The 72089-nt window shown below is 35.3% G+C and overlaps 4 protein-coding genes across 4 annotated transcripts; 1 reads left to right on the plus strand and 3 right to left on the minus strand.

The window, feature by feature from the left end:
- Window positions 1-29575: 29575 nt before the first annotated feature.
- On the minus strand, window positions 29576-29899 carry LOC145050349 (uncharacterized). The gene has a single exon (XM_078998615.1). It carries the CDS (start codon window positions 29897-29899, stop codon window positions 29576-29578), a length of 324 nt encoding a protein of 107 aa, XP_078854741.1.
- Window positions 29900-30268: 369 nt separating this feature from the next.
- Window positions 30269-31530, minus strand: LOC145050350 (uncharacterized). Its single transcript, XM_078998616.1, has 4 exons — window positions 31288-31530; window positions 30822-31219; window positions 30622-30698; window positions 30269-30501 (listed from the first exon to the last, which is right to left on the minus strand). Exons 1-4 carry the CDS (start codon window positions 31528-31530, stop codon window positions 30269-30271), a joined length of 951 nt encoding a protein of 316 aa, XP_078854742.1.
- A 7788-nt stretch (window positions 31531-39318) lies between these two features.
- ABC4 (UbiA prenyltransferase family protein) lies at window positions 39319-41948 on the plus strand. The gene is made up of 10 exons (XM_079002070.1): window positions 39319-39433; window positions 39915-40194; window positions 40278-40381; window positions 40466-40537; window positions 40634-40772; window positions 40938-41144; window positions 41225-41263; window positions 41355-41465; window positions 41540-41605; window positions 41688-41948. The coding sequence occupies exons 1-10, from the start codon at window positions 39390-39392 to the stop codon at window positions 41820-41822; spliced, it is 1197 nt and encodes a 398-aa protein (XP_078858196.1). The 5' UTR covers window positions 39319-39389; the 3' UTR covers window positions 41823-41948.
- Window positions 41949-42489: 541 nt separating this feature from the next.
- Window positions 42490-44916, minus strand: LOC145053944 (dicarboxylate transporter 2.1, chloroplastic-like). Its single transcript, XM_079002069.1, has 4 exons — window positions 43900-44916; window positions 43508-43821; window positions 42972-43420; window positions 42490-42761 (listed from the first exon to the last, which is right to left on the minus strand). Exons 1-4 carry the CDS (start codon window positions 44722-44724, stop codon window positions 42646-42648), a joined length of 1704 nt encoding a protein of 567 aa, XP_078858195.1. The 5' UTR covers window positions 44725-44916; the 3' UTR covers window positions 42490-42645.
- Window positions 44917-72089: the final 27173 nt, after the last annotated feature.

Consider the following 72089-nt stretch of genomic DNA (forward strand, 5'->3'; position numbering starts at 1 on the left):
AATGACTCTTTCCCTGGCGGGTTTACTTCTATTATCTTCTTCCTACACAATATTTCGGCATCATTGGCACTAAGCCAATCCATTCCTAAAACTATGTCGAATCCATTTAACTTGATAGGAAATAATTCCTCGTGGAACTTATTCCCATCCAAGTCAATGAGGATGTTTTTCATACGATGGCTAACAGGTACAAACTTGCCACTAGAAATCTCGACTAATAAAGCATTAACTAGCCTATATACAGGCAAAGCTAGTTTTCTACCAAATTCATGCGATATAAAGGAGTAATTGGCTCCAGAATCAAACAAAATTTGGGCAAACAATTCGTTTACGAGAAAGGTGCCTGAAGCGACATCGGCTTCTTCTTTCGCAGCTTTGAGTGTCATCTGAAAGGCTCTCGCCTTCGGCGGTGGTGGAAGATTGGGTTCTGTTGCGTCCTTCTTCTTTGGGCAATCCCTCAAAATATGCCCTTCTTCATTGCACCCAAAACATACGTTCTTATTGAAGGTGCGTTCATTGGCATAATGCCCAGGCTTTCCACATTTGTAACAAGTGACTTCCACGCTGCACTTCCCAGCATGTTTCTTCTTACACTTGTCACACCACTTGGCTTCGGCTCCTCCTCCAAATTTTCTCGAACCACTCTTCGAGAATTTGTTCTTTTTATTGGAACCTGAAGTTCCTTCAAACTGTCTCTTTTCGCCAACTTCAACCTTGCTGGCGGCTCTCCCTTTTATCATATCTTCAACAGACTTGGCAGCCCAGATATATGCCTCCAAAGTAAGTGCCTGACATCCTGGCACCGTGTACTCCCATGGAAGTCCCTTTGTGTACCTGTCAATATTTGCCAACTCATTTGGGACAATACGCAAAGCAAACTCCATTTTGTCTGCGAAGTTATTCGGGGTCCATTACCTGTAATCATAAAAACTGAGTGGGTCAGGCTTGGGAGCCTGGTGAGCATATAGGGTTTTCAACCCACAATAATAATATACTTATTAAGTTCACCAATCAACAATAACCCTGATTACCCGTTCCCGTTATCCTCACTTTACGTCCCTAAACACTTATCACAAGGGACCTAACCTAAAAAATATTATCGGGATGGACTCTACTGCTAAGGGGTTTCCTCAGCCATACATGTCCTAAAGGCAACCATGAGGGGGATGGAGTACACCAATGAACAATTAGTTCATCAACACCTACAAGTTGCGAACCTGCTAGTGTTCCACTGGACTGTCTAAAAAGGTTTGTGGTCGTCATCTATACTCCGCTAGATGACAACAACAACAACATCGAGGCCTCTCACCATTTTAACACACATCACACATCAACTATTTCATCTACTCATGTTCTACCCAACATATTTTGTAGATAAAATACATATACAGTTTAAAACTTGTATAAAACATTTATTCAACAGTCACCTCAAATAAACACTTAATATAATTACACATAACACGTATTTTATAGAAAATACTTCATATCTAGGTGTAAGATGAAAGTGACTACACACTCACTTGATTTGATGATAATCGGGCAACAATTCGTTGCGTAAAACGATCGTTTCTAATAAAACCGGGAGTTTATTGAGAAACCGGGCTTTGCGAAGGCCGGACTTCGAAACTGAGAAGATAAATTTTCAGGGCTTCACGGGCGCTTCGTGGAGTATTTCGGGCTTTGGAATAAGTACCGGGGCTTCGGGGGATCTTTAGATGAAAGAAATATAAGAAAAGGGGTGAAAATGGACAATTTCTTAAAATTATCTGAGAAGGCTCGTAGCCTTCTATTTATACGGGGAGGCTTCTGATCGGATGGCTGAGAAGAAACCACGCGTCGTAGATCTGAGGGCTTGCAGGGAGGGCTCGCACATGGTCTGCGCATGCGAGGGGCTCGCTATCAGCCTGTGATTGGACCGAGGTCTAGGTCCGAAGTAGGGGCATCCATGGCTTGCTGCGAGGGTTCGGACATGTGCTAAGAGGGTACGTGTCGCACCGCTATTGGACCACTTCGGATAAGGTCAGGTGCACGGATGACTCAGCAGCATTTTTGGACACGTGGCGTGTTTTGAGCGAGGGTGACGTGGCCAAAGTCCACCCATGCGAATTTTCGCGGTTTTTGTGCAAAAACTTCTAAAATCCATAACTTTCGCATACGAGCTCCCTTTTTGACGTTATTTATATGCACGCGTAGGTAAAATTACTCTCTACAACTTTCGTTTAGACTTCGTCGGCTAATTTTGACTTTAATTTTTATATTATTATTTTTAACAGACCGGGACAGGAAATCTGTTAAAAATTCATAACTTCTTCATCCGATGTCCGTTTTCGTCAAACTTTTTACCATTGTGCTACTAATGACAAGACCTTCGATTCTCGTTTAGGTCGTGTCGGCTAAAAATCACTCGATCTAAAATTTGAGTTTTTAGCTGTCTACTGTTAAGCTGAAACTTCGAAAAATCATAACTTCCTCATACGAAGTCAGATTTGGGTGTTCTTTTTATCAAAGTTCTCGGTTTAACGAATACTACGACTTTCGTTTAGATCACTAAGGCTAAAAAGTAGTTTGTCAAAAACTCATTTTTTTAGAACATTCAGCACCGTGCTGGTTTTGTCGCGAAACATCGACATGTCATATCTTCTTCGTTATAACTCGGATTTTGGTATTCTTTATATCGCCGAAATCCTTGTTTCGACCACTACAACTTTATGCAAAGATATCGGGCTTATCTCACACTTTAATTTTGACGCTTATTTTTATTCTTAATTAATTAAACCCTAATAATTAAGCATAAACACATAATTCACATAATATTCACATAATTCTTTTTCATTTCTTCAAAATAAGTTACAAAGGTTAACCTAGACTATCACCTCAATATAAATGCCTAGGCTAGAAACACGAGTGTTACACAGGGCATACGTGGTTTGGACCAAACCCTAATATTTAGGGTTTGTGCATTATATAAGCACCATTATAGCCATAAAACATATCCCCTTAGCAACCTCCATCCCTAAAATATACCCACCTTGCAAACCATAATCTATTTTGAGCATTTTCAGCTTTTGAGTGAGTTGTGGGCTTTCTTGTTTGTGAAGGAAGATCATCAAGGAAGTGGTTTTGCTCTCAAGAATTTGGATCCAATATTTTCTCTTCATTTTTCACCATTTGGAGGTATAAAGCTCCAACCTTGATGAGTATTTCATATGGATCTAGTTCTAGCTTAAACTTGGCACCTTTTTGTCCCTAAACTTGATCTTTGTGAGTATGGATTACTCCAAGACAATTGAGTTGTCCTTCCAGATGTTTTAGGGTGTTTTATGTCATAAAAATGTGATCTTGGACTTTAGTTCCTTCCCATGCATGGTCTAAGTTGTCTTAATGGTTCAAGAAGTTAGGATTTTGTTCTAAAGGTCTTACTAGCCATGCAAAACCATAAAGTTGGAAACTTTATGGTTAATATCACCTTTTAGGGTCTAGATATGGTATTTTGAGGAACTCGCTAAGCTTTGTGGATACAATCTATGTTATGGTTTCAGGTACTTCAGGTTCGAAGGGAAGATCCCACCGTGATGACACAACTTCCTCTGATGTTTTGAATATTATGACTTGGTGTTGATTTTGAACAATTAATGAATGATTTCATAGACTTTAAAAATGAAAAATTTTAGTATTGTTTTCGGGTCATTACACAAAAGTAGGATGCAATAATTAACAAAAATATGAAAGTACGTTGAATCATCTATCTTTAATTTAGGTGTCTTTTTTTAATCATCATAAGCTTAAAAATACACACCTGAAACTGATTTAGAAATTAAGTTTGGGTTTTCCCATTTTGGGACTGTTTTGTAGTACTTTATCTCATTTAGGATGCGTGAATGGGTATTAGATGATTTTTTTTTTAAAAAAAAAACATTTAGTTGTCATTTTCTCTTTTCACCTCGTGTATATATTTTTATATAGACTTAGGAGCTAAGAGTAAATGTTGCCAAATTTTTCTTAAGCAAACAATAGTGTAATATGTTCACATGTAAGAAGAAGTATTTAAAAATTGGTCTAGAAGCCTACCCTTGTGAATACTCTTTTTGATATGAAAATTCTATCCGATTTTTAGTTCTCATAGAGTAAATTTTGTACCCTAAATTATGTATCAGTTGCATCATGCATTTTGATAAAACCTGGAGTAATATTGAAAATTGTAACCCAATCAGTAAGGACTCGAATCTTTTATCAAAAGATCCAAAACAAGCGTCGACGACAGAAGTCAAATCAAACGTGTACAAATTCTAAAAATAATAAATTTAAAAAATGACAACAACGAAATTACATATACGTCAAATGGTTTCATTGGTTGTCTGATGTTTGGTTAATACGGGTATTCAAAAACGAATATCCGAAATTTCAGTACTGGATTTTAAGTATCTGAATCTATATCCAAAATTCAGACACAGATTCGGATACCAAAATCGATATACGAAATTTTATGATTTTAGTCATTATCAAATATCAAATTAATCAAATAAATGTTGTTAGCAATAAATAATAATTAATTACTATTAATAGTATATAAGATAAAACTCAAATCAAACAATTAAAAAGCCATTAAAATATATTAGCGGAAAAGAAGATGATATTCATGCTCTTACATTGGCTTAAATACCAATACCTCAAAATAATAAACACTAGAGCCACTAACATAATATCAATGCTCTTACACTAACTTAAATATCAATACCTCAAAATACTAAAGACTAGATCCACTAACATGGTATCAATGGGAATGACATTTACCCATCTATCTATCTATATCATACTATCATACTATACTTATAAAGGAGACATTGTTTCTATCACCACAATCATTTGAAACTTCCATGTCTTTTCATATTTCTTTATAATAATGATTTCATAATATCTATTTAAACATAAATAACTTTTAATTAGCATCTAATTAACAACTACCACTCAATAGTTTTTTTAACTTATGACACTTAATGGTTCTTATGACACCAATTGATTAACATTGATATATATATATATATATATATATATATATATATAGTTCACAATGATAGAGTGAGTCGTTGAGAGGTAGATTAGAAACTCCATACAAAAATATTATTGATGGAGAGCATAAATAATAATAAACAGGAAGATGATGATAAGAAAGAAATATGAAAGTTTATGGGAAGAATTATTGCTTAATTTTCTTCTTTCTTATTATCTAAGTTTTTACTATATTATTATGATTTTGATTGGAATGAAAAATATTATATATGAAGATGCTCTAATCATTGTCTCTAGATTCACATGAGTAGCAAAACTACTTTACAACAATACAAAACAAGAATGGATACAACTAGCGTAGTTCATGGTTCTTGATTATAAATTTTGGTGGTTAAATTTATTTTAAAGTTTTCCATTTTTTTCATGAAAGTGATAATCATGTTCATCCGGGTCCCAAAAAAAATCTATGCAACTCACCGTCTAAAGTCTAAACCCAACGGTCCATGTTGTATAAATTGTAACGGAGTTTGCAAGAGGATGCAGGTTAATGTTCATTCCACTTCAAATTGTATAAATAGACTTTTAAAAAGATTCATTAAGTGTAATTTCTAGGATGATGTAATGGAGTGCATGTTGGTGTTTAATTTTATAGGTCTTCATGTTGTGTTGGATGTTCACAATCGCTTACATGGAAATGGTCCTATGATGACAAAACTATGTAGTTAATAAAGCTTATTAAAATTGATTTTGTTATATTCCATAAAAATGGTAAATTTGATTTGTTTATATATTATTACAAGCTATTATTTGATTGTAAATCATTTAATCATTCAAGATCTTCTTAAATGAGACGTTTATGATTTAACCGTAAGGTAATTAAAAGTGAAATAAGAGTTAGCCATTGCAATTTGCACCTCTAATTTTATGTTATGCTGATGAAAAGCACAATGGTACGAGACTCTCATCAAATACAAATTGTTTAATTGTTATATAACTTATGTTTTCTAATAACATATGAGGGATAAAAATCATTTTGGGTTTTATAATTATTATTCGTCTGGTTGAAATCTATTAGAGAATATTTTGACATCAGTTATAAACATCTTTTATTTATAATTTTAAGAACAAGTTACATGAATGGTCCTTAAGGTTTTTTTCCCTAAAGTAGTCCCTACGAAACTTTCTTCCCTCATATGGTACTTACGGAGCAAACGTTGCACACAAAATTCCCCTGTGACTAACTTTGCTAACAGATTCTGTTAAGTTTTGTTAAATGACAAAAACACCCTTTGTTTTATGCACACAGATGGTCCTCTCTCTCTCTCTCTCTCACACACACACACACATACAGAGAGATCCAGGTAAAGGGCAGACAAGATCACCACCAAATGCCTGATTATAAACTACCCTTCTGTAAGACATAACAATGGCCTTGTTCTTTATGAAATCAATGTCATCATGTTCATCGGTAGGTTCTAAAGCCAACTCCCTTACAAAATCAAGAGCCAATCTTGGTTGGAAACTTTCCCTGGCTTTCTTAATTGTGTTAATTAAATATACAGCTCTAGGCTCATAATCCACCACATCAACAACATAAAAAACGTGTGCATCGGTTTTCCTGAAATTCTGCTTATTCCGACACATACAAGACAATCCAAGATCACTCCGCCTCTTTACTTCATCTATTGCCTCCTCCAAAGCGTTAACAAATGTTCTTGAATTAGTCTGTAGAGAATTCTCGGCAAAATTGGAATAAAATGGTATAAGTTCTAATGAATCAAACCACCCATAACTATTGTCCCTAAAAAACGTAACCAACAATAGACCTTCCTTTTTTGATCGACGGATTGAAGGGGTTGCAAGCTCTTCATTGTACACATGGCCAGGCCACCACAAAGGATGGGATTTCACTTTTCCCCAACCCATATCCCCTACTTCAAATGCATAATCAGGAGATACTTGTATCGAATCCCCAGCTCCTCTGTTGTTTACATTACCGATATTTCCTTCCTGCAAGACACTACCCATGCTAACACCGCAACACACCAACATATACTTCCATGTCGTTGTCGAAGGAGCCAATTCTATATGCCAATGATGATTTTACTGTACTATCAGTGCTGCCATCAACATCAGATTCTGATTATGTCAAGGGTTTGTAATTTGTATGATCGTTTGATTCAAGATCACAAAGAACAATTACAATGATGAAGAATAAAGAATAAGGGATGGAATTGGTAGAACATAGAAGCGACAACGGTGGAATATGTGCAACCATCGGTGGGGATGTGTGGTTATCAAAACCCTAGGAGAGATTTTTCAGAGCTATAATTGTGAGAAAAGAAAATCTAAAAAAATAAATTGAAACTTGATGTTGATGTTCTTAATCTGAAAGTAGATTATTGCTTCTGAAAGATCTAAATACATATTTGATGAAGATGAAATTGAATCTATAATAATCGAATATGTGCTTGCATTCTGATGCTTAGATAAAGATTATAGAGAGAGAGAGAGAAAGAGAGAGAGAGGACCATCTGTGTGCATAAAACAAAGGGTATTTTTGTCATTTAACAAAACTTAACAGAATCTGTTAGCAAAGTTTGTCATAGGGACCTTTTGTGTGCAAGGTTTGCTCCGTAGATACCATCTAAGGGAAAAAAGTTTCGTAGGAACTACTTTAGGGGGAAAAACAAAACCTTAAGGACCATTCGTGTAATTTGTTCTAATTTTAAATTTTCCTTTAGTTCATTGTATTTACGTTATCAATAATTTATATGGTTAATTTTTTTCATATATTGTAATAGTCAATCAATTTATCCCGTAATAAAAAATTAGAACCTCAATACCGACATAACATGTTCCAGGATCAGTTCCAATATTCTAGGTTCGTAGGTTCCAATTTTAATAGGCTTATATATAAAAAATTACCAAAAACCATGGATAAAATTATAAATTTCAACATATTTTAACCATATATACGCCTACTATACTTATAAAGGAAACATTTTTTTTTCTTTCACCACATTCATCCGAAACTCCCATGCATTTTTTCTTTCACCACATTCATTTGAAACTCTCATGACTTCTCAATTTCTTTCTAATAATAATTGTAAGTTGGTTAATAAGGTTAAAATATATATCAAAACTAAAGTGTAATCATATAGAAAGTAAATTTCAATATTAAAATAATATATTTATTTGTACTTATAAACTTATGTTTTTTAACTTTTAACATATTATACTTAATCTCTTAGTTTTAAGAATATATTCTAGGATATAAACCATTATCATTTTAAAGATACAATTTTGGATCAATTTGTATAAAACACTTAAATTATTAATTTAAATATAAGATTACAGGGTCAACTTAAATATAAATTTTTGTTTAACTTAAACAGCCCAAAAAATATTTTATAAATAGTTAAAAATGATAAATTGTAGTGTCTCTCTAATAATGATTATAAATTGGTTAATAAGGTTAAATAAATATCAAACCTAAAGTGTAATTATAAAAATAAAAAAAATAAAAAAATAAATTTCAGTTTTAAAATAATATCTTTACTTCTACGTATAAAATTATGTCTTTAACTTTTAACATATTATACTTAATTTATTAGATATAAAAGGTTGTTGTATGTAAACCATTATCAGTGTAAAGCTACACCTTTTGAACAGTTTGGACAAAATACTTAAATTGTTAATTTAAATATAACAGTACAGTGTCAACTTAAATATAAATTTCAGTTCCATTTAAAAAACCAAAGAATATTTTGTAAATAGTTAAAAGTGATAAATGCAAAAACTAAATTGTAATCTCAATTTAACTAAAATATTTCTTAAAGATATTTTTATAATCGTTAAAAATTTTCAAATAAGTAGCTTAAAATAACTTACAATAACAACAGCTAAAAATAACTATATATAAATAATTGTATTGTTACCTTTAAAATAAAAAAACAATGTTTGATGTTTTAAATAATTATAATGATAGAAACTAAAACATTCAGCAAATAAATTTTAAGAAATTAATTAAATATAACAACAAATATAAATACCATTAAACCATATGTTATATTTAATTTTATTCATGTATAACTCGCGGGTAGAAGTCATTCAAACGATTGAGATTATGCAGTTATAATAAATGTGTATATTATCATATAATTCAAAATAATCAATATATTATATCAATTTAGTATACGAATTAGTATATCAAATTTAACAACAATGTTATTGTTATATTTAAGAAAACATATATTTGTAAAGACTGTAACTATATATGTGTTTATGTGCAACGCACAGGCATTCGCCTAGTTTGAAATAAAAGAAAGATAATTGATTTAATAGATAATAATAGCATCGTTTATACGTAAATAACAATTGTGAACTAGAAATAAAAAATATAAATGGTATAAACATAATCTCTTGCAAAAAGAAGAAACCATGTGAAGAGTTATATGCATAAACATAAAGGCTAAAAGTTCTGTAAGTTTCATTTTAATAAATAGAACAGCTATAATAAAAGAAAGTAAAATTTTATATTTTTGGATTTCGGATATCCGAACTATCCGAAAATTTAAAATATCACTATTTGTATCCTGTATCCGAATCCGAAAATCCGGATATCCGAAATTTCGTATTTGGTTTTCGGATTCCGATAACTAGATATAAAATATATATCAAAGTTTTAGATTTATAAATTTTATTTTATCACAACTAATTTATAAGAATTGTGTCTGATCGTATAGCAATGTAGTTGAGGTAAGACCAAGTGTCGAACATAGGGAAAATTAGAATGATTCAGATCAAATAATCCAATTTCTAATTAAACCATAAATAGTAAAGTAAATGGAGGATTTTTTGAATTAATTAAACTAAACTAGAAAGGGAAACAAAATTAGAGATTAAATTTAGAGACAAGAGAGATAAATATGCTTTCACATAGATTCAGTTACGCCTTCCAGTTATGGGTCATTCCAATATAGTGTAATGGATATGAGTAATATTCATCGATTTGTAAAGTAGTCATTTATTTTGGTCCAATTAACTAACATTATAAGTACTAGGACAATTAACATAATGTTCATGCAATTAACTACATAAAAAATTATTATTAAGTTCGTATCATGAGAGATTTGATTGAGTCAAATGATCCCAATGGTCATGGTAATCAATTTGGTGCATAGATTTGGTTTTCTAATGCATGCTTACACATTGAAGTTAATTAGTTTATTAACCTAACCATATGATTTGGTCCATCTCTAGTCATAACTACTAGTGGTTATTAACAACTACAATTAAGTCAACAAAGTCATATTGGTCCTCTAAACTCTATTAACTCGGCTATAGCAAATAAAGATATCAACAAAAACACATATGGATCTTTAAGCAAATAAACATGATAAATTAAATAAAACTAATAATCCGATTAATGGGATTACACAAAATCTATAAGGTTACATCTACTCTAGTGAAAGCAAATGGGTTTTACCCCATAACTAGAGAATAAGAACATACAAACGTTAAAAATGATTTGCTAAACATGATCATAAATCAAAATGAAGTGAAGCCCTGATGCTCCTAGCTTCCGATTCTTTAAATCTCCGTTCCAAGGTGCTCCTCCAACCTTGAAATCAACCCAAAAGGGTTTCGGACAAATATATTTTGTATGATTTATCTCTGGTATATTACACTTGACTAATCCAAGGCTACATCTTAATTTATGGAAAATCATTTGTGTATATATAGAAACAACGCATTCGTGTCACGAGTCGCATGTATCCGCATTGGTCTCGAATACTTCACCCAGCTAGCAACACGAATGTATAGTGTATACATTGTGAATGTCAATTTTTTGGCAGATTTCACAATTGAACTTTATCAGATCCATTCTTGTCCCAATCCCTTCCTTTTACTCATCAACTACGATTTTTATCTATATTTATCCAATACAAAGAATTATCAATACATTTTATCTTAATGTATATCAATTTAGTGCATGAATATTAAGAATTTCCTAAAATATATGTATAAATATGGTCATATGAACGTTATATTACATGAGTCTATCATGGTGAAAGTAGAACTCCTCTTACTATAAATGGTGTAACTCCAAGTAACAAGATGGTTAACATTATCCTTGTAGTTATGAGGGATTGAGAGAAAAAGATACCAACCACACCATAGGTTTTCTTCCCTTGATGTTTTAGCAGTGTCGTAGAGGTGTTGATGATGGATTTCATAAGATGTTAGAGGAAGTCTGATCATAGTTATATTTTTTTGTACTTGGTTTTCTTCCCTTGAAATTTTAGCAAAGTCGATGTATATCAGGGCAAAAAACAAATGGATTGATAGCTCATTCAATCATCTCATCGAGCTGTTGCAATCTGCATTTTCAAAAGAAAATAGGGTTCCCTTTCACATTATGTAGCCAAAAAGAAATTAAAAGAGATTGGTTTATGTTATGAGTCAATAAACATGTGAAAAATGACGAATTTCTCTTTTCGAAAGAACGCAAGTAGCAGTAGAATTATCTGGTTTGTAATGAGAGTTTGTGTGCCGATAAAATCACAAAGAATTTCATATATTGGATGATTAAAAGAAGGTACGATGCGTCATCATGTTCTTGGATCTTCATGGAAATAATTTCATATAAAGTATCCTAACTTCTTGATGGAATCTTAAAATGTATGCCTAGGTCTTGCAGCTGACGATTAATTGCTTTGGTAACATGTGTAATCCTTATAGTACATGGTCAATGGTACTCACCACATACAATTTTCCATCATGGCTATGTACAAAACAATCCTCATTCATGTTTTTCATGTTGATTCCAGACCCTAAATCACATGGGAAGAAAGTGGATGTTTTCCTTAATCCATCGGTGGTAAAGCTTGAGCATTTGTTGTACTCGTGCATATGTACTAAAGACACAATGACACACACATTGTTCATTATGAAGTTGTCACACCCCAAAACCGGAACGGCGGAAACGTTCTGGGGCGGAGGACGTCATGCGTAGTATCACAACAATTATATCATATCAAGCATAGTAAACACAACCAAACATTGAAGACATATATGAATAAGGTTTACATTGTCTTAGTACGTAGTTTTGTTCATATCCAAAGTAACATAGAAAGACGTGACTCTAACGCTTCGACTTCTCTAATCTCGGGAAAGTACCTGTCTACTAATCCCCTGAGAATACAAGCAGTTTTGAAAGAATATCAGCATAAAGTTGGTGAGTTCATAAGCATTTAGTTTTGGTGGAAAATGTTTCTTTGATCCTTTTGAAAAGTGTTACTCAAGAAAATCCTATATTTTCTTATGAAAAGCGTATTTGAGAACCCATTCCTTCCATGACTTCCCGATTCATACAAGGTATGTACAATCCAAGGAGTCGTGGAATGAATATGAATATCCGTTGGTTACATGTAAAAACAAATACGTTAATGAAAAGCCGAGTTATCCCGGGAAAATCATATATTTTCCCTAAAAACAGGTTATCCGTCCTAGAGGTAAAGATGCAAGTCTAGAAATCCCTGATTACTATCAGTGTATTTATGAAAATAGTTTTATTACTCAAAATAAAACAATGAAGAGTAGAGTCTGTGAACCAAAGTTAGTTTATACTTATTTGCGAGTCGTATAACCATACTTGGTATGACCGAGAGACCTTTATAACGTTCTTCAGGCGTTAAGCTAAATGACATTTGTCCCCATGGGCATCCCTGCCTAACTGTAGCTAGCAGTTATGGTGTGGGATTGTCAGTCCCGAATAGATCTATTCACAAATATCACGCTCTCCCTCCAGGATACTCTGGTTATACTAAAAGGATTTATCCCTGTACACCTAAGGGTACAGTAGTGAAGTAGCACCTCACAATTCTATATAATCTAGTTCACTAGCGGGAAAACAGTATAAAACAATAATTATTCTTGAATAATTGTACTTTATACTCCTGAGAAAATATATATAATAAACTAAATCTGCCATGGCTTATACATATTCATTTATGAAGTCTGATTTGATAGAGACTGCCTAGAGTGTTATCCCAAACTATACCCATTATTGTCTATTAGATTTGATATAGAAATTCTTTTGTAAAAACCTTTCTGAAAGCGATGAAATTAGGTTTCCAAATTAAGAGTTTCCCTTATGCTCAACATATTACAAAAAGGGATAAAATATCTGAATATGTTATTAAATATGAAAATCATTAACTGTATTAATAAGTTTAAAACTTAATAAAATACTTTGAGTTTGGCTTGTATTCCCCCTTGAAAACATTAAAAACATGGAAAATGTAAGGGTATGAACTCACCGTTTGACGTGTGATTCGAATGTAGGATCGTTAGGGATATTGAGTGTCGAGTGCAACCTCGAGCACAAACGGACCCTATTTAACATATAACGATGTATGGACATAATTAGTGTATAATATAACTAATCATGATAAGCGGCACCCTACGGGACTAGGAAACACTTGGGACAAGGGTTACAATCAGATATGATTGTATAAAGGGAGTGTAAGGCCACACAAAAGAGTGTGTGGTCGGAGTGTGTGGTCAGAGTGTGCAGTCAGAGTGTGCGGTCGAAGTGTGCGGTCAGAGTGTGTGGTCGACTTTAAGGTGAATCAAGACTCAAATCATGAAGTCTTTCAAGTATAGCAAGCTAAAAGGATGGAATACTTACGTTTTTAAGCCTTAGAAGTGTTTGTGGTTGATTCAAGTAGAGAGAGAGAGGTATGTACGGTTGAGGAGAGGGGAAATGAAGTGAAAATGAGCCTCATTTCTATATAGATAATGGGTGTGCGGCCACACACTCATGTGTGTGGCCACACACTCCTCTAGAGGGAGTGTTTGGCCTTTTTGCAACCCTAGATCTTAAACCAACCCATCCCTAAGTCAAACTTTGGTTGTACGAGGCTTTATATCATCCAAACAAACTCAAACAATGCTAAAAGATAGCTGAAACGAGTTTAACATTGATAGTATTGAATAGGTCAACAAGGTAGAAGTTCTGGGGTGTCACATCATCCCTTCGTTAAAGGGAATTTTGTCCCGAAATTCAAGGATAAAGTACAAATCATGAACTTGGAAAGAGGTGAGGGTACTTCTGTTTCATTGATTCCTTGCGCTCCCAAGTGAATTTAGGTCCCCACTTGGCATTCCAGCGAACCTTCACTATCGGGACGCGACTCTGCTTCGTACGTTTGACTTCCCGGTCCATGATTTCAACAGGTTCTTCCACAAAACGTAGACTTTCGTCTAGCTCAATCTCGTCGAGAGGAATCACAAGAGTTTCGTCGGACAGACACTTCTTTAGGTTCGACACGTGGAAGACAGGATGGACGCTGCTGAGTTCTCGTGGTAATTGGAGTTTGTATGCTACATGATCGAATGGTCCAATGTACCTTGGATTTAGCTTTCCACGCTTTCCGAAACGTATCATGCCTTTCCAGGGTGATTTTAGGACTAGTGAGAGTACTGTCGTGGACTTGACTCTTGACTAGTTCCATGTTGCCCACCTCAGCCCAGCACAGAGGGAATCTATACTTACGGCCATAGAGGGCTTCGAACAACTCAGCCTTGATGCTGGAAAAGGTCACCGTTGTTGCAATAAAGTCCCACTAAGGGTAGATGAGTGTCCCACGATGTATCTACAATTATCCGGATTGTTCTCTTACTTTTTCCATTTATTTGTGGGAGATACTCTTTGCATGAATACTTTCGGGTTTCGAAGAGAGAGAAATTTTTTAAGTTCACATCTAATTTTTCAGGATTTTTGCGATCGAACGATTTAAGATGCGAGGGTTTGGTATAACATAGACTCAGTCGGACTAAGCGGGATGACGTCGTAGAGTAGCACGGTAAGCTAGTTTAGAAGGATCGTTTAAGACATTGGTGCCCCTGGGTAATTGTCTCTGGTCTTTTCTATGCTTGACTCGAAGTTAACATGTACCACTAACACAAGGGTTTTGATCTTTTGAAACTATGAACTTTCATTAAATGGTTCTTACTAGATCTCTCTATGATCGTTTGGTGTACACATGTTGTGTGTAACTACAACTAACCCTAGCGTATTCACTTATGCTATCATGATTTGCTTATTAGGTCCTTAAATCTAATAAGGATTACATGATTCAATCCGGACGAGAAAGTAATCACAATTATTGGGATTTTCGAAAACATACCAAAACAAGGCAGGTTCCTTCGATGCTTCCTCCTTCTCTGAGGTCAGACTCCTCCTGTTTTCTCATTGTTCTTCTCTGTTGGGAAATCTCTTTTGAAATGTCCTACACTTCCGCAGAGGTAACAGGTTGGACTTGTCCCAACGTTGGTAGTTGGAGTGATGAACTTGATTAGGGTTCTACAACCGCGGGAGGTGTGCCCCTGCCTGTTGCATCTAGTGCAACGCAGCACTTGGCAGACTCCATGATGATGGTAGTTGCATTTGCTGCAGTGCGGGAGATTTCCACAGTAGGGTATGGTTGGTGTTGGAACAGCAGGGATGACTGGGGTACTGACTGTCCCAAATCGTTGCCTCTCAGTAGGTCTTTGGGTTGAACAACTTCCTTTAAACTTTCGTTTTAGAAGGTTAGGTGTGTCCTTTATAGTAGGCACTTGTTGTTGAGATTGGTTAACACCAAGATTCGGATTACCGTTAACACTTCCACCCACATTCGTGTTGTTAGCGTTAAGAACAGTTAGGGCGGCTGTCACCGCTGCTGTGACAGTAGCTTGGAATGTAGCTGAGTCCATCAGGAGGATTGACGTCTTACCTGTGGGTTGATTACGTTTCTTCAGAGGCATGATTCTGCTATATGTCATGAAAAGAAGCTTGTAAACAACAATGGTTTCCCCTGGATGTATCCTAAATGTTTATCTATGCATTAAGATTTCCTGTTTTTGCTATCTGACTCTCATTGATTCGTCCCACATCCCCATGATGTGGTCCTAGCAAGAATAGATAAAGATTTGATTGCAATAAAGCTCGCATACAATAAACCTTCGAACTCCTTGTTGTTCAGTGCATTGCGCTGGCTGGATAACTCTCATATTTTCGTCGGCTCTAGACGTTAAGGAGACTTAGCTATAAGAGTAGTTACGGGGATCAAGTCGACACGGTATTTAACTTGATGCTCGGAAGAAATCCCTGGAATGTCTTCGGGGAAGACATCAGGAAAGTTGCCGACTTCGGGGATGCTCTCGAGGTCTATAACTTTTTGTGTCTCATCAGCCACATGAGCCAGGAATGTATGGCATCCCTTTCGCAGATACTTCTGGGCTTTGGCGTAGGAAATGATACGAAGGTTTGAACAAACTTTATTACTATAACCAGTGAGGACTTCATCAGAGGAAAAGATTGAAATGAGTCGCCCCTTTCGAATGCAAAGGACATCAAAACGATTTGGGGCTCAACCATTCTCATGCCGGTGATGACATCGTAGCTTTTTATGGAGACTAATATGAAATTGATGGGGAAAGGATTGATCGTCTAAGTATATCCTATGATACATGTTTTTGAGGACAAAACAGTGATAGGAACTTGATACAAAGATAATCTTTAACTGGAATATAATTGTTGTCATCATAATTGAAACTGAGATTACACATATTTAGAACCCTTGACTTGAAAATAGGTCCAAGTCATTCTAACAGGGAAAATTCCTGGCAACATGAAGGACAAAGATGTTTAAAGAAGAGAGCTTCTTAGATCATAAATATGAAAGTTATTTCTTAGAAAAAAGGGAGGGATGAGTAGAGTATTCTCCTATTGGCGATGGGCATTCCTTGGACGGATCCTTAAGTTAGCCAGTCGGCACTCCATGTCAAGCAGGCGGCTCTCGTATACTATTTGGCATGCTCGGAGCTCCATGACCTCAGCTCGAGTGGTAGCTAGCTCTTGTTGCAGAGCTTCATTGTCCCTCATAGTTCTCCCATGACCAACTTCGAGATTGTGAATGTGGTTTGTGTTGGCATCCGAGTCTGCCTCAAGCTCCATAGTTCGTTGAAGGGTTGCCACACTTAGCTCCACATTGCGAGCCACTCGACAGACTATGACCGAAAGGGCTCTGTCTGCGGAGCCTCCCTCGTTCACATTGTAGAAGCGACAATCCCCTTCGTACGGGCGGGGTTGGCCTTGTCCGTGACTCCATCTATCCAAGCTTCCGACCCACATAGGTGTTAGGCCTTCGAACTCAAGTCGGGGGTTAGGATTTGGTATCGGGGCTACTGGAGGTAGGTTCTTGACTTCAGGTTCTGGGTCGGTCTCTTCGGTGAATTGTTCTGCGAAGTCATCATCCAAGGGAATTTCGTGATTTTCTTCTAGCTCTGCCTCGAGCCATCCAGCATTTCCTTGGTTGGGAAAATATGGGTAGCCAGGGAGATGGAATTCGGCCATGCTATCTACACGAGATAAGGGGTAAAGGAATAGTTATTAGGCATCGGATATAATAATACTTCTGATGTATTATAGTTTCATAATTGATTCTCGAGGGATGGATTCCTGGGTAAGTTTCTGGTTCGGTCGTTATAGCATCCTAAAATACTCCTATAGTATTTTAACCCTTATGTTTGACTCTAGAACTTTTCTAGTTACCTAAGTAAGTTTTAGACTTGCTGCGACACCACAGTCACTCCCAAGCACATGTTGGTCATGTCTCGAATGAATATAGTTGATCAGGCTATATTGACCCTAGACATGATTACATAACTACCCAGGTTGAACCACGATGTCCAACATCCAGATACTTTTGTTTTGTTCTACTTATGACACTGGTTCGGGTACTTAGGTATACTTGTATAATTTTTATAAAATACTTATATTTTTGAAAGTATACTTTTAGTTTAGAGAACTTAGGCCCCTTAATGTTTATAGTTGTATACCATGTATGGTTCGGTATACTTAGTTCATTATAAACAAGAGCTCTGATACCAATCTGTCACACCCCAAAACCGAAACGACGGATTTTAAAAAGAAAATAGGGTTCCCCTTCACATTATGTAGCCAAAAAGAAATTAAAATAGATTGGTTTATGTTATGAGTCAATAAACATGTGAAAAAATGACTAGTTTCTGTTTTGGAAAGAACGCAAGTCGCAGTAGAATTATCTAGTTTGTAATGAGAGTTTGTGTGCCAATAAAATCACAAAGAATTTCATATATTGGGTGATTAAAAGAAGGTACGATGCGTCATCATGTTCTTGGATCTTCATGGAAATAATTTCATATAAAGTATCCTAACTTCTTGATGGAATCTTAAAATGTCTGCCTAGGTCTTGCAGCTGACGATTAATTGCTTTGGTAACATGTGTAATCCTTATAGTACATGGTCAATGGTACTCACCACATACAATTTTCCATCATGGCTATGTACAAAACAATCCTCATTCATGTTTTTCATGTTGATTCCAGACTCTAAATCACATGGGAAGAAAGTGGATGTTTTCCTTAATCCATCGGTGGTAAAGCTTGAGCATTTGTTGTACTCATGCATATGTACTAAAGACACAATGACACACACATTGTTCATTATGAAGTTGTCACACCCCAAAACCGGAACGGCGGAAACGTTCTGGGGCGGAGGACGTCATGCGTAGTATCACAACAATTGTATCATAGCAAGCATAGTAAACACAACCAAACATTGAATACATATATGAATAAGGTTTACATTGTCTTAGTACGTAGTTTTGTTCATATCTAAAGTAACATAGAAAGACGTGACTCTAACGCTTCGACTTCTCTAATCTCGGGAAAGTACCTGTCTACTAATCCCCTGAGAATACAAGCAGTTTTGAAAGAATATCAACATAAAGCTGGTGAGTTCATAAGCATTTAGTTTTGGTGGAAAATTTTTCTTTGATCCTTTTGAAAAGTGTTACTCAAGAAAATCCTATATTTTCTTATGAAAAGCGTATTTGAGAACCCATTCCTTCCATGACTTCCCGATTCATACAAGGTATGTACAATCCAAGGAGTCGTGGAATGAATATGAATATCCGTTGGTTACATGTAAAAACAAATACGTTAATGAAAAGCCGAGTTATCCCGGGAAAATCATATATTTTCCCTAAAAACAGGTTATCAGTCCTAGAGGTAGAGATGCAAGTCTAGAAATCCCTGATTACTATCAGTGTATTTATGAAAATAGTTTTATTACTCAAAATAAAACAATGAAGAGTAGAGTCTGTGAACCAAAGTTAGTTTATACTTATTTGCGAGTCGTATAACCATACTTGATATGACCGAGAGACCTTTATAACGTTCTTCAGGCGTTAAGCTAAATGACATTTGTCCCCATGGGCATCCCTGCCTAACTGTAGCTAGCAGTTATGGTGTGGGATTGTCAGTCCCGAATAGATCTATTCACAAATATCATGCTCTCCCTCCAGGATACTCTGGTGATACTAAAAGGATTTATCCCTGTACACCTAAGGGTACATTATTGAAGTAGCGACTTACAATTATGTATAATCTAGTTCACTAGCGGGAAAACAGTATAAAATAGTAATTATTCTTGAATAATTGTACTTTATACTCCTGAGAAAATATATATAATAAACTAAATCTGCCATGGCTTATACATATTCATTTATTATTATACATATTCATTTATATATATATATATATATATATATATATATATTTAATAAACCTCGGGTTGTGGTGGTCGATGGCGGCGGCCACCACCTTACGGTGGTGGTTATTATTATTTTTATTACTAACCAAAGCTAATTACAATTACAATGTTTAACCCAAACATAAACACACACACACACACTAACACACACAGCCACACCATGGTGGGCGGCGGTGGTGCTTGGCGGCAGCCACCACCTCACGGTGGTGGCGATGACTTCTTTTCAGATTCTGGCCCAAGATTCCTCACTCACACACTACATCACATACACAATAAAATAAACACCCACTGGCAGCCCTTCATCGATCTTGAAAGAGGGAGTTGACAGCGACAGCAGCCACCATGTCCGGCTGCCATGGTGGTTCCTCACGGTGGTCTTCAGCTTCACGCAATATCAAGCAACGGTGGATGGAGCGCTATTGACGATAGCAGCAAACCTCTCGGCAGCTTCTTCTCCACCAGTTGTAGACACGGTGACGGTGACAGGTCTCAGCGGTCTCCCAGCCTCAGCATCGTGGCAATGTAACAACAGCCTTCGTCGACAGCAAGGCTATTGTAGCATTTCTATAATGAGGCAGCAGGTGGCGGTGACAACCTCAATGGGGTGGCGGAGCGGCGCCAGAAGTCGCAAGTGTGTGGAGGTGGCAGAACCAAGCTGTCGGACTAGGTGTTGCTCCGGCGGTTGATGAGGGTTTTCTTAGTGATGGCGATGGTAATAAGAGAAGGGGAGTATGTTGGCTGTAATAGTCCTTAGGGTTAGGGTTTAGTTAAACCTTTATACCCGACTCCACTCCATAATTTGCCATAATGGCAATAACAGCCCCTCCATGCCCCTTTTTATTCAAACGTAATCCAAAAGTTACCATTTAAGTCCCTGCCCATAAAACTCTTTACAAGTTAAATCCGAAATTTACCAACAACCCCCTTACTCCATAAAATCTCTTCAAATTAAGCCCCAAAATTACCATTAAGCACCTGGCTTCATAAATATTTACAAAACTAATCTGGGACTTACACTTTTAACCCCCAACTTCTAAAATTCTTCACAAATTAGTCCGAGACTTATATTTATTAATTTATTTAAATAATCGGGGCATTACACAAAGTAACATATAAAGATGTGACTCTAACGCTCCGACTTCTCCAATCTCCTGAAAGTACCTGTCTACTAATCTCCTGAGAATACAAACAGTTTTGAAAGAATATCAGCATAAAGCTGGTGAGTTCATAAGCATTTAGTTTTAGTGGAGTACATCTGGTGAGCACACAGTTCAAAAGGGGATTCCTCAGCAATAAATGTCCTTAAGGCAACCATGTGGGGGATGGAGTACATTTGTTGAGCACACAGTTCAAACAAACACACAGTTCAAATAAACACCTACACGTTGCGAGCCTGCTAGTGTTCCACTGGACTGTCTAGAATAGTCTGTGGTCGTCATCTATACTCCGCTAGATGACTGGATCATCAATAACATCTATAACGAGGCCTCTCATTATTTTATTTTGTCACACAACAACTATTACATCTACCCATGTTTTACCCAACACATTTTGTGGATATAAAATACATATACAATTTAAATCATTGAAAACATGTATAAAACGTTCATCCAGCATAGATAGCAAGTATTCAGATAATATGCACACATAGCACGTAATTTATATAAAATACTTCATATCTATGTGTAAGCTGAAAGTAACTATGCACTCACTTGAAAAGGTGGTGAATCCGAACTCGGACAGCGCTTCGCTTCTTAAAAATAATTTCCTTCGACGAAACCTAGTATTATTACCACTACAGTTTAGTTTATTATTCGCCGAGACTAATTAATAGTCTAGCTATTATTACTATTATATAAGCGTCAAACAATACTTATATAGCCCATAATAATAGCCCAAGTACTTATTATAAGTTCCTAATAACGTTACTATAATTAAATAAACGATATATTAAAAATAGCGTAGGCGTAGCTCACTTACAACGGGTTTTATAGAAAACCGGGCTTTGCTTGGAGCAGCATTCCCGAGCCGAAAATCTCTTCGTCTCGGAGCCTTCGAGCACTCAGGGGCTTCCGCCTCGTGCTAGGGAGGCTCCCTAGGCTTTTCGGGGGGTTTCGGGGCTAGAGAGAGGTTCTAGAGAGAGAGTAAAGAAAAGAAAGAATGAGAAAGGTGTGAAGAAAATGAGGGTGGGAGAGGTTCTATTTATAGGATGAAAATTGTCTGAACTTGGTGCCACATGTCACCATCTAGTGGCAAGACTTGGGGAGAAAGCAATGGCCAAGATTGTGCCACATCACCCATTTTCGCACAGCACACTTCCGACTTCTAAAATCCGTAACTTTCACATACGATCTCCGTTTTTGACGTTATTTATATCCACGCATAGGTAAAAATAATATCTACAACTTTCATTTTTACTCCATCGGCTAATTCTCGACCGATCTTAAATTTAACAGTACAAGGAGATTATACTGTTAAACGTCCGCGTAAAATTCATAACTTCTACATACGGACTCTGTTTTCTTTTGTCTTTTTACCATTGAGTTCCTATTAATGAGATCTTCAACTCTCATTTAGGTCGCATAAGTCAAAAACCGCTCGAACTAAAATTCGAGTTTCGGGTCGTGCACTGCTAAGCCGAATCTTAGAAAAATCATAACTTCCTCATACGAAGTCGGATTTGGGCGTTCTTTTCATGGATGTTCTCGATTTAACATATACTACAACTTTAGTTTAGATAAATAAGGCTAAAAAGTCCTCCATCGTAAATTCACTATTTACGTCTCCCGGTGTCGTGCCGATTTTGCCGTAAAACTTCGACAGGTCATAACTTCTTCGTTATAACTCGGATTTCGACGCTCTTTATATGTACGGAAACCTTGTAACATATACTAAAACTTGGTTGAGATTATTTATTATTAATAATATTTTGTCAAAAAGTTGTTTTCGACCCCTATTGCCTCTAAATTGACTAACCCGGATCTACGGGCGTTACAGCGACACCCTACGGGACTAGGAAACACTTGGGATAAGTGTTACAATCACATATGATTGCATGAAGGGAGTGTAAGGCCACACAAAAGAGTGTGTGGTTGGAGTGTGTGGTCAGAGTGTGCGGTCATAGTGGAGTGTGTGGTCGGAGTGTGTGGTCAGAGTGTGTGGTCGGAGTGTGTGGTTGACTTTAAGGTAAATCAAGGCTCAAATCATGAAGTCTTTCAAGTATAGCAAGCTAAAAGGATGGAATACTTACATTTTTGAAGCCTTAGAAGTGTTTGTGGTTGATTCAAGTAGAGAGAGAGAGAGAGAGGTGTGTATGGTTGAGGAGAGGGGAAATGAAGTGAAAATGACCCTCATCTATATATAGATAATGGGTGTGCGGCCACACACTCCTCTAGAGGGAGTGTTTGTCCTTTTTGAAACCCTAGATCTTAAACCAACCCATCCCTAAGTCAAACTTTGGTTGTACGAGGCTTTAGATCATCCAAATAGATTCAAACAATGCTAAAAGATCGCTGAAACGAGTTTAACATTGATAGTATTGAATAGGTCAACAAGGTAGAAGTTTTGGGGTGTCACAGAAGTGGTGTTGTTATAGACAATAAACATCTTTCCAGCTCATAGTAGTCTATCAAGTTGGAGTGGAAAAGATTATAAACGATGCCCAACTTGTAATGAAGACACTCTTTCATACCGTGTAATAAATAAAGTCATATGCGTTGGTCGCCATTGATTCTTAGATCGCAACAAATTATAGACGAGGAGTTTGGGTTTTAATGAAGAACGTGAGACATGAGATGCTCCAAGACAATTTAGTAATGAAGAAATACGAGCTGAAATAGATCATTTTCTAACTCGAAAATTGGGAAAACATGTTGGATTTGGATGTGTTAAGAGAAAGAATGAGGATTTCGAGTTGAACTTGTACAAATGAAGCATATTCTTTGAACCTGAGTATTGGTCTTCTCTGTATCTGAAGTACAACTTAGATGTTATGCATATCGAGAAAAATATGTGTGACAGTTTGTTGGGTACTCTTCTGATGAATGATAAGTCCAAAGACACATCAAATGCATGCGTTGGCTTGGAAAAAGTATATAACCGAAATGCAAAATGGTTGAAAAAAGAGGCAACAAGTTCTTTAAACCCCATCCAAAATCCTCATTCATGAACCCTGATAAAAAAAGTTTGTGTGAATTTACTAAAGATGTTAAACCTCTAGATATGTTTGGATCTAGCATTAGTAATAAAGTGGCACATAACAATACTAACATGGTTGTGTTCAAATCTCATGCTTGTCACCTTTTTATGGAATGGTTGATAACAATTGGAGTTATAGATTTTTTGTCCAACAAGGCTTATAACGTAACTGTAGAGCTACAACATGCATGGAAGAGTTTGTTAGTATTATGTGGGACAATTTGACGCAAATTTTAAGGCTTTGTTTTGCTAATATGTTATAATATATTTATGGCTTTCCGGTTCTAGTGAAATCATGAGACAAAAAAGCAATCTTATGTAGTTTGAGGGATATAAAAAGTTTTGCATTTTTTGCTTAAATATACCCCAAAAAAATTATTTAGTCATTACACATTAGACTAATATATTTAATCAAAAAAGGTTGAGATTAAGTTTCCAAGCTTAAGCGTATTTTTTTAGTTAGATTTTTAGATGAATGAAAAAAGTGAGTTATGGAAAAAAGAAAAAAAAAAGTGAAAAAGTTGTGAAAAAGAAAAAAAAAAGAGTGGAGAAGTCATTGAATCAATAAGATCTTACAAGAATGAAGATCAAGAAATTATGAAGAAAAGCAAAATCCAAAGTCAAAGTTCCAAAAGTCACAAATTCCAAAGGCTTCAAGGAGAAAAGTTGTAATTTTTATTTCTAGATTATTTTATAGTATGTATGCTAGAGAAGATAACAAAAATAGATTGAGGTTAAGAGAATTTTTGAAGGGTATATTTGAAGGGATGCAGAAATGAATATTGTTCAAATAAGTAAGGCACATTTATGAGGATTGTGAGTATTTACGACTTAAGAAGTAATTAAGATCATAAACATAAATATATGCATTGAGGCGAAACATAATTGACGAATTCAAATTAGGTTATTCTATATGATGTTGGTGGGAAAGGTTTTGATGTGTGGTATTAAAATGAAATCAATTGATTGTTAATATGATTAATTGAGATTGATTTTTATTTGTGTTTGATTGATTGTTAATCTTTCATGTTAAAGTTATGGTTTTTATTGCCTATTGTTGAGTTATGTGTAGTTTAGAGGACCAGTATAATTACATTAAGTTGAATCTTAACTAGCTTGTGATCATAAAATTATTAGGACTAGAGATTGATCAAATCCTAGGTTTATGTAATATTAATCGTTAACTTGACTGTGTTAAAGAGTCATAGATATTCATACTATGTGTTGATTTATTATCATGATAATTGATAAGAAGACGTTAAATCATATTGTACATCGTAAGAATAAATTTAATTAATTATGGTTCACTAGTTGCATGATCTTTGTGTTAGTTGTTCATTAATTATTAGTACTCAGAAATCTGACCAAGATAACTAGTAATATTATGATTCGGTAATCAACTCATTAATCCATTGTGCTTCTAATAACTTGAAAATAGAAAGTTGGGGGATTTGTATTCTACTAGATATACTTCTTATCTATTATATTTAATCTAGTTCTTTACTTCGTTAGTTTAATTGAGCGTTAAACTAGTTTAATTTGATTTAAACACCCCCCCCCCACACACACACACCCACCCTCCTTTTACTTTACTATTGCCAGTTTGAATTATTTGATCTAAACCATTCTCATTCCCTTAGTGTTTGGCAGTCTTTCTTACCACAACTATACTACTATATGATTAGGTTCATTGCCTAGTGTATGCATCAGTTTAGACATGATAAATTAGGATTTATAAATTTAAATCTAGTGTATAAATAACACATCAACCACTTATATACATTTTGTTGAACCTACTTTTGTTTAAAAGTACACTTGAGTCAAACATTTCAAACTTGTGAACTCGCTAACATTACGTTGACACTCTTTCAAAACACATGTATTCTTAGGGAATTAAGAAGATGGAAGTTATTCTCGGAATAATCATGGGATTGCAATCTACCTAGTATAGTATAATATCATACTTTCATAGTTTCCTATTGTTGAGGCATGTTTTATACTTTTTAGATTTTCCTATACCCCTAAACTGGGGATTATGTAATTTCCCTTTTCAGTAATAAAAGTTTCCTATTTCATGATATATGGTTGTATTGATCTATGTATGCAAATGATCGTGATCCATGATGTCGTCTCATCGCCCAACGTTTCCACTGTCGGTTGGGGTGTGAGATTTAGACCTTATTAAATGTTAATAATGTTGGTTAAGTGATTTAATCCCCTAAAAGTATGAATTAGAGCCAAGGGGTAAGACGGGAAAAGTGATATTTTGACTCTTTTCATCAATTAATGAATTAATTTTGGTATTCATTAAATCAAAAGTAACTAGATAGAACTGTAGGGCTTGTTAATACATTCGTGTACATATAAAGATCACCAAAAACATATTTGGAACGAAAAACTTATGATTGTTTGAAGTTGAAATGGAAATCTAAGAAAGTCACAACTATATGGTGAGTTGTGTAGCACAAGCCCATAAAATTAGGGTTCACCCAATATTTAAAGGTCATGCCTCCGTGTTTTAGGTCATTTTTCAGCGTCCATCAGATCAAGAGCTCTTTGGGAGCAAACCCAAGCCTCCTCCTTCATTGTTTGATGTGACATCCCCAATTTTACGGCCAAAAAAGACCGATTTGTTTATGCTTTAATTGAAAATCAGAGTATATTTTTGAATAAATATATTGCGGAATTTGTTCCCTGAAAAACATGATAAATATATTATCAAAGCCTTTCCGAAGAAATGTATTTTATTCATATTAAAACTTTGGATGTCATCGTCAATACTGAAACATAAGCATAAACAGACCTTACACTAATTTACACTAGTGATCTACATCTCCTTTAATCTCTCAGTGTAAAGTAGCTTCGTATCGACACCTGTGATACAAATAAGCTTGAGTGGGTCAGGTTGGGAAACCTGGTGAGTACATAGGGTTTTCAACCCACAATAATATAATTATTATGTTTAGTCATCAAACAATTAACCCAATTACCCATCCCCATTATCTTCATTTAATCTTCCCTAAAGATATTATCCTAAGGGTCATCTCCTATATCATATTTGCCTCTCATCTCCTTACATCTTATTTCCTTATATGTTTGTTCCTAAGAACTTTTCCTAAGGATCATCGCCTACATCGCATAGACAATACTAATTCGGGGATCACTCCCTCAATATGTGTCAAGTAAGGGTTAGGGTATCATCGCATGATTACACAGCCATAACATCGCCTGGACTCGTAAATCATAATAAGGGGTTAGAGTATCAACTCATGAATACGTAGTTACAACATCGCCTGAACTTGTATTCATCACCTACAGGTTATGAGTCTGCTGGTGTTTCCACGGGGTTGTCTATAATAGTCCGTGGTCGCCATCTATACTCTGGTAGACGACTACATCTCCAAATTTCCGGACAAGGTTATAGTATCTTTCATCCTACATCACCGACTCATCATCACCTATCTATCACCCAATTATCATCACCTTCCTATCATCACCTATCTCTCATCATTTTATTTCATCACACACCAACTATTGCATCTATCCATGTTTTATCCCAACATATTTGTAGATACAAAATAAATATATATTTTAAATCATTTAAAACATATATAAAATCATTCATCCAGCATAGACAGCAGGTATTCAAATAATATGCACACATGGCACATAATTTATATAAAATACTTCATATCTATATGTAAAATGAAAGGGACCATGCACTCGCCTTATTAGCGTGAGTTGATAGAATCTAACTACAAACGGTCGGCGGCTTGTGATCAATGGGCTCGGGATGTAGAAACGGCCTTCAGAAACGAGAGAGATAGAAAAGAAATGGTGTAAGGAATGAAAGGGCTGAACTTGCTATTTATAGGCTGTTCTGGGCCATTTCACGTCGTGAACAGTGCTCCCACGTCGTGGGCATAAACGTCATTGAATGTGTCATCGGTCCACTTGCTTTGTCAGGCTCCAGAAGCATCAGAAGTCAGTTCACGTCATGTACACTGATTTCACGTCGTGGTCTCTGACAGTTTTGGGGTTTCGCGCCCCGAACTTCAGAAATTCATAACGTTCGCATACGAACTCCGTTTTCGACGTTCTTTATATCCACGCGTAGGTAAAAATAAGGTCTACAACTTTCATTTAGACTTAGTCGGCTAATTTTGAGTTTAATGTTTATTATATTATTTTTAGTAGGCCGGGACAGGAAAACTCCGTTATAAACTCATAACTCCTTCGTTTGACGCCCGTTTTCATCTGTCTTTCCGTCGTTGCACTACTATCGATGAAATATTCGATTTTTATTCAGAAAGTTTTGGCTAAATATTGCTCGATCCCATATTCGAACTTCGGGCTGTACACTGCTAAGCCGAAACTTCGAAAAATCATAACTTCCTCATACGAAGTCAGATTTGGGCGTTCTTTTTATGCACACCCTCGGTTTAATGTATTCTACGACTTTCATTTAGATCGATAAGGACAAATATCACTCTAACGTAAATTCACTATTTACGTTGCGTTGTGTCGTGCCGGTTCTGTTGCGAAACTTTGACAGATCATAACTTCTTCGTTATAACTCGGATTTCAGCATTCTTTATATATTCAGAAACCTTGTCAAGACCACTAAAACTTAGTTAGTATTATTCATTCTAAAAAATATTCTATCAAAAAGTCACTTTCGACACTTATTGTTTCTTAATTGACCAGCACTGATCTACGGGCATTACAATTATCTCCCCCTTAGGATGATTACGTCCCAGAATCATCAACAAAACAGGGCTTGTATAATGACTCCATGCATTATCTTCTCATCCTAGGTAATAACCATAACTTCTACATTCCTTCAAATGAGTATCTAACTCTTCGACTTCTTGACTGCAGGCGGCGCTCAATCTTGCACCCGCTCTCCATCTCGTGTTGGACTTTCAATCATAACCTTCAAGTTACAAAATCAATCGTTATTGAGGAATCCTTCTTCTTCTTAAAAGACTTAAGTAATTTCTTTCCTTTATTAATCGTAATAGACCAATGGTTCATGTTCTAATGAACTCTCATCGTATGATGAAACTCTTAGACTCAGGTCTTTTAGAGTCAATTTCCATAACGGAATATACCTTTCTTCATGTTCTAATGTGATATAATCACTTTCTAGCATGTAGCACTGCTAAGTACAAGCTTCTTTCTTTAACAATGATCGCGATACTTCTATTGATCGCTTTGATTATCTTTTACATCAATCTTCTGGCTTAAGTCAGATGCTACATCGAACATGGTCCTCTAAATCACGTAGAATACATATCTTAGTCGGACTCGATATGAGATGACCACTAGGGTCGGAATAATAATCATCTTCTTAGTCATTACCGAAATGATGGTAACGACATACTTGAACAAAACAGAATTAATTACTAGCTTCTTGGTAACCTTGTGACTTTCCCTAATCCAAGTGTGAGTCATGTGCTTCCGGTAGTATAGGCCTTTACTACCATTCACACCTACTCATACTCAGGGGCGGAGCTTGAAGGATTGACTTGGGGGGCCGAAAGTATTAAAAACTAAAATTAACGTTTTTATACATGAAAAAACCAAAAGAAAAATTAGCAATTAAACACCAAAAATACCTAAAATTACTTCCAAAAAATACCTAAAATTACTGTTCTTACACATAAAAAGAAACCATTTTTTTCAATAATTAAACACCAAAAATAACTAGAAGAACAATTACAACTCAGCCCGACGACCTTTAAGGTCTTTAAATTCATCAATTACTGACTTCGTATCAATGTTTTCATCAATTTCTCTTTCTATGTAAACCACCAAGTTGTTTGCGAGAAAGTCATCTGACATCTTATTGCGAATGCGGTTCTTGAATATTTTCATTGCTGAAAATCCCCTCTCTGTTGTTGCAGTAGAAACTGGAAGTGTCAAGATTAACCGAACCACTCTATCAAGCAAATAATACATCTCACGTTTCTGAGTTTCCACAAGACCCTTGCATAGCTCAGCAATAGTTGATACACAACTTAGCTTGGGATTCTTTGTCATATCGATATTAAAAATATCCAACTGATATCATAATTGAATTCTCTCTTGCTCCGTAAAATCTTCAAGATAATACTTTTCAACAAGAAGACAAATCTGATCAACGTTAATCATTTTAGGTTGTTCTTTTGAAACTAAAGTAGAACTAAGACTTAACAACTCCATCGCCTGATCATTGAATCTACTATTCAACTCATGTAATTGTTTGTCCAATGTGGATGTAAACAAATCTACTCGATAAAAATGTTCAAAAGTAAACTGATTATCGTTTTTTCGAGGCCGATATCGAGTAGAAGTATATGGAGCTTTCATATCCGGCATATCTACTTGATGTTTATCAATAAAATTTTTTACCTGTTCAAGTAAAGAATCTCATATGTTGTTCCTGAAATCATTTAGACTCTCCTTTGTTGCTGAAACTAACTCCATGGCATTAAGAATATCTTGGGATTTCTTTTGTAGAGCTTGAGAAAGTATATCAGTTTTTCCCATTACTTCTTTCATCAAGTGAAGAATAAACACAAACTCAAATGGTTTCAGGTAACAGTAAGCTGCATCAGCATCTCCACATTGAGAATAAATAGGAGATACATCATCAATTATTCCTTGGATAACAACACGAGTACAATCAAACATGTTAAGTAAATTGCAAACAGAACGAAAATGAGAACCCTAACATGTATCACCAGCTCTTCTTAATGTCCCAACTTGATTCAATCCTTTACCTGATTCGATTTCACTAAGTTCCAATAAATGTTCAATCTCAGTTGCCTTTGCCTTTTGTAACTCACCATGACGCTTACTGGAAGCACAAACTACATTAATTGTAAAAATTAAGTTTGTAAAAAATTGGTGTATAGGAATAATTTCCCTTGAAGCAGCCACCAGTGCTAGTTGTAATCTGTGAGCGAAGCAATGTACATACTATGCATAAGGACAATCCTTAATAACAAGTGCCTGTAATCCATTCCATTCCCCTCTCATATTACTAGCACCATCATAACCTTCGCCATGGATTTTGCTAACATCAAACTGATAGTGCAAAAGTTGTCTCCACATATTTGTTTTCAAGGTTAATGATAAGGTATCCCGAACATGAACCAAATCCAAGAACCTTTCCCGTATGATCCCTTCTGCATCAACAAATCTCAAAACTATGGCCATTTGCTCTTTTTTAGACTCATCTCGTGACTCATCAACCATGACACAAAAGTATGAATCCCCGACTTCACTACGAATATGCTTCCTAACTTTATTTGCAATAATACTAAGAATTTCTTTTTGAATATCTCCAGAAGTATATTTTGAATTATAAGGAGCATTCTCTAATATAACATTTGCAACTTCATCATTATAAGATGCTAGAAGTTTTAGTAGTTGAAGAAAATTACCTCGATTTTTGAATTAGGCGTTTGATCATGTCCTGGTAAAGCACAAGCTTGGAATGTCAACCAACGAACCGTGTCAATTGAAGATTTTAATCGTAAACGGTTCTTCAATATTTGTGCTTCATTTTGCTTCACTATGATATTTTCAATGTGTGTTGCTTGGTTCATCAAGTTTTCAGCAAATGTAACAGCATTTCTATGTTGTGAATAACCAATGTGCTTCAAGAATGCACATTTTTTTCCCATCGTTAACTTTTTTCCAATTGTCAAATCCTTTAACAATAAACGCATCATAACCATGGCACACACTTGGTTTATCATTAAATATATAACAAATAAAACAATAAGAAGCATGTGTTGTTGGAGAATACTCTAACCAATTAGGGAAAATGTTAAACCAAGAATATTGAAATCTACGAGGATGTTTCTTTGAACCTTTAGCTTCATATTCTTGAAGACGTATTTGGAAAGGTCCTAAAGTCATATAAGCTCGTCTTACTTGTTCCCTTAAATTAACTGGATATTCCCACATTTGTTTTCGCTTAGCGGAATCTCTTTCTAGATGCTTAAGATCCACTTCATTAGGATTTGATTGTGTAGCTTCAGCAATATTATTCTCTTGTTGATTTTCATGTTCTTGCGGTTGCGGCTCACCTATTGCAGCTTTGTGGCGTTTACTCTGTTGATTTTCATTATGAATTTCTTCATCGTCATTCTTTCTTTTATAAAAAAGAATCAATAGTTTTCATCTTTCCCATGAAATTGTAAGATTTTTATGATTGTATCTGTAATAATCAAAACTATAATCATAAGCTTATAAACCAACAACCCAAATTATGCAAAAAAAATATTATTTCTACAAATCTTGTTTTTGTAAAATTTTGCAAAATTCTAAAATCAGTTAATTAACAATGCTTCAAATTCTACTAATATTATTTGTAAGAAATCATTCAACTAACATTCTAACAATACTCCTAACAATCAAAAATCTAAATCAATTAACTAGCAAAATAGAAATAACAATTGTAAATAGTTAAGCATTGTCTACACTGAATGAGTCTTTGATTCTGATTTCTAAGATAAATAAATAATTGAGATTTTGATTTCTGCATTCTGAAAAAAAAAGGAAAAAAAACATGATCATCAATTGATTCCAGGCTTCCAGCAAGATTTTAGAACTTCAGACTTGGAGAATAATTGAATAAGATAACTGTGATAAGTTTTATTTAATGATCACTGATCTTCTGATCAGCAAGACAACAATGACGTCAGCGTGACAGCAAGCAACAACAACGAATGCAGGGTTCTTCACAAGGGACGAATGAATGAGATCAATTTTTTTGTTTGATTTGGACAATTGGAAAGCGCAGGAGGGGCCAAAGCCCAATTTTTTAATTTCTAAGCCTAATATGGATAAAAAAATATACGGACTATTAGCATTCTAATAAAAAAATCAGGGGGGGGGGGGGGGGACACAACCCCTCCTGGCCCTTTATATACTTCGCCCCTGCTCATACTCATCCCAAGTATTGTCTCACAGTCCCAAAGTCCTAAAATCACAAAACAATTTAACACATGCGAATGTGTCCAAATAATCATAAAAATTTCCCTAGACTCTACTAGGACTTCTTCCATGCGTATCTTCAATCATCAATTCTGCTTCAACTCGGTTGGTGATAGAAATTCCAAACCATGGGATAACTTTATGGATTATACCAAAAATTCTTTCTTTCTGCCAACCGAAAGTGTACTTCTACCATAGTAGACGTATTATTTATTAGACGCATTCGAAAGGCAAGATACCTCTCTTACGATATCTTCCGATAGGTTTCATTCACTATCATAAGCCTTTCATTTACTCCATCTACTCAATTCTCTACAAGTCTTCACCATAACGTTTTGTACACCCAAGCAGACGTTCGGCGTACTAGGCGAGAATTTAAGATAGGAAAGCTTTATTTACGATAGACGTATAAATCTCGTTATCACTCCGAAACGTTACATGCTAGTTCTAATTTCGTAGTCATACGCTAAGAATCCTAAACACATAAGGTTTCCAGATCTGGTCGGCAACAGACCATAGATCCGAACAAATAACATCATATATGGCAAACATATAACATTTAGCACATAAAAACATTTTAGGCATCATTCCTAAAATATAATAGTGCTTGTGTCAATTTAAGTGTACTATCTAACATATTTTAGACATACTCCTCATGATCATTACTTAGCATTCTAAGTTTAAGTCTAGAAATCCTACAAATTCCTAGTTCGCTTAAACTAATGCTCTGATACCAACTGTGACATCCCCAATTTTACAGCCAGAAAAGACCGATTTGTTTATGCTTTAATTGAAAATCAGGGTATATTTTTAAATAAATATATTGCGGAATTTGTTCCCAGAAAAACATGATAAATATATTATCAAAGCCTTTCCGAAGAAATGTATTTTATTCATATTAAAACTTTGGGATGTCATCGTCAATATTGAAACATAAGCATAAATAGACCTTAAATTTATTTACACTAGTGATCTACATCTCCTTTAATCTCTCAGTGTAAAGTAGCTTCGTATCGACACCTGTGATACAAATAAGCTTGAGTGGGTCAGGTTGGGAAACCTGATGAATACATAGGGTTTTCAACCCACAATAATATAATTATTATGTTTAATCATCAAACAATTAACCCAATTACCCATCCTCATTATCTTCATTTAATCTTCCCTAAAGATATTATCCTAAGGGTCATCTCCTATATCATATTTACCTCTCATCTCCTTACATCTTATTTCCTTATATGTTTGTTCCTAAGAACTTTTCCTAAGGATCATCGCCTACATCGCATAGACAATACTAATTCAGGGATCAATCCCTCAATATGTGTCAAGTAAGGGTTAGGGTATCATCGCATGATTACAAAGCCACACCATCGCCTGGACTCGTAAATCATAATAAGGGGTTAGAGTATCAACGCATGATTACATAGTTACAACATCGCCTGAACTCGTATTCATCACCTACAGGTTATGAGTCTGCTGGTGTTTCCACAGGGTTGTCTATAATAGTCCGTGGTCGCCATCTATACTCTGGTAGACGACTACATCTCCAAATTTCCGGACAAGGTTATAGTATCTTTCATCCTACATCACCGACTCATCATCACCTATCTATCACCCAATTTTCATCACCTTCCTATCATCACCTATCTCTCATCATTTTATTTCATCACACACCAACTATTGCATCTATCCATGTTTTATCCCAACATATTTGTAGATATAAAATAAATATATATTTTAAATCATTTAAAACATGTATAAAATCATTCATCCAGCATAGACAGCAGGTATTCAAATAATATGCACACATGGCACGTAATTTATATAAAATACTTCATATCTATGTGTAAGATGAAAGGGACCATGCACTCGCCTTATTAGCGTGAGTTGATAGAATCTAACTACAAACGGTCGGCGGCTCGTGATCGCCGGCCTCGGGATGCGGAAACAGCCTTCGGAAACGAGAGAGAGAGAGAGAGAGAGAGAGAGAGAGAGAGAGAGAAAGAAATGGTGTAAGGAATGAAAGGGCTGACCTTGCTATTTATAAGCTATTCTGGGCCATTTCACGTTGTGAACAATGCTCCCACGTCGTGGGCATAAACGTCATTGCATGCGTAATCGGTCCAGTTGCTCTGTCAGGCTCCAGAAGCATCAGAAGTCAGTTCACGTCGTGAACACTGATTTCACGTCGTGGTCTCTGACAGTTTGGGGTTTCGCGCCCCGAACTTCAGAAATTCATAACGTTCGCATACGAACTCCGTTTTCGACGTTCTTTACATCCACACGTAGGTAAAAACAAGGTCTACAACTTTTATTTAGACTTAGTCGGCTAATTTTGAGTTTAATTTTTATTATATTATTTTTAGTAGGCCGGGACAGGAAAACTCCGTTATAAACTCATAACCCCTTCGTCTAACGTTCGTTTTCGTCTGTATTTCCGTCGTTGCACTACTATCGATGAGATATTCGATTCTTATTTAGAAAGTTTTGGCTAAATATCGCTCGATCCCATATTCGAACTTCGGGTTGTACAATGCTAAGCCGAAACTTCAAAAAATCATAACTTCCTCATACGAAGTCAGATTTGGGCGTTCTTTTTATGCACACTCTCAGCTTAATGTATTCTACGAATTTCATTTAGATCGCTAAGGCCAAATATCGCTCTAACATAAATTCACTATTTACGTCGCGTTAGGTTGTGTCGGTTCTGTCGCGAAACTTCGACAGATCATAAATTCTTCATTATAACTTGGATTTTGACATTCTTTATATATTCAGATACCTTGTCACGACCACTACAAGTTAGTTAATATTATTCATTCTAAATAATCTTCTATCAAAAGTTATTTTCGACACTTATTGTCTCTTAATTAACTAGACCTGATCTACGGGCATTACATTTGCGCATCTCCTCTCTCCTCTTACACTTGTTGGTTTGTTTTTGTTTTTTTAGGTGATGCTTTCATGCAATATTGGGTATTAGAGCTTTGCATAAGAAGATCTCAACTTTCATCTATTTTTGGACCTTTTAAAGTCACAAAATTCCTTGTTTTTTGGTATTTTGTCTTTGGATCTTGAATTATTATGAGTTTTAGTCCATGAAATGATGTTTTGGTCCTAAAAAACTTTGTGGTCTTGGAGTTTTGATGAACTCCAAAACTTGTAAGTGATATATTTAGCTTATGGATCTTTGTCGATGAAGAAATAGGGTTGCCTTGAGTCCATGCACAAGTTTATGACCTTTTGGTGAGGTTTTTAAACTGAGGGTTTTAGATCTAGGTCTATGGAGTTGTTTAGATGGATAAAGTTCGAAATTTTATCGATTAGGATCCTTAGAAGAATAAGATGTGAGCTTTTGAGCTCTGGAGATTAAGGATTAAGTGCTTAATCCATTAAGCTGTTTTTTATGATCATCACGGTGTCGTGAGATGTGGTTTGTGGCATGGTGGTGGGTTTCAGTCGCGTCTATTTTGTCACCTTGTTGCCACAGGGCAATCATAGGGTTGGCCATGGCACGGTGGGTCAACCGTTGACTTTTGACTAATTTGACTTTTGGTCAAACTTTGGTAGAATTTAGTATCTGACTAAGGATTGGTCTCGGTTTGGCTTTAGGTAGCTTGGGTTAGTTGTTATGTTGCTGAGTTTGCTGTTAAGCTTCTGTTGAGTAGTTCATGTGAGTTTTCTCACTATACTATGTAGGATACTATGTGTCAGGATATGTTGTTTGTCTTTGTGGCTTACATGAAAGACCATGATTTGGCTCATAGCACTTGTATACAAGACTATGGGGGACCACAACAGGAAAGACTGCAACGAGGTTGTAGCAATAAAGTGATTGTAAGACTATGATTTGGCCCATAGTATTCACATGGCTTGAAATAAACCTGTTGGCTGAAATAGGTCATTGGGTTGAAACAGAATCGTTAGCCGAAATAGGTTGTTGGATTGAAACAAACATGTTACTTTATGTATGTTTATATGTGGTATCTTGGGGAACTCCCTAAACTTTGTGCTTACGGTTTTAAGTTAAGTTGTTTTAGGTTTTCTGGTAATGGAGGAAGGGCGTGACTTGATTGTATCGTATCCATTGGAGATTCCACACATAATAATTCTTATGTCTATACTCTAATAAATATTTTGTATCAGATGGTTTTATTTAGATCTTTAAAGCTATAATTTGAACAAATGTTTTTAATATTAAATGAAAATTTTGGTTTGAAATTTTGAGCGACACAAAAGTGTTTGAGGGCGAGACTGATGATGGTAGGGACAATGCTAATTATGATAGTGAAATGTCTAAAGGAGAAATTAAAGTTTCTACAAAGTACTTTTAAGTTAATTGATCATGGAAGTTGGTTAAAAAAAGACGGTTCAAAAATTGATCATCGAAGTTACAAAAATGTCACCATTTAGCCATCAACGTTCAAATCGGGATAACCAAGCCATTGAAAGGGAAGAGAATTTTATAACCTTTTAAAAACTTTTAAAGCTTTTAAAAAAGTTTTACATGTTTTTAAAATTTGATTTATAGTTTTATAAAAATCTTTTTGTACTTGCATACTAACATTTTAAATGGAAATATTTTGAAATGTTTTAAACTTTTTTTAAAATCTTTTTAACACTTTCATACAATTTTTTTACAAATTTCATATCAATTTTTTCGAACGGTTTTTACAACATTTTAGAACTTTTTTTATATACTTTCTTTATAACATTTTAAAATACATTCGATTAAAATTAAAAGTAGTTGTACTAAAATGTAAAAAAAATAAAAACTTTATGTCAAAGCATATAGATTGATGGAATTTTTTATAAATCCTTTGTTACCTTTCTACTAAAAAGTTATAAACTTTTTTTCTAATTTTTATATATAACTTTTTTTAACTTGTTCGTATAATTATTTTAAACCTTTCTACACTGTCATACAATTTTCATATGTTCATATGATTTTTTTTAATCGACAGTACTTTAAAATGTTACAAAGAAAGTATACAAATATTGTAAAAAATTTATGAAACATTTTGAAAAAATTGAAAAAGAAGTTGAAAAAGGGTTATATGAAAAAAAAAACTAAAAATTAAAAAAAAATAAAAATAAAAAAATAAAAAAAGCTCATAACAATTATTAATAAAAAGTTAAAAAATTTAAGATTTTAGAAAAGGTTGTATGACAAGTTATAAACATATAAAAACTTATAACGTTTATAAAAGAATTTTAAAAAAAAGTTGTAAATAAGTATAGAAACTTAGAAAGTTGTAATAATTTATAATTTTTTTTAACAAAGTTGTAAGATTCATTGTGGACTTCACTAGCATAATTTTTCATTTTCGTAGGTCAAATTTGTGTTTTTCTTAGAATCGATTTTGTTTTGGTGATTACCGTATGCCAATTTCACACATGAAGCCTTTGTGGTTTAATTATTGTGCTTTTCTCCTTTTTAAGCACAAGAAATGAAACCGCAAAATGTGTTTAATTAATTAATTGTTTTTAAACAATAATTTAATTTTCAACATTATTTTTTGTGACTCTGCCCCAAATGGTTGTTCGCATTTGCAAGTGGTAGGTTTTTTAACCCCTTATTTATCCTTTCATTTTCTTAGTTTGATGGCAATTTAACACAAACAACATACAATATGTCACAATATATAATATCTAAAAGAACATATATTAGTCGAACTAGTTCTTATTATAAAATTTGAACTAGTTTTTATTATGATGTTTCTCAAATAAATCATTTTGATGATTTTTCGAACAAGTTAATTTTCAAAGTTCTTATGAAGATTCTCTAATATAGGAAGAGTTTTTTTTTTTTAAATGCTTTGAATGTAAATAATATGAATATGTCCTAACATATAATAAAAAAACTTACTCAACAACTCAAACTCGTTCTTCATATATTTTTTCGACAATCTTCTTCATTCTTTTCGAACATTTTTATTTCTTTTGAACAAAAAATTTTGCAAAATGGGTACCCCCTTTAATAACAATTTCAACCTTTAAATAGGGTAGCCTAAAAAATGAGTTCGAAAATACCCTTTTTTGAATATGGTGGCCATTTAAAATTTTGCAAAATAGATGGTTATTATAAACTATATGTTTAGCAAAATACGGTCATTTGGATAAATATTCCATAGTTCTTTTTTTTTTTTTTTTTTTTTTTTTTGTAAAGTATCCTTTGATGTAATGCTCTTTTTGAAAGGTTTATATGTTAGCATTTTAATTATGCATTGCATACATGATGTGTATGTGTATGATTGAATGTATTGAAAGCAAAATATATTTAGGGTGTGCCCAAGCATACATAGAATTATTGTATGAATATCAATTGCATTGGTTAATTGTGAATAAGGTGTAGACCGAAATAATATCTTTTAATTATCATTGCCAAAATCCAAACCACCTGGGCCTATTCAATTTTAGTCCAAAGTACAGGGAGTCTAAGTGTAAAATAACCTTATCCTCACCCTCCACCATAGAGAAAATGTATGTGGTGGGAGTAGCAGCTTGCTAAAGATGATGCTCATTTTGTGCAAACAAGGCTATGGGTTGTGGCCTTCATCTCCATAACACCCCGAATTTCACCAGGCATGTTCCACTTTCTGTACTTGTTTTTCTCTCACACTAACTGTGCTTATTCTTGAAATACTATTTCTCTTCATTTTGTTTTAAATTGCGTGAAATAAATTTTTGAAAAAAAAAATAGGTGATTTTAGACATATAAATATTGGTTTGGCATTTCAATGGTGTTTGTTGAGAAACTTAGGCTCTCTTTCATGGGCGGAGCTGCCATTACAAAGTCGATCCATAACCCACCGTCCACCATTTCTGGATACCATTTCTTCATATATGTCCACCATTTCATCATATTATTAAAAAAACCTATTTTAACTTGAAAGCATATATTAATTCATTTGGAAAATGTATTATTAGATTAATTACTGGATTAATAATATTCTAGGATATAATTATATGGTAAATGGCAATTGAATTGAATCCTTAAGAAGGTGTTTTATAATAGTATCTCAATAGTAAATTACTTATATATAATCATTTTCCGTTTCAATAGGGTTTACCCCATAGTTTCACTATCGGGTAACTTAAAAACTTCATCATGGTGTTGTGGCCTTCATCTCCATAACACCCCGGACTTCAATGGGACTCATATAAGACGCTTGAAGCTCTATCGAGAAAGAAGAAGAAGAAGTCAACCAACTTCCATCAAAAGTCAACCAGATGATCCCGCCACCATTTCTGTTCATGCTCATGAAGATGAGATACCTAAAGCAACATTAGTATGGAGAGCAATCAAATTACCAATCTATTCCGTCGCACTGGTTCCCTTGACCGTAAGTTGCTGTTGTTCCAAGAAGTTGCATTCTTCGTGCACTCCAACTGCTCGATGAAATGACATGACATCGTTTCTAAATAGGTTGGAACTGCAGCAGCTTATCTTCAGACAGGCTTGTTTAAAGCCAAACAATATGTTCTGCTTTTGGCTTCATCAGTTCTTATAATCACTTGGCTCAATTTAAGGTAACAACAACACCACCTAATTCATGAAAACCTTTTTCTCTTATATATAGCAACTGCATTCATGTTCCTGTATCATCTGGGCAGCAACGATGTGTATGATTTTGATACAGGAGCAGATATAAACAAGAAAGAATCTGTTGTTAACATGATCAGCAGGTAAATTACATTAATCTCCCTCTCTCTCTCTCTCTCTCTCTCTCTCTCTCTCTACATCTTTCTGTCACTAAATTTTTATGTATCATGCCTATGCAGCCGATCCATGACCCTAACTGCTGCTTTGGTGTTTCTTGGTTTGGGGTGTATGGGGATTCTTTGGGCATCCATGGAAGCTGGAAATGTGAGGTCAACCTTACTACTTGCTTCTGCCATCACTTGTGGATACATATATCAGGTACTAATTCAACACGTAAAAGTAACTGAAAAGTTCCCAAAATGCATTTCTTGATTTCTACCTCAAACTTTTTTCAACTACAAAATTACACAACAATGGAACAATTATGAAACTTGGTTATTTTAATGACATTGTCCCTAAAACGCTATAACTAATCCCTTACAGTGTCCACCTTTTCGGTTGAGTTACCATGGTTTGGGAGAACCATTGTGCTTTGCAGCATTCGGTCCGTTTGCAACCACGGCCTTTTACTTGTTGCAGGGTGGCGGCATAAGGGCGGAGATGCTACCAATAACCACCACAATTCTATCTGCTTCACTCCTTGTTGGCATTACCACATCTCTTATTCTTTTTTGTAGTCATTTTCACCAGGTATTGTTTTGTTTTCTTTTTTTGCATTGTTATCTTCATCCTTCTTAGTTCTCTGAAGTTTTCTTTATTTGAAAATTCAGATTGCAGGAGATAAGGCTGTAGGAAAGTTCTCTCCACTAGTAAGTAGTTTGTCTTTTTATCACTCACTCATGGCCTCATGTGTAGTATTAGTATCCTTTCAAAAAAAGTCAATGGTTTGACTTTATACAGGTGAGGATTGGAACAGAAACAGGTTCAAATGTGGTGAAAGTGGCTGTGATTTCTCTCTATTCACTTTTGGTTCTTCTTGGCATATGCAAAGCTCTTCCAATTACTTCCATTGTAAGTTTTTAAAATGAGCATTGCTATTTCTTACACTTAATCTTATGAAAACTTACATGAATTTTGTGGGTTAGTTTCTGTGTGCACTTACAGTACCCATGGGAAGGATTGTGGTCAGCTTTGTTGAGGATAACCACCAGGTTAGTTAGTTACAAAATCACAGAAAAAGTATTGATAAATTATCGAAGTGGTTCAAAAGATTTATTTATTTTTTTATTACAGGATAAAACGAAAATATTTATGGCAAAATATTTTTGTGTTCGATTGCATGGGTTATTTGGAGCTGCTTTAGCTGTTGGAATGGTAGCAGCCAGGATCATAACGAGAAATAATGTACCCCAACCATTAATTTCTTAATTAAAATATAAAAACTTTTTCTATAAGTGTTACCTGAGATATGAGTGAATGTACAACGGCTTTTAACCTCTTATGATTATAATTATAAGATTGAATTAATAAGATAATGCATAGTATTATTTTTAATTGTTAGAGGATATTTTAGACATTTAACTAATAGTTTGATGTTACATGTTAACCATGTATAAGAGGTGATTGGAGTAATTTTATAACAATACTATAAATGAAATTCAAATAAAATAAGTGGAGTTTGGTACTGAATGAATCGAGGAATAAATGGAATGATTCATTTTATTGTAATGAAAAAGATGTTTTTTTTTTGTTTGAAGGCATGGAATGGAGTATTCTTGAAAGAACATGATTTCTTTTGTTTTTTTAGTTTTCAATGTTTACATAGAGGGTGTTTTCGTCATTCCATCATTTAACCGATAGAAAAGTGCAATATAATTATTTTATTTATATAACTTATTAAATTTTTATTAAAATCTTATTTGCACTTTTATGAGATTTTATTATGCTTAATTTGTATTTTTGTAAGGAAAAAGCTCGTTAATTATAATTAAATCATGTATATGGTAAGAGTTAAAATCATATACATTGTGTTTATAATATAATATAAAAAGTTTGTATCAGAATTTATTCTCTTTTTACATTCCAACAAAAAATATGACCATGAAATGTAATGACTCGTTTCATTACCTTGTTTATTCTTTTATTTTGTCCATTCCATTTTTTCGTCGTTCCATTCCATCTGACCAACGGAAACAAATACATATATACAAAACAAAAATATCTACTTACATAGTTACATTGAACTTGAGAATCAATATAGCCCCAAAAACTTCCACCAAAAACCGCCAACAACCCCCCATATCACACCATTAACACACGCCATAACGAACCCAATTCTGAATATATCCGGGAGGTCTACATAACCAGCTGTCGACACCAAAAATAAATAAAAAATATCAGTCCTAATTCATTCATGAGAAACAATTTGCAACAAAATTATTTTTCCAACAAAATCATGTGACATAAGACTCCACTGCCCACAAAGGGCCCAGTTCACAATGGAACTGAAACTCTCACACTAAAGCTGGTGAGATTCGAACCCTGACACTGATAAGTTTGAGGAAACAAAAAGCACACCTCCAAAGTAGACGGCAGCCTGGCCGCTACTATAATGTGTTAAAGCGCCAAATAAGTTTGTATTAAAAGCAAGAACAAGTGCAGCCATCACCCCAGGCACCCCGGCTGCCAAGTGCATGGCTAGAAAAGCGGAATATAAGGCTCCCACGTGACCTGTTTGACTTGCAAACATGTAGTGAATCAAGAAGTAAGCTGCTTGAAGAACACAAAAAGCTAAAGGCCAACTTAATGAGAAAGATTGCAGAGAATTAGCAACATAATTTGATATCCATGTTACTAATCCAAAGTTGGTCAATTGACTAGCCATGCCCACAAGCACTGCAAACCAAGCCAAAGTGTCCCATGCCGATTTTTCATTCAAGCAGTCTTCCCATTCAAGCACTCCTAACAACAAAAGTATTGATAAACTCAGCATTGCTGTTACAACACTTGATATCCCTATTGCATCCCTGTTTAAAATATTGATAAACGGAAAATGTCACTAAGTAGTAATCAAGTTTCACATTTGTCGCTAAATAGAAAATTTTAGGGCATACCCAAATACCCATAGAGAGACAGCAAGAAGCATGGTGAAGATCATCACCCATTCATTAGTTGTGATTGGACCCATAAGCTCGAGCTTTTTGGCAGCCATGGCAGGGGCTTCTGGTGTATCTTTGGTTTCCGGAGGGTAAATTTTGTATAATATATATGGAGTAAGAAGAAGAGAAGAAAAAGCAGGTACACTCGCCGCCGTGAACCAAGAAAGCCATGGGTCTGCGACCACCACCCCGAGTTCCGCCGCTAATTGCAGACATAAGAGATTTTGTGCGGCGGCGGTGAGGAAAAGAGCGCTAGAATTACTAGTACACTGTTAGAAAAGACCACCAGATTTCAAATTGAATGCAAATATGATCAGATAAATTCAAGATTTTAGTCATGGAGGAACCTGGAACTGTGACTGAATGAGATAAGAACCAAGCTTCTTCGAAGAGGGGTCATTGGGTTTACTCCCGGCTGACAGAGACAACGACTTAATAATCGGCAAGAAAACGCCACCGGCCCTGGCGGTGGTACTAGGCATCGCCGGAGCAATCAGAGCCTCGCTTAACGTCAATCCGTAAGACAACCCTAATGTACTCTTCCCTAACCATTTGACGAAATAGGTGGCGATTCTTTCACCTAATCCAGTCTTAACGAACCCACGAGCGAAAAAGAAGGAAATCACAATCAACCAAATTACTTCATTGGTGAAAGCACTGAACGCCGTTGAGAATGTTAAGGTTTTGGTTACGATGGTGGTGGTGAGGCCTAGAAAAGCCCAAGCGCCGACTGGCAATGGCGATAAAACGAGCCCGGCGATGGTGGAGAGGAATATAGAGAAGAGTTGCCATGCTTCAGGCGTGACTTCATCAGGTTGTGGGATGAAGAAACGTACAATTAAGCCAACTCCTAGTGAGACTACTAAAGGTACGATCTTTGCGCCTTGTAATTGGAATTTTGGGGATTCTATGATCGATTTGTCATCATTCGACGACGATGCTGAAAAGGGTCTGATGGGTTTCGGGAGTGGAGTAAGGATGGAGGGATTGGAGGTGGTGAAGAGGAAGAGACGGTGAGGAGTGGAGGTGATTGGTGGTGGTAATGATCGGAGGAGGGGAAGAAAGGTGCGTTTTGCGGTGGGGCAAATGAGGGGCAATGGACGGAATTTGAAGTGTAAGGAGGCTCGTGAAGATGGGGAGACTACAGCGGAGTAAACTGCAGAGCTCCCCATAACCAATTGGAGAAGAAAATGGCGGAAATTTTGAAATTGATTTATAGAATTGAACAGGCGAGTGTGTGTGATTCACCGGAACTACGAACTGAATCCGCCACATATTCTGTTTGGAGCTACATGACATGACAGGAGGGTGAATTGCATAATTTGTGAAAGGTCCACCATTTCACCACCGGAAGTAGAAGACGCTCGTGGTTAAATGGGTAAGGAGCATGTGTGGCTGTGCATGGTCACCTTTCAATGTCTTGTATGGTCCGCATGCCAAGATAGGACATCCTTTTTCCAACATTATTAAAAGAGTAAACTGCAAAATTAGTCCCTGTCGTTTTGGGATTGAAGAGTACCAAAGAATTAGCGAAAGCCTTGAAAAAATCCAAGAAATCTTTCATCTAGGTGATCAAGCCTGTAAATCCGGCATTCAATGTTCTTTCCAGGCAAAATGAATGAAATTTTCGAATCTAGACACAATGAATCTCTATTCCTCTGTTGGATTTGGGTTTAATTTCAAGAATCCAAAAACAAAATATAAGGTTTTTAATAAATGGTTGCAGGTATAGATTTAAGAAAATCCGTTTGTAGGTTTAAATAATTAAATTATTGTTATTCATTTTAAGTTCAGATTTATTATACTAGATCAAAAAGGTTGCTAAATTGTATCATTGGCTCTTGATTGACATTTCTAACATTATTTTTGCGATTACTATGGACATATGCAATCTCAATATATGATAATATGAGTGTATTAACTACTATCATTATCAAACCACTTAGGTGTGATGATTTGGTAAGGTAAATGGAAATCCATGACATGAGACTTAACCTCATGTTCAGTAGAGCTCACCTAAAAAAACCCTAGTCCTTATTAAAAAAAAAAACTACTATCATTATTAGACATAAAATTAAACGTCATATTCGACTTTTTATTTTTATTTTGTGTATTGAAATCATAAAATTAAAATTATTATTAAATAAAACAATTAATCGTTATATATATTGCTATTACTGATATATAAAGTATATCAACCAAGTGGATAGTCGAGTAAATTCCACTACCAAAACTTATCTTGCCATTTCCGGATAGCCATCCTGAGCTAGTGAGCTTCCCTCGCCTTTGTGGTAATCTTGATGAATAAATGGACCATAACGATATGTTGAGCCCATGAAATGGGTTTCTTACAGGTCCATTTTTAAAGAATGGGGATGTTTAATTTTATGTATTATTTTTGATTATTTTGATTATATATTCGTGATAAGTTGAAGTAAAATTACTATAACAGTCTACCCTTGTAAAATGTAATGGTTTTTTTTTCAATACATTTTGTAAATGATATTTCGTTTGGTTCATGTCTTTAATATTTCTCAAATAAACATAAAACTATTATGGAAGTTTGTTGCTTGTCAATATATTTTGTAAATTATATTTCGTTCGATTCATATTTTTAGTATTTCTCAAATAAACATAAAACTATCTATTATTGAGGTTTGCTTCTTTCCACAATACATTTTGCAAATTATATTATTGATGTTTGTTGCTTTCCAGTACATTTGGTAAATTATAGTATTTCGTTTGATTCATGTTTTTAATATTTCTCAGATAAGTAAAGTGATAATTCAAGGCTATAAATTGCTTTTTTTTATGCTAGTTAAATAATAATTTTATGTTTATGTAATTAATTTTAATTGTTTTATTAAAAATGGTTTAAAGATGAAAAAGATGACCTGTCTATTTCTGTGTATTTAGAGATGTGATGGAGGTAGATAGAAAGATATATACTAAAAAAAAACTAATGTGCCGTTTATGTGGTTTTAAGGATATGAGGAAAAATAAAATAAATATCCACTACCCTAATTACTAATAAAAATACATATACAAACAAATACAAATGAAAAGATCTTCCAACATTCATAAGTAAGAAACGAGAACTCTATGGATCGTTAATTGAACTTGTAGTTTAAATTAGCTGCCTCATGAATTAATAACATATGAAATTTTACTTTATAAGAAAAAATAACATGACTTAAATCCAAATTCTTGTGTTCTGATAAGACGAACAGCGTATTGTTTATCCGTGACAGAGCTATTTCGGGACGACCCGTGAGATGAGCAAAACCGCAGTAACCAAGCAAAAATCGACACGTGGATTGGGGGTTTAGGGGAAACAAGAGGCTGCTATATTGTGGCCTGTGGGGATGGATAATCATTAAAAAAACATGCAATGTATATACCAACCTGGCTTTGTGTTCTATCGTGGCATGCTCTGACTTTGACTTTTTTGTTTAGTCAATCGTTGGTCAGCGTTATCTTTTCCTTTGAATAAGTTGTTTAACAAGTTTGAATACGTTATTCACACATAATAATGGTATTTGATCGATATTGAGTTCGCTGAATTTTATTGATGGGCTGATGGCAACTTAGCTCTTAAGTTAGGAAGATATTTTTTATGACAAGCATGATCATTTATTTGTAGCAGTTTTTTTAAATAAAATAAAAAAATAAAAAGATCATTTATTTGTAGCTGTTTAAAATAACGGTGACTATTCGAGACTTCGTTTTTTTATGACAAGCATGATCATTTATTTTTAGTGCAATTCAAAAATCAAAAGACCTCTTGCTGAAGTCTGACTACTCGAGACTTCGTTTTTCAACAGGTATTAATAATCGAAGGTCTAAAATCTACTCGTAACTTATGCTTTAGCTTCACTCACAACCCTTTTTTTTTTTTTTTTTTTTTTTCAAATTAGCCATAAATGATTACAACCCCAAATCAGTTAGATTGAAATATGCTTCAATAATCTTGTTTTACTCTTATTTGTTTGTTAATCGATCAATTTCTTAATTGGATATCAACAAAATCAATATCATTAATAATTTTTGAGATTATTATAAGGCAACTACTGTCGATTTCTTAATGCAAAGCCGCCGAAAAAATGTAATTATCTTTGCTTGTTTTGTTTCAATTAGTTTATTATTTCTTTCGAAATTCCAATCATTCTTTGTTTCAACGTAATATATATTGTCAAAACCCTAATCTTGGAAATTTGATGAGTTTAAATGTTTTGAAATTAATTTTTCACTATGTTTATTTTTTCAATATATGTGTGGCGTTTTTCATTTTTGTAATCATCATTGCAATAGGTAATCGGAAGTAAAAGAAACATAATAATAATAATAATAATAATAATAATAATAATAATAATAATAATAATAAGTGGTATGTAATAACCATCTTGTAATAATTTTTTGGCATTTTAGACATAATTAAATATAATATGAATATGATTTTTCATGTATATATGTCTTTATGGTTGTGTTCTTTTCTTATCTTCTTGTTTTTTCTTATAGGTTGGAGTTTGGTAGTGATAGATTGCACTTGTAGCGAACTCATTTCTCGGCTAAGGAAAATGAATTTGCTAAAGATGTCGATTTGATAACTCTAATATTCATCATAAAAACGAAGTATATTGTTATTGTGGGTAAAACATTATAAGTTCATTGTTATATTTGTTTTATTATAGGCGAAAAATATTATAAGTACGTTGTTATTTTTTAGAATAATAATAAGATATATAGTGCTACATAGTTACATAAACTGTGAGGCTCTCGTAGCATTTTTAGAAGAAAAGTTGGTCACTGACTCTTCATAATCAATATTTTCCAATACGTTATTCTCAATAACTAGCATGCCAATTCATTATGCATTCTTCGTGACATTGTGGATCGTAAGTATGACTTTAATGACCCCAGTTTTGATCTCTATTAACACCCCCATTATCAACATTAATATCACCATTATTTTGATTATGAGAAGAAACTTAAGGTTTTTTTTCGGATAAATATATCAAGAGCCTTACTTTGAGACTTGCTTAATTCATCATATCTTTTTCATTTTTACGTTTTTCACTACCCAATAGATGCCTATGAGACATAATTTTTGAAAATTATATATGAGATAACATTAACAACAATGTAAAAAATCATAAACATTATTCTAATCAGCTAAGTGGATGCCACAAAACAAGAACATAATTACATAAACTAGAAGGATAAAGGATCTATAAATTATAGGAATCACTAAAAACATAAATCAGATTTTGTAATGCACTAATGTGGAGTCAGAAATTCAGTCATTCAAAATATGTATGTTAGTGTGTTACTTCGTTAAACGAGAGGTGATTAGATTAAAAAAATCAAGAATAATGGAATACTTGTTAAATTCAGTCGGCGATAAAAAATGAGAGTGGGGGTGCAATAAAAATGAGAGGCAGTCCAGTGGGCTCAAAAAATCAAGAAGCAAGAAACATCGCTTTTGTAACACCCAAGTTTTGGTAAGTTTCCCTTTTAAGTCCCTAATGTAAAATTTCTTTCGATTTAGTCCCTTGGTTAGTATGTGGGGCATACTCATTGAGTACGTTTAGCGTACTAGCCACATAATTGGTCACAAATATTAACCACGTACGTTGGGCGTACGTGGAGTACACATGGCATACGTATGTATGAGCTAAACCCTAGTTTTTAGGGTTTGCACTCTATTTAAGGACCTTAAGTCCCCCAAGTCCCTTACCTTTTTCAGCCTCCATTGCCCTTGAAGTGAAAATCTAGAACCCTAAGCAACCTTTAGTGAATTTGTGAGCTTCTTGAGTTATTTTTGGTGTTCTTTAGAGCCTTTGAAGAAGAAGGAAGCTTGAGAAGAAGACAGGACGTTGGAAGAGCTTGTAGATCTAGAAGTTTGGCACCATTTCTGACCCATTGAAGGTATCAAGCTTAAAACTTGACCATTGCATGCTTAGATCTAGTTTTAGGGTGGAAAATGTCATCTTTTGGTCCCATAGTTTGGATTCTTGGAGTTAAGGAACTTCATACCATATGAGTTGTCCTTTTGAGCTCTTTGAGGTGTTTTGAGTCATAAAAATCGGATCTTGATGGTTAAGCCTCAACCATGCAAGTGTTAGGGACCATCCAAGTGTGCTTATAGACTTGATTCATGTTTTGAACCCCGTCCTTGCATGCAAAATCATAAAGTTTGCAACTTTACGGCTTAGGACGTTTCTAGGGATCTGGATCTAAGTTTTGGATGTAAGGTCTTAAAGGATTAAGACATGGAAGTAAGATTGGGTTGGTAGACCAGTACGTCGTGCATACTCAAGTGTATGTTATGCGTACTAGGTTAGCACCTCGACCCCTGGTCAACACCAGTGTACGTTGGGCGTACAAGCCAAGTACATCGCACATACACAATATGTGGGCTTGGAAGATTTTGGGGTTGTTTGGTGTTGGGCTTTAGACTTGAAAATTTTGGGCCTTGGGCCCACCCGAATGTAGAAAGTAATTTTTGGGCCTAAGGCCATGTTTGGGGTCCTTGGGCCATATTGGGCCTTAAAGGCCCTATGGTGGGCTTGGATGCCTTTTTGGATTTTTGTGGATTTGGGTCTGGGAGAGAAAGAGGCCTGATAAGGCGAAGGTAAAGGAGTCTTTTTGCCTTAAGTCAAGAATTAGGGTTTTGGACTTTTGGGTTAGATTGTGACCTAATTTCTAATTAGGGTTTTGTGCTTGTGCGATAAGGAGAGGAGTTCGCGAGTCATCCACTGAGTGCGATTTGATACCCACAGTCTGAGGCGAGTGTTCCTTTGCAGTAGTCATTGGTCAAAGGCACCAAGGCCGACCCACTAGTTTATGTTATAACATGAAGATTGTCTTTGTGATAATTGCCAGTTATGTCTAGGGATGAGATTTAGAACCGGAAAACCGTAACCGGAACCGTTAGAACCGGAATATATAGAACCAGTTCCGGGTTTAAACATTGGCTTTATCCGGGTTCCGGGTAATCTGGGTTTGGGTACATCGGGTCCGGGTAAACTGGGTCTAAAAACCGGAACCGATGTTTGGCACTACTTTTAGGGCCGGAACCGGATTTTATGAAACGTTTAAAAGATGCATATCTCATTTGTTTCAACTCCGATTGACATGCGGTTTTTTCCAACATGTAGTTTAGAGTTTGTACATGATTTTAGACTATAAATTTGCCATTTTTAGTTTTATATTCATTGAGTTACAGTCCCTCAAAGTCGAGATATCAAAGCTGGAAGTTTTTAGTTTTTCAGTTTTTTTGTATTCAGTGAAAGTTTTAAAACATGCATATCTAATTCGTTAGAAATCGGATTGACATGTGGTTTTCTCCAACTTGTAGTTTATAGTTTATACATGAGTTTAGACTATAATTTTGTCATTTTTGGTTTAACATTATATGATTTACAGTCCTCCGAAGTCGGGATATCAAAACTGAAAATTTCCAACTTTTCAGCTATTTGTTTTGTACTTTGTATTATGTGAAAATGTTAACACATGCATATCTCATTCGTTTAATGTCGGATTGACATGCGGTTTTTTCCAGAGTGAATTTTAGAGTTTGTACATGATTTTAGACTATAATTTTGCTAATTTTGATTTCATATTCAATGAGTTACAGTCCCCCAAAGTCGGGATATCAATATGAAAATTTTCAAAGTTCAACCCACTAAGTAATAAGTAATTACAAAAAAATTCCGGTTTTTCCGGGTTTTTGGTTCTAAACCCACTTTATCCTGTTCCAACCTACCCACTTTGATGTTTCCGGGTTTTCCGGTTCTAGACCCACTTTACCCGGAACTGGTTCCTATATACCAGTCCGGTTTTCGGTTCTACAAAATCCCGTTAACCGGTTCCGGGTTTTCCGGGTCCGGGTCCATCCAGTCCGGGTTTGGACCCACTTTCATCCCTAGTTATGTCTATATTTGCTTGATGAATTTGTGATTACTGTTATGATATTATATGGTAGTAGTATGGGGTGAAATAGACTTGGTATCCGGTTGAAATAGATTGAAGTGGTAGTAGTATGGGGTGAAATAGACTTGGTATCTGGTTGAAATAGACTGAAGGGATAGGTCAGCACCCAAATATGCTTGGCAGTATCCGGTTGAGATAGACCGAAGGGGTAGGCCAACACCCAGATATGCTCGGTAGTATTCGATTGAAATAGACCGAATGTGTAGGCCAACACCATATATGCTTGGCAACATGTTTGTTTAGTATGTGATATGTTGGGGGAACTCACTAAGCTTTGTGCTTACAGTTTTCAGTTTTTGTTTCAAGTACTTCCAGTTCGAAGGGAAAGGGCTCGACTTGATCGCACCACATCACTCTATGTTTTTCCACACTTAGTAATTTTTGGATTTGTCCTCTGATAATATGATACAATGTGACTCTTTTTGAATATTTTGGTATTTGTTTCTTATGAATTGGATGAATTTAAAAACAAAATTTTATCTGTATTTTTGGGATGTTTACAGCTTCAGTTTTATAGTTGCCACAAATTTGGAATTTTGGAATTTGAACAAACTGTGAGCACTTGCTTGTCGAAAATCTGCATTAGCCATTATTATACCAAATGAAATTTTTTACTTTAAGCCCACTTTTTAAATATGAGTTGTTACAATTTTAAATGTAGTGTGGTCTCTTGGAATTGAAGGGTGTTTTAGATTTCATTTAAAAATAACTTATTGACTTTATAGCTATTTGAAAAGTTAACAAGTCAAAAAAAAAAATGTTTGCCAATATGAAAGATTTTTAAAATAACTTTTCATCAACCCTTTAAAAAAGAAGATTTCAGTAAGTTAGAATTTTAAACTTTTCAAAACTCCTTATGACTTTTTGGGTTGTAAAATCTAGAATACCCCTTACAAGATGTATAAGTTAAGAGAAACACTTTTTAAAAAATAACTTTTTGACTTGTTAACTTTTCTCACTACAAAAGTTAATCCAAATGTTTTTTAAAACTCATTTTCTTACAACCATAAGTCAATGAGTCCTTTCGCGTAAAAGTCCTTTTGAGATTCAAAATGAAATTCCAAACACCCTCTTGGAACAAAACATGATGGTATTTTGTCTTTGGGATTACCAGTTTGTCGGTTATTGGACAATGGACAATGGACTGAATCATATGCCAATCTATCTCATCTTATCCATATGTATCTTTTCTTCTATCTCTTCTTATGCCTTATCATTCTATTATCTCATTCTTATACTCTACTATTTACTAATCTTCTCGAATAACATACACCACTATTCTTCCCAATCATCTAACTCTTTTATCTGTAACGCCATGTTACGAATCGTTTCCTAATGCGGGGTGGTGACCCAAAGACCGAGTATCATCAGGATTAGGGCCTTTGAGGAAAAGAGATTTAGACCCATTTGGGTATGGGTAATGTAATTTGGATGATCTAGGAGTTTAGTTTGTGTTTTGGAGCCAAGGGGTATTTCGGTAAAGTGTCAGTACGGGCTTTTATGGAAATTGGAATTTTGTTTGGGAAGATTTTATGAGTTGATAGAAGTGTAGAGCTTCTCATTACCTATTCGTGGATATAAGGATCATCGGAAACTGACTTATAACGAAGAAGTTATAGCCTTCGGAAGATTCATTGTTTTATGGTTAAAGCAAGTACGTAGAGCGTACACATGTGTACGCATGGCGTACTAGTTCTAAGGCCGGTACGCGAAGCGTATAATGGTGTACATTGGGCGTACAAATCATTTTGATCGCGGGTGCTCTAGGGAGTACGTTGGACATACCAGAAGTACGTTGGGCATACTCCAGTCAGACACAAACCCCAATTTAGGGTTTTGGACCCTATTTAAGTTCCTTAACTCACCACCAAACCCTATTATCTTCATCCTCCATCCCACCAAACCATAGAACGAAACCCTAGCCCTATTTGAGTGATTTTTGAGCTTTTGGTGGTATTTCATTCTTTTTGGTGTTCATAGAGGAAGAAGGGACTTCTTAGAGAAGTGTGGGATTGCTTGAAGCTTTTGGATCCAGGCTTGTTGCATTTTGATCTACACTTTGGAGGTATAAAGTTTCTATCTTTGATGTCTCTACGTGTTAGATCTAGTTTAAGGAGTAATTTGGGTTCTTTTTGGTCCTTAGATTAATCCTTGTAAGTATGAGTTACTCCAAGAGCTTATAATGACAGATCTTGGCCTTTGGGAGATCCCTTGTTCATAAAAATGTCATCTTGATGAGTTATTTTGGAACATGCATGATTTTGAATGTTTATTATGGATGTTATTAAGGATTTGGTCCCATTAAGCCATGCAAAGGAGTAAAGTTGCCAACTTTACGTGTTAAGACATCTCATTAGGGTCACATCTAAGTTTGGAAGTCATTAGCTTAACCATTAAGCGCTTAATATGGATTTTTGGTCCCTGATGAGTACGTTGGGCGTATGCAGGAAGCACGCTTAACGTAATGAAGGTTTTGTGCATCATCCGTTTGTACTCTATGCTTTGAGGGTGACTACTCCCTAGTTTGCCATTTTGGGCTTTTTGAGATTTGGGCCATTGGACTTCTAACTTTGGGCATGGATGAACTTAGGGTTTTATTGGAAGTAGTTCCATGATGGTTTTGGGTCCTAATCGGGTTATTGGGGCATAATGGGCTTTTGTTGCTTTTGATTTGGGCTTTGGATTGCCATTTTGGGTTTTAGGCTTTTTATGCATTTTGGGTTGGGACTTGGTTACGGAACTAGTAAGAAAAGGGTAAAATGGTCATTTACCCTTTAGGAAGTTGGTTTATGGAGTGGGCCTCGGATTTTCGGTTATCTGGTTAATTATTGATTAAGGTTGTATTTATTGTTAGTTGGTGCGAGGTTATCCGGTTCAGCGGCCCGAGTAGTTATTTGATTATCAGCAGATTGAGGTGAGTCTCCTCACTGAGTTTAGTGGGTCGAAGGCACCAATGTCGTGTAACATCCCAAAATTCAAGAAAAAAAATTCATTTTTAATATGACTAAAAGACATTTTTAACTTTTTTCACACACTGAAAAGCATTTCAAATAAAACATTTATCAGAGTGCATTCCTAGAAATCACACATTGCAGAAAACATGGGTATATGCGTTGCGATCGTCCCAAGCTCCTTTATTTGAAAGCCGAAGGTACCTGAAACCAAAACTGAAAACCGTAAGCACGAAGCTTAGTGAGTTCCCCAAATACCACATACTATACAATTAACATACTGCCTAGCATATCCGGGTGCTGGCCTACCCTTTCGGTCTCTTTCAACTGGATACTGCCTAACATATCTGGGTGCTGGCCTACCCCTTCAGTCTTTTTCAACCGGATAAGGGGTCTATTTCACCCCTACCCCTACCACATAATATCCTAGCATATAAGCATATAAATCGCATACTGTCATACATAACTGTGAGCCATACATATCATTCATATATCATAATTAATAAAGGTGCTATGTGTCGTACATAGTATTGCCATTATGCCACGGGCCGCCTTGTGGTCTTTCTTGCCAAGTCTAGGGCCACTCCCTGGGTCTTATAGACAAGTGCCAAGAGCCACCTCCTGGTTTTCCATGAAAGTATCACAAAGACAACTAACATATATATTGTTCTACTTAGCTAATTAGCATACAGTATGCCAGGAGCCACCTCATTGCCTTTCATACATAATGCCTAGGGCTAACCCCTGGTCTTCCTACAATACATAAACCAAATGGGCCAACATTGGTGCCTTTGATCCATACAATCAGTGAGGAGACTCACCTCGAACGTCAAAGCTTACTGCACGGAATCCTTAGTTGCTGCCCTGACAATCCCCCGAGCTATCCATACCAAAACATCACCTAATTAGTAATTAGGTTCCAAACCAGGATCCATAATCCTTACTTGGGGTGAAATGACCGTTTCACCCTCGACCTATCAAGGCCCGAATTATAAAATCCATGAAAGCCTATCAATGGCCTAATTTTCCAAATTAGGCCCAACCCCTACATGGAACAACCCTTTTGAACCCATTCCATACTTCATAACGCTACAGGGGTCAACCTTGGTCAAAGTCAACATACTAGTCAAAGTCAAAGTCAACGGTCCGAGTTGACTCATATAAGTATGAGTTATGGAGAACAGTTATTTCCAAAAGAGACATGATATATTTCAATATACATAATTGAGGTTTTATTTAAAGTTGAAATTAACAAAATACCTTATCTTGAGGATTTTGATTTCAAGAACAGAAAAAAAAATGTTATGTTAACATTTAAAATCTTTTTAAATAGTGCAAGAGATGTTAATTTAGCTATGACAAGGTTGTTAAAATGACAAGAAAAATACTTTTCAAACATCAAATATCTTAACCCATATAAGATGCCCCTAAACCCTTGTTACAATGTTATTGCAGCTAAAACAACAAGAACAAAAACACATGTAATCATATTGTGATATATGTGGATTTTGGAGTCCTTGAATTTCTGTACAAAAGATCTCTTAGGAAGAGAGGTGAGACTCCAATATCTCACATGGTATCATAACCTAAAAACTCAAGACACGTCTAGTCTAATCTCATCATTCATCAAGACTTATTGAAGTCCGACATCGACTAAACACAGTCTTATCTACCTCTATATAAGTAGGTCCATGATGGTTTTGGGGCCGAATCGGGTTATTGGGCCATAATGGGCTTTTGTTGCTTTTGATTTGGGCTTTGGATTGCCATTTCGAATTTTGGGCTTTTTATCCATTTTGGGAGGGAAAACGAAACATTTCCTTATAAGGGGAGTGGATACCTTTCCTATCACAATGTGTTTTAAAACAATGATGGTAGCAGATCCCATAAGAGCTATGCACTTAAGCGTGATCGGGCGGGAGTAGTACCAAGATGGGTGACCCCCTAGGAAGTCCTTGTGTTGAGTAGACGAGAGCGGACAATATTGTGATACATTACAGAGGGGATGCTACACCTGGGATGAGTTTGTGACCTGATTTAGAGCCGAGTTTGCACCAGCTATTGAGGTTCAGCAAGTGGTGAAGGAGTTTTCAGGACCTGCGCCAGACGATTGAGACAGTGGTAGAGATCATTGCCAAGTTCCGGGAGAGAGCTTTATTGGTTTTGCAGTATGCTGCGGGCGAGGAGATGAAGAAAGTGAGATATCATGACATGTTGAGAGATGAAATTAGGGAGTTCGTGAGTCTATCAGGGGTATGAGACCCTGAATGATATGATTGCTAGAGCCCGAGAGCATAAGATTGATTTGGAGCAGATCGGGAAGAGGAAGCCAAAGAAAACTCAGATTTCAGTGGGTAGGGTGAAGAGGTTTAGGACTCAGGATTCACGTTCGAGAGGCCATCAGGGTCGGGGACGTTGTTCCAAGTGCGGGAGGACCCATGAGGGTAGGGAAGGAGCCCTAACATCGAGGATTCAATCATTTCAGTGTCAGTCAGGGGAGGCTAGAGTTTCAGCATATGTTATTGCAGGCATGTTACCATTTGCTTTCTTCATGCTTATTATCAGTATTTATATTGCTTTAGAATCTTGTATTGGTTTGGGTAAGCATTATCTTTGGTTTAGTTCTCTGTTATTGCCTGGGTTATATCATCAAGAATTGTTATATTCCATTTTGCATGCCAAGAGTCATTTGTGGGACATATCTTGCTGAGTGGGTTTCAGTTTGTCGGATTATTGTTCCGGTTCCTTGATGGGGTCGATTCAGGGGTATTATTTGGAAGTTCTATGGTTGGATTAGCTGGTTAGTTCTCTAATGAAGTTAGAGTTCAATTGTATTAGCATTTGATCTGGTAAGATCGACATTCATCTATAAAAGAACCTTTGGGTTCAATCACTGCCGTTGCTAAGGAAGGAACGGTAGCAAGAAGATGAAGGTGGAAACCGCATGAGTTTTTTTTGTTCATTGGAAATGTCAGGGGAATTTTATTATCACAAGGGTTGAAGATGGTTAAAATGCATATATTATTTTGAGGATGGGAAGTTGGAATGAAGGTTTGCCAGATTCAGAGCAAGGGTTATGGTTTTCTTCACCAGCATAAAGGACTTAAGGATTTGGTGTTGTTTCATGGGAATCGATTTGGGTTATCGGGTTTGCTAAGATTTCGAGGAGTATTCATCCGGATTTCAAGAGTTGTGCAATCATCAATATTGGCTAGTAATGGAATGCTAGTTCTTAGTAAGCTCAGGTCGTCGACAGTTCGAGTTATAAGGAGGTAATATGGGTTGGAAATCCATCAAATTTTTTGGTTTGGAAGAGCTTCGACTAATCCAAGTGGGGGAGAATCGTTCAAATTTCTGGAGTTGAATAAGGTATGAAACTAGGGTGAGTTTCACATCCCAGTTAGGAGGGAAGACGAATCAAGTGGCCATCTGGATTAAAGATTATGTAAGTTAGGAGTTCAGGAAACTTCTAACAGCGAGTTGGCGTCTTCTTTGTGATGGATAGCAGGCGTATGGATGGATCTAAGTTGAGGGTTGTGTTAGAGCCACGCTACATGTTCTTGTCTGATGATGACTTTGGGGTTCGAAGCATGACCCGAACACCTGATTGGGATTTATTTTGATGTGGGTTCGACTCAAGATGATTTTGGTTGATATGGTAGAGGTGTGGTAAGACCATGGGCGATGACCATGGTGAGATAGACGTGTTGCAATACTGCGGGGTGGCCGTAGCGTTCACTGGAGTGGCAGATAGTATGGAAGTGTTGTAAGTCTATAGTGGGATCATAGCGTTCACCAGATTAAAGTAGACCATCGTTGGGGTGATCGTCAGTATAAAGGAGGATTAGCTCGTGCCTTGGGCAAGGCGGAAAGTGGGGTCGGAGAGCATCTCTCTGTGTTATGGGATGAAGACCATTGGGGTTTGAGGTGAGGTTGGGCTTGTGTAGCTCTCGATGGGGTGAGAGTCGTGGGCATGGCCCGTTCATTGGTATAGACTGGGTGAGACTCATGGGCGAGGCCCGTGTGATTATAGCAATATAGGTGAGACCTGGTAGAGACTAGTTTGGGTAAAGGAATTAGATTATGGTTTTAGTAGGATGATTATGTAGTCAGGGTGTGTCAGAGTGTGGTACATAAGCTAGGGTAGCCTTATCGATTGGACTCTCAGGAACCTGGTGGTTGGACCAGGTGTGAGACTGGTAGTCTCAGCGGTGGCTGGGGATTCTTACATCTTGGTTTCATGAATGGATGCAGTGGATCAGAAGATTTCAGGTGAAATGCAAGTGTAAATCCTTGGATCTTCGGTTATGAGTTATATATTGAGTTGGCCTTGGGTCGAGACTCTTGTGATTATATTTCGGATTGGTTCCACCTATGTGGATGTTAGGCAAGTAATGGGATTTTTGAAATTTTCAGAGTATCATGTTGGTTCGATAGTTTTGGGATCCATGTTTTGTTCAGCACTAGAAGGTTTTGATCGGAGCGTTGTTTCCAGGGGGTGGTAAGGAGCGATTCTGCGGACGAAATCTAATTTAAGTGGAGGAGATTTGAAATGCCCGGTTCCGAATCGCTTTCTAATATGGGATGGTGACCCAAAGACCGAGTATCATCAAGCTTAGTGCCTTTGAAGAAAAGAGATTTAGACCCATTTGGGTATGGGTAATGTAATTTCGATGATCTAGGAGTTCAGTTTGTGTTTTGGAGCCAAGGGATATTTCAGTAAAGTGTCAGTATAGGCTTTATGGAAATTGGATTTTTGTTTGGGAATTTTTAAGGAAAGTATGAGTTGATGGAAGTGTAGAGCTTCTCAGTACCTCTTCGTGGATATAAGGATCATCAGAAACCAACTTATAACGAAGAAGTTATGGCCTTCGAAAGATTCATGGTTTTAGGGTTAAAGCAAGTATGTGGGTCGTACACATGTGTACGCATGACGTACTAGTGCTAAGGCCAGTACGTGAAGCGTAAAATGGTGTACGTTGGGTATACTAATCATTTTGATCGTGGGTGCTCTAGGGATTACGCTGGGCGTACTCTAGTCAAACCCAAACCCAAATTTAGGGTCTTGGACCCTATTTAAGCTCCTTAACTCATCACCAAACCCTATTATCTTCATCCTTCATCCCTCCAAACCATAGAACGAAACCCTAGCCCTAATTGAGTGGTTTTTGAGCTTTTGGTGGTATTTCATGCTTTTTGGTGTTCATTAGGCAGAATGAACTTCTTGAAGAAGTGTGGGATTGCTTGAAGCTTTTGGATCCATGCTTGTTGCATCTTGATCTATACTTTGGAGTTCTAAAGTGTCTATCTTGATCAATCTAGTTGTTAGATCTATTTTAAGGAGTAATTTGGGTTCTTTTTGGTCCTTAGAGTCACCCTTGTGAGTATGAGCCACTCCAAGATCTTAGAAGGATGGATCTTGGCCTTTGGGAGGTCCATTGTTCATAAAAATGTCATCTTGATTAGTTATATTGGACCATGCATGAGTTTGGATGTTTATGATGGATGTTATTAAGGATTTGGTCCCATTAATCCATGCAAATGAGTAACGTTTCCAACTTTACATGTTAAGACATCTCATTATGGTCATATCTGAGTTTAGAAGTCATTGGCTTAACCATTAAGAGCTTAATACATATTTTTGGTCCCTGATGATTACATTGGGCGTACGCACGAAGTACGCTCAACGTAATGAAGGTTTTGTGCATCAGCCTTTTTTGCTCTGTGCTTTGAGGGTGAGTACGTTGGGCATACCATTCTGGTATGCGGGATGTACTCCCCAATTTTCTATTTTGGGCTTTTTGATATTTGAGACTTGCTGGGCCATTAGACTTCTGACTTTAGGCCATTGATAGACTTAGGGTTTTATTGTTGTGCCATAATGAGCTTTTGTTGCTTTTGATTTGGGCTTTGGATTGCCATTTTGGGTTTTGGGCTTTTTATCCATTTTGGGTTGAGCCTTGCTTATGGAACAAGTAAGAAAAGGGTTAAATGATCTTTTACCCTTTAGGAAGTTGGTTTATGGAGTGGGCCTCAAATTTTGGGTTATCAGGTTAATTATTGGTTAAGATTGTATTTGTTGTTAGTTGGTGCGAGGTTATCCGATTCAGCGGCCCGAGCAATTATTTGATTATTTGCGGATTGAGGTGAGTCTCCTCACTGAGTTTAACGGGTCGAAGGCACCAATGCTAGTCCATTGTTTATATGTTAGGATGTTATATGTATGCATGACTCTTGCATGCATTATGTGATGGTATGCTTACCGAGCAAGGCCTGATGCCAGGCGGGGCATGATAAGTATATTGTGTGCTAGTTATGTGTATGTCTTTTTATGTTACCTAGCAATGCCCGATGTCGGACGGGGCTCGATGACTGTATGTTATGCTACTGTCTTTGTGATTATCTAATGTGCTAGTATGGTTATATGTTTATATGATTATATATATCGGGCGGGGCCTGGTGATTGATAGATCTATAAACCGAGTGAGGCTCGATGTCAGGCGGGACTCGAGGCCAGGTGGAACTCGATGTCGGGCAGGGCCCGATGTAAGGCGGGGGCCCAGTATGTGTTTATTATTTATGGTATGTGGTATTTTGGGGAACTCACTAAGCTTCGTGCTTACGGTTTTTATTGTTGTGGCTTTAGGAACTTCCAGTTCGAAAAGGGAAGGACCCAACTTGATCGCAACACATCCACCCATGTTTCTGCATCATGATGATTTTGGGATTGTACTTTGATATCTATTTTCTTATAAAAGTACCTTTGAATATTGGATCAAAAGATATTGAATGTTGACTTAAAGATAATTAATTTTTTGGTTGAATTAAAAATAAATTTTTTACCTCAAAATTTTGGGATGTTTCACTATCTGTGTTAGCCTCTTCTCATACTTTCCATATTTTCCATCTTTGTCTCTACCTCTAGCCTGTCTCTACTATTTTGTTAATCTTTCTATCTTCTTCCATAGTTTCTTAATCTTTCTGTCTCTACTATTTTTTGGTTGAGTTAAAAATAAATTTTTTACCTCAAAATTTTGGGATGTTTCATTATCTGTGTTAGCCTCTTCTCATACTTTCCATATTTTCCATATTTGTCTCTACCTCTAGCCTGTCTCTACTGTTTTCTTAATCTTTCTATCTCATTCCATAGTTTATCTCATGTTATATTTCCTCTACTCTTCACTATGCTCTATGCATGCTCTTATCTTGGTATCCCTTCATTTCATACTTCTTATCTCGATCCCTCACGGAACCCTGACACTTTCTTTCTTCTATTGAATCCTTCACAAATTTTTTACTCTTAACCCCTCATAGATTATTTCTAAGTTCTTAAAATAAATCCATTACCGTGTTCCACTCATGGAACCTGAAGGATCCCTTGATCTATGACGATTAACAATAAGGATGAATGAAAGAACACAAATAAGTAACACAAAGGTTTTTCACTAAGAAAAATGTTCTCACAAAGAGAACGAACACTAAGCTCAAGGGTTAGATAATCAAATAATGATACGAACCCTAATATATATATATATATATATATATATATATATATATATATATATATATAGTAAAGAAATACCATGTTAATCCATACAAATCAGGGATATCACCTAATTTATGTAAATAATAGAATATATCTGATATCCCTAATATATTATATCTATTAAATAACTATATATCTATCTTTATATACAATATATTACATAATAACAAATATCACACTGATGCGGCTTTGCAGACATGACTTTACGTTGGTGCTGGTGATATGTTGTCGCTGATGGAAGTCAACGTGACTGTTATACATCATCAAATTTTAAAGTTTGACATTATAATCTCCCTTAATCTAATGATGTTAAAACCCATAATCTTCTTCTTTAGAACGATGGTAGAACTCATTAACATCTTCTTCAACTTCTGGCTTGACCCAAATATAGTCCGAGACAGAAAGCTCTTTCTTTCTATTGTTCAACTCTAGAGAGATTAAGAAGTAATAATTTTGAGCAAGTTCTTTGAAAACTAAAAACACAATTATGAGATGAGCCAAGTTCTTAATGGGAGCCTTGGTAACATCTCTTCAACGATGGAAGTACATGTAATGTGATTCTTTCATGTAGAAGATGTCATGTTCTGGTTGAAGAATGAACATGTGTTGAACATGATCAACAGCTACTGGTAAAGAGTTTTTAATGATCTTTGTGTCGTAAGGAAGTAGAAATCCGACACCCTTAAAGGTTCTTTTCCGAGGCATTGAAGTAGACAATGAGGATGAGAAAGGTTTATTTTAGGTCTTGGTCACTAAGTAAAGATCCTTAACCTTTGTGATTAGTCTTTCAAGTACAAGCGTCAATTTTTCAACATATTTTCCCTTCTTCTTGTTGACCAACTCTAGAAGCTGTAACCACTCGTTGTACCCAGATTTCACCACCTCTCGGGAGGATAAAAATTCAATGTATTGGCCAACAACTTTACCCTTGTCACTATGCCTTATGATATACACTGTAAGTATTTTTTTAGTTTTGGGCTTAGTACATCCCACTTTGATGATTGGATTAGGGTCACTCCTTTTGAAATATCTTGTATACCCAAGAGTCATTATAAAATGATATTGCTAATAATATATGATCATATAGGGTCACACCTTATAGCAAGTTAACCTCAATTGATTATTTATTAGTATAATTTGATTATTAATAAATATATCAACACTTGTATTTAATTGCAAATTATTATTTCATGGAAATAATATTTTACTAATTGGGAATTTATTATTTATGAAAATAATATCTATTGGAGAAATAACAACTCATGAAATATATCATAAAGTATGGTTATTTATAAGTTATATTTATATCTCATTAAACTAGCCAGAGTATATTTATATAAAATGTAGTTTTGTATAAAAGATATATATATATATATATATATATATATATATATATATATATATATATATATATATCTTAGAGTTACATTATATAATTGATAACCTTTTATATAAAGTTGGTACATATTTATATATAACATCTAGTCATACCTTTATATATAAGACACTCCATACTTTTTCTTTTGTCGCCTTATTATTGAATTTAATAATGCATGGGCAAAATATTGATTTTCCATTTGTTTATTAAGTTTTGCATACATGTAAGAAAGCCTTTACCATTTTTTTTTCTTTTTGGTCTTTGCTTTTGGTTACATGTCTTGGTACTTAAGGAAGACTTACAAGCATTTTGGAGCTATATTTTGTGCATCATTCTTCTTCTTATTTTGAGGAAAAAATAAGAGCTAGAGAGCTCTAAAGGGGTTGCCATAATTTCTAATTTGGAGCTCTCATTCCCTTCTTCCTTTCTTCCAAATGTTGTTAGATATGAAGAAAAATAAGTTCGTTTCTATTAAGACTTATTTGGATATGTCTTAATAGATTAAAAGTATTTTATTCACAAGTGAAATACTAGAATGTTTTGATGGTTCTACTCTTGCTTTGGTGGATACTTCTAAAGAGCATAATTTAGTGCTTAATGCCACACTTCATCAACTTCCAAACTCACGTGAGGATAAAAGTCATCAAAGGTTGTAACACTTTCTTTCTATGGTTGTTTTAATCTTTCTAAGTCTTGCAAAAAGATCTTTTGGTGGGAATAAAAATAGTTATATTTTGTTCAAATCTCAAGTCTCTTGTTGCATTGTTTATGTTTTTGAAACAATTTTTGAATAAAAACCCAACACCTTCTTGTTAGCACATCTCCAAACATGCTCCATTTAAGTTTGGTTATTGCGCTTTACTAAGCCACTTTCTCTTTTGACATTTTGATGTTGAACTTGTTCAGGCACTCAATCTGATTGATCATGGTGCCAATAGCAATCAGCCTTTCTTGAATCTTCTTAGAGTCTTTTCTGGAAAACATCTGATCTGCAGACGATGTTGTGTTTCCTAGCAAACTCTCAAGCTTCTTCAAGAGATACTCCCCACGCATTTTCCATTTAAAATACAGTAGGATCCTTATGTTTCATTTTGGATGGATCAACATTTAGAGCATTTTAGGCTTTTCGCTTCGTGTTCATAGGAACATCATCTCCATCTGATTCAGTATCACTTGGTTCCCCTTAAGGGGCATGCTGCCCCCCCCCCCTCAACATCATCACTAGTAGTGTTAGTGTTAAGGAATACTGTATGTAGAGGTTTTACATCAATAAAATATAATTCTATACAATAGAATTCGTCATCAACATCTGACTGATGAGAAATGTCAAGAAATTCCTCAATATTTACTTCATCATCAGCATCCTTAGTATCAGTACCAGTGCTACTGGTGAACTCCTTAAGTAGATTCTCCCCCTTTTTGGTATCATCAGTCTGAGTATGGGGTACAATGACAAGTAAAAGTGTTTTAGAGTGAGGTTTAGTTGGAGGAGGAGGACTTTTAGGAGGATTTGATGGTGGAGGACCTGAAGGAGGTGGTGGCAGAGGAGGAAGCAAAGAGATGGAAGGTTCGTTGGATAGATAAGCACCTTTAGAATCAAGAGGTAGTTGTTGGTCATCCCCTGATGTAGACTAAAACCCACCATCCTTAGTTTAAATGTCAGCACATGTAACTATGCGCTTGATTTTAGCGATATCAGTCTCTATACAAGACATGATTCATGTTCGTAGTTAGTTGTACCAGAGACTCCAATGTATAAAGAGTTTTCTCCTGGAAATCTTTGAATACAGCAAAAAACTGGCATGTTTATGATTTCTCCCCTTAAACAGGTGCCCGTGTGAGAAGAATTTGTTGAATAGGATGTTGTTCAGGTTGAGTAGGTGATGTAAGATCACATTATACTTATGGGGCTTCAGGAGTGAGAAATAGTGAATTTTGAAAACGAGTAGGAGTAGGTGTACGAGCAAGAGATACATTACCTCGATCATGTAGAGGAGTCTTGGAGAAATAATCAATGTCAACATCATTACATTGCTAAGTTGGAGGAGCTTCAGGGACACCATCCTTTTCTTCTTCCAATGATAGAGAAGACTCAAACCGAATGTGTTTGCTTTGAAGACTTGATTCATCCTCATTGTAATTATGAAAATTCACTTGAGCTTCTTGACCATGATAAATAGGAACCATCTTAGGATCTACACTATTGTACTAAAAAATACTTCCATCATCCAAATTCTCATTGGCAACTTCAATGTCTTCATCAGATTAAGAATGACTCTTAGTGTCTGGTTGTGGATTTGCAAAATCTTATTGGTTTAACACTAAGGGGTTCTCATCTTCCATTACTTCATCCACATAAGGGACTTCAAGAGAAAGAAAAAGTAGTCTTTCACAAACATAAGGAGCCTCTATCAACTTCTGTGTTCCCTTTGTAATGCTCTAATCGTAATCAAGATCTAGGTTGAACAACGTGGAAGAGGTAAAGGAATGAATCCAATCTTCAGCTTGATCGTCAACATAATCGGTACCAACATATATAAGAATTAGTTCAAACCATCTAGGATATGGGACATGAGTGGAACTTTTATTTCCTCTGATAATCTCATCAATTTGATTAAATATCAGCTGAGTAAAGTCTAGCTGCTTATTCTTGATGACAGAGAATAGGATACGTTGTTCGAAGGAATTCATTTGATCAAGACTCCTAATCTTGTGAGTAAGACATTTTCGTAGAAAGCCAGTGAAAAAATTCTAGGTAGTAGGAAGATGCAGCCAGAGAACATTGTGGCTTCCCTGTTTCTTAAAATCATAGTCCAATTTTTCTAAAACAGTGCGACATTCCTCCCTAGTATGAAGAAGAAAATATTCACCGCAGATTGGAAGTCATAAAGCTCTTCGTATATCCGTTGCAATTATTGAAAATGTATGATTGCCACCGTCAATTATGCCAACAGTTACTCCAATATCATAGTTAGTAGAAGTATAGTAGAACTTATAAACATGTTGCAGAAGAAAGGGAATAGCAACATCGGCAAGAGCATAGTGAAGCGGACATGTTGTAAGATAGACCACAAAATCTTCAAATCCCTTGTTTTTGTACCTTTTAGGTATTTCACATGAGAATGCAACATAATTGGACATGATAATGATAGAAGTATCAAGAGTTCCAACAACTTTGATGGCATTTGGTGTAGGAGCATAGTGTAGACACGATAATAAAAAGGGATATCAGAGTCTGACATAATTAGTCTTCGATGGCCAATAATCACTCTCTAATGATAATTAGAGACAAATTTTTCTAGTCCATACCTAGTCCTAAAAACCTAGTCCTAGATGGTGGATTTTTTTTGTATCCGAGACTGAAAATCAATCTCTAATACATCAAAGTATGGAAAAACGACTTACAAGCGCAACGGGGTTTCCAAACAATAAAAAAACCCCAATAATGTTTTGGTTGTTCAAGAAAACCCAACGAACTTCACATTTTCTCTAAAAAAAACCCAACTAACTTACGTTTTTGTTTAATTCTCATTAGGGCCTACCAACATATGTGGGTTAACAGAAGACTTTACCAATTAATGGAAGTCAACGAAGAGAAACATATGAAATGGCTTATTACGTGGAATTAAATATCAGGAAAATGACTTATAAGACCAAAAAAGTTTCAAAATCATTCAAAAAATCCCAATCATCTTTTGTCTGTTAAAAAAACCCTGACGGACTTTTGTTCAATTCTCATTAGAGGCAACCATATTCATTAGGTATACAATTCGTCGGCAAATGACATGACATTATATTTAATTCCATGGAATAAACATATTAGAATTTCCATTTATATGTCAATTTAAGGCTTGGAGAAGAGAAAAAAGGAACGACATTTGTGTTCGATCTCTTGTAGTGGATACTTCTTCTTCTTCCTTTCAATCATTGATGTCCAACTCAAGGTGTACAAAGAAGATATTTGATTATGCAAGCCCTTGTGGCTGTGAATGCCCTTCTCAGATTTGGACATCTAGAACGGAGGGTGATCCAGAGAAAAAGTTTAGGGCTTGTTCGAACAGATATGTAAGTGTAATTGAAATCTTTATCATGTCCATATCTTATATATTTGGTTGATTATCTAAATAAGTTCTTGTTTTTGAACGAACCAAAAAAAAAAGCCCAGTTTGGCAATGGGTTGATGAAGATAATGGTGTCGACTCAGTTGAAGCGAAGATATCAATTTTGCGAAATGATTTTAATGTTTACAAAGTGAAGACAAATAAGGAATTGACATCATTGAGAAGGAATTTATGAATCCAAAAATTCATTCTCTGTATTACTACAAGAGATCGAACACAGACACCGCTCGTTTTTCTCTTCTCCAAGCCCTAAATCGATATATGAAGGGAAATTCTAATATGTTTATTCCATGTCATTAAATATAATGTCATGTCATTTTCTAACTAGTTTTATACCTAATGAATATGGTTGCCTTTAATGAGAATTGAAAAAAAAAGTGTAAGTTCGTTGGGTTTTTTTAGACAAAATGTTAAGTTTGTTGGGGTTTTTTAAACAGACAAAACATGATTGGGGTTTTTTTGAACGGTTTCGAAACTTCATTGACCTTATAAGTTATTTTCCCGATATTTAATTCCATGTAATAATCCATGTCATATGTTTCTCTTCGTTGACTTCCATTATCCAGTTGCCCTAATGATAATTGAAAAAAAAATGTAAGTTAGTTGGTCTTTTTAGACAAAAAAATTAAGTTTGTTGGGTTTTCTTGAATAGAAAAAACATGACTTAGGTTTTTTGAACGGTTTGGAAACTTTTTTGGGCTTGTAATTCATTGTTTATTTGTCTTTGCTACTATCTCATTTAGTCTCTAATATATTTTCTTCAAATCCTCAAATTTATGTCATATTAGTCCTTGATAATATCTTTTAGAGACTAAATGTCAGTCATTTATACTATATCACTTAGTCTCCCATATGTTTATTCAAAATCTTATTATATGTCATGTTAGTCCCTAATACTATCTTTTAGAGACTAAATATTAGTTTTTAATACTACCATGCTCAGTCTCCAATGTCTTTCCTTCAAAGTCACACGTATATCGTATTACTTCTTCATACTATCATTATAGGGCTAAATATTTGTCTTTGATAATATGTAATTTAGTCTTTATTATTATTTTTTAATGATTGAATATCAATTTTTAATACAATTTACTTTTGTAACAACAATATTCTCAATAATAAATAAGCAATTGTAATAAAAATGGTTTAATAGTTCTAAACTATTAGACTAATTAAATACTTGTTGGAGAACAAATACGATACTTAATTCCATATGAACTTTGTAGAATCGCTCCTTTTGTTGATCCAATTTACAAACAATCATAACCAAAGGTGCTGATTTCCCAAGAAATATATTTTCTCACTACAACACATTCTAACAATGCTTGGATACTTAATAGATATGTTAATCCATAAACATTTGCAAAGTCATCAATTAGGTTAGAATAACCATAGTCTACCTGCATAATTTCACATACAAAATAAATTTCTTATCAGATTATTGTAATCTAACTCACTAACAAAGGCTAGACTTATAAGTTCGAAAATAAAAGTAATTGACATTTATGTTTTCAAAAATCAAACTACTAACATGAAAGAAGAGTCAAATATTCAAAGATAAATAATCAAATACAATCAAAAGAGGCTATGAAGATACCTTATATGAAGAAATAGCATGTTGATGCATCAAATCACAAATGTAAGCGACGATTTTAGGAAAAATATAAATATTGAACATGAAGCGTAATCAAAAAATGTTTATAAAGAACCATGTGCTAATCATTCCATTTGTTTTGATAATAGTTGCAAATAGCCCACAATCAAACAATGTTTATGAATATTTAACATGACATATAATCAAAACATTTTACTGAACTTACCAACCATACCCTCACTATAAAATTATCCCTAAATCCAACATTACCCCTCATGGTAGCTCTGATTCATGTAAGTTTGAGCAATGAATCTACTTAAATTTCATTAGATCTGCACTTCATTATAACAATTTCTTGCACATAAACTTGACATTTTGAATTATCTCTTGAAATACAAAGTTTCTAGCAATGACATATGATGGTGAAACAAAAGGTTCACCAAAAGCATTAAAGAAGCACCCGCTATAAATAAAATTACATATAATTAGTTTATTTATAGACCTACAATAGCTTTAGTCCTTTACTATGAATACATTCTCCCACTTCAATCTTTTCAAATACAAGTAATAATAAGATGATAAATAAACTAAAAATCAATAATTAAATATATTTTAACTTAAAGTGTGCATTAAGCCAACAAATTAATGGTAGTAAAAGTAACAATATGATCATTATCATGTCGCCACACACAAATGTTTTCTATTTCCTGTTCAGATATAAAATCAATAAATGATTGAAGTACATTTAAACACCCTTTCTATTTTATTGTTTTGTATAATCTATATCAAAGTTGTATAATTTTAGAAATCGAGAGACATCATCTAATAGATATTGAATAACTTGCATAAGATTTATTTATCAAGTAAATTTTTTTATACAAATCTATTTTATGTAGCAAAGAAAAACCTATTGTTCAAGAACATACTTCTATAAAAAAAATATCACTATATGCAATTTTCCGGGATTCTAATTTTTTTACTATATGAAATTGATTAGCAGTATTTAAAAATATGATTCATAAGAAAAGAGTGTTAAGAAAATAAACATTTCACACAAACAAAATGAACTTCTGTTCCTACTCCATACAACATTATGAGCATGAGTTTTTCATGTTCTTCACCATCGATCTGTTCCATACAACATAATAAACATGAGGTTTTCATGTTCTTCACCGTCAATTAGTTTTTTCCATGGTTGATGAATATTAAGTTTTTTTCATGTGTTTTAGTTAGTGAATTGAATCACTTTTTAGCATCGCTTTTGTTATTATTAGCATCATTTGTCTGATAAACCCTCAATCATATTCTTATTAACATCACAATCACACACATTTTAGACTAAAACCTAATTGGGATACTTTTTAAAGATCAAAAACTATGTGAACCTAATCACTCATATGAAAAAATAACTAAGAAAATACACATTCACACAAGCAAGTAATGCATTCCAAAACAGAATACTCAAAACTATTTATACATCGATTATGCATTTTAATAGTTCTAAGAATAAAATTAAAGTCAAATTATATACTATCATATGTAGCATCATATCCATTTTAGAAAATAACGTTTTACCGATCGCTGCAGAATGAGAATAGGAACGCAGCCCGACAAGAAGATGAGTCGAAAAGGTTTTTGAGGTTTTTGTGTGTAACATAAAAGTGGGCCATCCTTATAAAACTGAAAACTCTATCACTCGAGCCTTATTATTTTGGTCTTTGAGTTCCTCGGTAAGAGATTTGACTATAGCCCACAAAATACATGTATCCAAATTTCGTTGAACATCTTTAACGTGAATGCCCTTAAGTTGTCGAGAAGAGGATCAGGACCATCGATCGAAACACCAACAATGTCGGGTGCAGCGATAGTGGATAATGTAATGCCCACACATCCGGGCTAGTCAATTTAGAGGTAATAGGTGTCGAAAATGACTTTTAGGAAAAAGATTATCTAGAATAAATAATCTTAACCAAGTTGTAGTATATGTAACAAGGTTTTCGTACATATAAAGAACACCGAAATCCGAGTTATAACGAAGAAGTTATGGCCCGTCAAAGTTTTGCGACGGAACCGGCACGACACCGGGAGAGTAAATAGTAAAATTTACGATGAAGCGATATTCAGCCTTAGCGATCTAAACGAAAGTCGTGGAATTCGTTAAACCGAGAGCATCCATAAAAAGAACGCCCAAATCTGACTCCGTATGAGGAAGTTATGATTTTTCGAAGTTTCAGATTAGCAATGTACAGCCCGAAATTCGAATATTAGATCGAACGGTTTTTAGCCGACATAACCTAAATGAGAATCAAAGATCTCGTTAATAGTAGCGTAAAGATAAAAAGACAGGCGAAAACGGACGTCGGATGAAGAAGTTATGGATTTTTAACGAACCAATCGTGTCCCGGTCTGTTAAATAATATAACTTTTAAAATAAAGTCAAAATTAGCCGACAGAGTCTAAACAAAAGTTGTAGAATACGTTCCCGCCTTCGCGTGGATATAAAGAACGTGGAAAACGGAGCTCTTATGCGAAAGATACGAATTTTTAAAGTTTAGACTCGAATTTACGAAGCCTATTGCTCGATCGATGACGTGGCACAATCTGGACCCTCCATTGCTAACTCGGTACCCGCCTCGGATATGTGACGCGTCACCCCTCGCTACGCCAAGCGTCCGAGCTCGGAACGCGCGGCGTACTGTTGTCTTCTGCTACGTCTACGTTATTTTTAATGTAGCTTCTAATTAATTATAGTAACATTATTAGGACCTTAAAATAATTATTTAGGCTATTATTATGAATTGTATAGTGTTGTTTAACGCTTATATAATAATAATAACAGTTAAACTATTAAATTAGTCTCAGTAAATATTGAACTAAACCCTAGTGGTAATGATACTAGGTTTTTTTCGAGGGAAAGTGTTTTAAGAGTAACAAAGTGATGTCCGAGTACCG

The sequence above is a fragment of the Lactuca serriola genome, chromosome 5 (assembly GCF_051521515.1).
Source record: "Lactuca serriola cultivar US96UC23 chromosome 5, Lser_US96UC23_V15, whole genome shotgun sequence".
Taxonomy (NCBI): Eukaryota; Viridiplantae; Streptophyta; class Magnoliopsida; order Asterales; family Asteraceae; genus Lactuca; species Lactuca serriola.

What these genes read in the sequence shown, in the direction of transcription:
- LOC145050349 (XM_078998615.1), bottom strand. Translation starts at nt 29,899, where the DNA reads ATGACAAAGAATCCCAAGCTAAGTTGTGTATCAACTATTGCTGAGCTA.
- ABC4 (XM_079002070.1), top strand. Translation starts at nt 39,390, where the DNA reads ATGGGTTGTGGCCTTCATCTCCATAACACCCCGAATTTCACCAG. An exon ending in TTTGTAGTCATTTTCACCAG is followed by an intron (nt 41,145 to 41,224) that starts GTATTGTTTTGT and finishes TTGAAAATTCAG; the next exon opens with ATTGCAGGAGATAAGGCTGT. An exon ending in TAGGAAAGTTCTCTCCACTA is followed by an intron (nt 41,264 to 41,354) that starts GTAAGTAGTTTG and finishes GACTTTATACAG; the next exon opens with GTGAGGATTGGAACAGAAAC.
- LOC145053944 (XM_079002069.1), bottom strand. Translation starts at nt 44,724, where the DNA reads ATGGGGAGCTCTGCAGTTTACTCCGCTGTAGTCTCCCCATCTTCACGA. An exon ending in TCATTCAGTCACAGTTCCAG is followed by an intron (nt 43,822 to 43,899) that starts GTTCCTCCATGA and finishes CTTTTCTAACAG; the next exon opens with TGTACTAGTAATTCTAGCGC. An exon ending in GGCTGCCGTCTACTTTGGAG is followed by an intron (nt 42,762 to 42,971) that starts GTGTGCTTTTTG and finishes TGGTGTCGACAG; the next exon opens with CTGGTTATGTAGACCTCCCG.
- LOC145050350 (XM_078998616.1), bottom strand. Translation starts at nt 31,530, where the DNA reads ATGGGAAAAAAATGTGCATTCTTGAAGCACATTGGTTATTCACAACAT. An exon ending in AAGGATTGTCCTTATGCATA is followed by an intron (nt 30,699 to 30,821) that starts GTATGTACATTG and finishes TTGTGCTTCCAG; the next exon opens with TAAGCGTCATGGTGAGTTAC. An exon ending in ACTTAGTGAAATCGAATCAG is followed by an intron (nt 30,502 to 30,621) that starts GTAAAGGATTGA and finishes TTGTTATCCAAG; the next exon opens with GAATAATTGATGATGTATCT.